The sequence below is a fragment of the Liolophura sinensis genome, chromosome 2 (assembly GCF_032854445.1).
Source record: "Liolophura sinensis isolate JHLJ2023 chromosome 2, CUHK_Ljap_v2, whole genome shotgun sequence".
In the NCBI taxonomy this organism is placed as follows: Eukaryota; Metazoa; Mollusca; class Polyplacophora; order Chitonida; family Chitonidae; genus Liolophura; species Liolophura sinensis.
In genome coordinates this window covers 3,978,879-4,050,967 of record NC_088296.1, presented here as the reverse complement: position 1 = coordinate 4,050,967, position 72,089 = coordinate 3,978,879, and the positions used below count along the sequence as shown (strand labels likewise).

The following is a 72,089-nucleotide window of genomic DNA, read 5'->3' as shown; positions in this document are numbered from 1 at the left end:
GGGATCATCAGTGAACTGGGTTTCTTTTTTTGTGTAGCTATATAAAGCCCCAATGCAAATCGCCCACACCATTGGCCTTTGTGAGGCTTGATTCATATCATTATACCCATGGGTACGTGTATGTAATCATTTTTCTGACAGATGTGAATATTCAAATATTGGATCACGTCACCATTCCGCCAGGAATAAGAATTCTGAAGTGCTTCCTGTACTGAAGACATCTGGACTTATCTCCCATATCCTATAATCTGACTATCTGAATCCAGTCATGTTCGGTGGAAGGGTTACGTGTTCAATACCTGCGTGTCTGGTGGCTATTGCTCCGCATTTACCGGTAACTTGATCGTATCATTGAGCAATTGAGATAAAGCCCATGACGATCTGGTTTTGTATGATCCTGATTTGTACGGCTTTCCTTCTGTGGGAACGTACGGCTTTCCTTCTGTGGGAACGCTCTAAACCGTTGAGAACGAAGCTTAATCTCCGATCAGGATTGATAATTGGGTTATAATCCTAGATATACATGTATGTATATTATACCTATGAATACTCAAAATTATTCCTTAGCAAGCAGTAAATAAAACACAAACAAGTTTCATTGCTTTGTTAGAACCCTTCCGAAAGTGTTTATAATTCCTAATAAACCAGTCCAGGTGTCTTTTGTGTCTCGGAACTTTTCAGGGCTGAATTCTTGTGAATCAGATGGAATGTCTATGTGTAGTACATGTGTTACTGACTTGAGACTTGAACTGATCCCTTAACAAGGAGCTAGCCCGTAAACATTGAAACAGTTTGTGTCTGGGAACCTTTCAAGGCTGAATTCTGGTGAATCAGATGGAATGTCTATGTGTAGTACATGTGTTTCACCGACTTGAGACTTGAACTGATCTCTTAAACATGTGTTATTGACTTTGCGAAGTGATCCCTTAAGAGAAAGTCCAGCTCATGGAGAAATAATTTCATATTTTGAAGATTGGTTTGCTGCACAAGATGTGAACACATAAACATTGGTACCAGTATCATGCACACATATGTCTCTGTGTCAACTTGGATAGCTTATGAACCAGTGCACCAGCCCTTGCACATATTAGAACATTCCTAAAGCCAATGTCCCTATCCAGATGGCATGACTGATTATTGACCGATGAACCATGCAGTGGAAGCCCTTCCAGGGATCTTCCTTAGTTTGTTTGAGAACTGGTTTGTTTACGATTTAGGTGTGGGAACATGAACATTGCTACTGTATGTCTTCCTGTCAATTAACACTCATTGATGGTGATCGATTTCTTTATTTTCTTCAAATATAACTTTATTTTCTGAGGGTGACAAATGATGAACATTTACTCTGTGAGTTACAAAAACTGTTCTTCCCAGAGGCCCTTTGTATAGTGGTTCCTTTACAAGATATGTGAAGACGTAAACATTGATATGTTTTTCCAGCAAAGACTGATAGTTCATGAAAAAGTGGATTCATGTAGTCCTGCAGAGTATAATGTGCGTAACTGACTTTTTCTGAGAACTGGTCCCTTTACAAGGTGTGAGGACATAAAATACATTAGCCTTGTTACATGTGATGAACAAGTAGCACTACTATCCCGTGGATGTCCCGTGTGTTAGCAACACAAGTTTTGCATACAGAGCCCTGATCACACTGTAGCTGCTGCAAGGCCCTGCTGTCTGCTGGACCCCCTTCCCTGATAGAGCAACTGAGCCTCCTACATCATTATTAACACACAGAACTGACGTCCGTCTGATCAAGGGGGGTGGCCTGGCTGACTTCACCTCAGCCCCTGTGGCCGTTAGACCGGCAGATTGGTTTGGCGCGCTAGTACCCAGGCTTGATGAGGCCAGTTATAGGGAACACGCCAGCAGAAGCTTACACTTTTGTATACGTGTAGTGAGGAAGCTGTAGCTCTACAGATGGGGTTGCCTGTTTCCCAAGCGGTTCAATAACAGACACAGATGGAGAGCTGAGTGACTTAGCGGCTTTGTGCTCGCGCGTTCGTTCACCCGGCTGTGTTGGAAATTACACAGGAAAATTGAGAAGTAAACGACTGGGAGGAGAGGGAGGTTGTGTTGTGTAGTGAGATGACGATGCTGCATTAAAAAGAGAGAGAGAGAGAGAGAGAGAGAGAGGACAGCTGCCGGGTTTATTACGGGCACGCTGCGCGTGTCTTAATGTGGTTTTTACAGGCCTATGAAGCCTGAGCAGCCCATGCTTAACTTGCAGCTGGGCAGATTTTATTACGGCGCTTTTGAAGTGGCGCTGCGTTCCTTACACTGCTTGAGACAAATCCGCTGAAGACGATTTCTGCCTTGAGAGCAGATAGCTATACACACCACAAACAAATCTGCGACGCTCACTTAAAAACAGTGAAAAAGTCGGCGCAATGTTGGCACGACGCCACAGCAGCAGTTCTAGCACTAGTTCCGACGGAGAGGCGGACAATCGCACAGCGTCTCTGGAACGCAACAAAGGCGAAGGATCACGTCGTAAAAAGGTGGAGAAGTGGTTACGCCGGCGGAAAATGACATCACGGGAACATTCGTTCCAAGGGGATGTACAGAGGAGCTTTGGGGAGAAGTTCAGTTCAGTCTATGAAGGTATGAGTAGTGAAAATCAAGTGGAAATGTGGATTTGGTGATATCTTACTGTCATTCTTCAACCTTTTCTCATGTTTGCAAAATATTTGTTTAAGCATATTCTGGCGGAATTATTCGGGGTATACCACTGCATGTGTTATGTTTTACTTTTTGTGAAACCCTTAAATTGGCCAACCCAACCGGTGTAGTTTTGTGTCCAAAATCAGATAAATAATATGCATAAATGGGGCTGATAGTTTCTCTTTCATTTGCACAGAGGCTGGGAAAATAGGGTAATATGCCACTATTGGTATATTGGGTCTAACCTAGTTTTTGTGACCTCTTGGTGTATGAATTCGGTCCATGTCATTAGATGTTCACCTGATGTCATTACACAACCAACACATCAAATTCCCTCATTACAACTTGTAAAAAGACGAGAAGATCTACATCTAGCTTGGGAAACAGTTCAGTTATATTCTTGTTGGAAGTTCATATTTTGCACTTTTGTGCGGACTAAATTAGGATTACTGCGATAATATGTTGACGATGAAAAATGAACGGCTAATTAAACGACGAAGAACATGTAAAGACGTCTCAACGTCTTTTTAGTTTGAGTTGGTTTTATATTTTTAAATTGCATCAAAGAGAAAGTGGCTGCCCTTTTGTCCCTTGTAAAGAGTAAGTTACAAGTAGACATAGTGGATAGCAGATGTTGAAGTCTAGGTCTGCCAGCAACCTATGGATGGTAGTGGATTTGCACGGGCTCTGCCCAGTTTCCACCAACCATAATACTGGCCGTCATCGTATAAGTGAAATATTCTTGAGCACAGCATAACACATCAATCAAATAAATAATCTTGAAGCCTACAAGTTAGTGGTGAGTTTCGCTTGACGTTTTTAGCCACTGATAGCCTTTGACTTACATGATATAATATACAAACAGACACTTTATATTCAGCCTTGTGTCTTTCAGTGAATAGTGATATGATCATTATATATAAGCCTAGGAGTGCAAAGAAGAAACAAACATTGAGGGGTTTTTTTGTCCACTCACTGTACATAGGATGTGAGCAACAACAACTTGATAAATAATGTGCAGATACATTTGTGACCGTTTTGTTACCGTTATGTGTTGAATCACCCAATATACCCGACTCAGTATTACGACGAGGGATTTTATAATGAGGGAGGAGAATATTTGATGTCCTCACATGCATATAAATATGTCTGCAAAGTTACTAATAACCTAGGTCTGTAGAATAGTTGAATGATTTGAAAATTTGTCGTACTAGGATTTGAACTCTGATTTCCAATCCCCAGAGTCTAGCACACTTTTCTGTTGGAATAGAGCTTTATGGGGAAATAGCCACAAAGTATTGTGCTCCTATTATAAATATTCTAACCCATGTTTGCAAAGTGTTTATTGTTCTGTGAATACTGACAAAACTATACTTTTTGTGAAGCCGAGAAATTGGCCAACCCAACCACTGTAGTTTTGTCTCCAAAAGCAAATGTAAAATGTGTATAAGTTACACTGAAAGATGCTCTTTCATATGCAGAGAGGTTGAGGAATTAGGGTAGCTAATCTGTTATGCTTCTCCCACATTATCATTGCCCTCTCCCGGCTTTCAGGTCTCCCACACCAGGTTTACTGGAACCTATATGTATTCTGGCCTTGCATATAATAATTTACCTGGATTTGAACCCTGATCTCCTCACCTGAGCCTTTAGCCCAGTGAACACATTCTATCTGAGTGAAACTTGATAACATTCTCAGTTACAGCTGTACTGCTCCATGTAATATGAGCACTATAGTTGTACTGTAATGTAATATGAGCACTATAGTTGTACTGTAATGTAATATGAGCACTATAGTTGTACTGTAATGTAATATGAGCACTATAGTTGTACTGTAATGTAATAAGAGCACTATAGTTGTACTGTAATGTAATATGAGCACTATAGTTGTACTGTAATGTAATATGAGCACTATAGTTGTACTGTAATGTAATATAAGCACTATAGTTGTACTGTAATGTAATATGAGCTCATGATTGCTTTAAGTTGTTACCGTAGGTGCACATTTCAAGATGGCTGTTTGATTGTATTTTTGGGCCACGTTTAACCGTGTCAGTTACTGTTACATAAGCCCTGTTGATATCTGATTCATGTTTTGGTTACGTAACCATGCTGTACACAAACCTTCCGTAGAGGTTTGGTAGGAAAGGTTATACAGGGGGAATTATTGCTGTGGGCAATGCCAGCAAATGATGTTTTTCTGATCTATTAAGTGATAATTAATTGTTCACTAATGAACCTTGGTATTTACATTATAAGTCATATGTTCTGCAGCTGTACTTGACTGCATGTATAGGTATCTAAGTGCTTAGTCAAACATTTGTATATCAAATAATGAAGACCCTTTTCCAAAACAACCTAAGAAACCCAAAACAACAATTCCCAAAGGAATGTGTGTAAGGACCAGTATTTACATGTATATGCATGCATTCTTTAACTTTTTCGCATGTTTGCAAGGTGTTTGTTCAAGCATATTCTGAAGGATTTATTCTGTGGAGACTGATAAAATTATGCTTTTTGTGAAGCCCTGACACAGGTTAATCCAATCCAATGCAGTTTTGTCTCCAAAATCAAATTAAAAAGGTGCCGAAATTGCAATTGAGCTGCTCGGTCACATCCGGAAAGGTTGAGGAATTTAAGGGTGGTGAATAAAGCTAGTAACCAAATTGGGCTGAGGCAGACCATACTGGCAGGTGACTGATGGACACAGGTATAATCTCAAGGTGAATTAGTTGATGTAGGGAAAATTAATTTGTACTTTGCCCCGTTCTCACTGCTTCTGGGGGTGACGTGTGATGGCCTATATGTGTACATCCACTTGTGCTTGAAGTCTAACATTCATTGGAGACCTTAATTGTCGTCCACCAATATGGTGTGCACACGTGTATCTGTACACTGTATGTTACATGTGGGAGTCGTGAGTTCAAGGTCACTTCATGTTGGCTTCGTCTCCAGCCGTACATGGGAATTAAGGCCTTGCAGCAACCTGCGGATGGCCGTGGGTTTCGCCTTGGCTTTGCCCGGTTTCCTTCCACCATAATAAGTTAAATTTTCTTGAATACAGCATAAAATACCAATCATATAAATCAAAATAAATAAATATATCCGAATCTATGATTGGAAACAGGCATCCGTATACCAGCTGTCAACCCAAGTTCCCGGAACTGATTCCTCTAAGACACTTCTTCCTTAGGTCAAAATGTGAAATCTTTGAGCTTGTTTTTAGGTTTTATAAAGTAATATTTTCTCCACCTCATCAGTTTTATCTTAATCCAAATGTACCCAAATTTCAACTTTCAGTACCGAAAACTGAGCGTTTTGGAAAGATTTGAAATTTTGACTTACATGTTAAGTCCGAAATGGCTTTGTAGAATCGACCCCAGGTCAAAAATCGCAAGGCCAATTTCCTAAAAGAAAGTTCAACACATCCCTCTAAATAACTTTGTAAGTATGTAAAGTCTGAAATCATTACGGGATCGTAGAAGCAGTCAACAGTTTTTAATGATGTTGGAAAGATGCAAGGAATGTTCTAGGTGGCTGAATGAATATAAAGAGAATCCAAGTCTCGTAGCAATCCAAGTCTTGTAGCAATCTAAGTCTTGTAGCAATCCAAGTCTTGTAGCAATCCAAGTTGTGTAGCAATCCAAGTCATGTAGCAATCCAAGTCATGTAGCAGTCCAAGTCATGTAGCAGTCCAAGTCATGTAGCAAATCATGTAGCAAGTCATGTAGCAATCCAAGTTGTGTAGCAATCCAAGTCATGTAGCAGTTCAAGTCATAGCAATCCAAGTCGTGTAGAATTCCAAGTCATGTAGCAATCCAAGTCGTAGCAATTCAAGTCATGTAACAAGTCATGCAGCTATCCAAGTCGTAGCAATCCAAGTGATGTGGCATTCCAAGTCATGTAGCAATCCAAATTGTGTAGCAATCCAGGTTTTGTAGCAATCCAAATTGTGTAGCAATCCAAGTCTTGTAGCAATCCAAGTCATGTAGCAGTCCAAGTCATGTAGCAAGTCATGTAGCAATCCAAGTCATGTAGCAATCCAAGTCATGTAGCAATCCAGGTCGTAGCAATCCAAGTCGTGTAGGAATCCAAGTCGTGTAGGAATCCAAGTCATGTAGCAATCCAAGTCATAGCAATCCAAGTCATGTAGCAATCCAAGTCATGTAGCAGTCTAAGTCGTGTAGTACTCCAAGTCGTGTAGCATGATAATCTGTGAAAGGTGCAGTTTACATGTACGTGTAGTAAATCACATGTGTGTATTTCTAAAAAATCTGACTTGTCAGATTTTGTTGATTGCCAGCAAAGGGCAGGTTTTGTTTCGTTGTTATGTTCACGGATGAAACTGTTCACTGTGGTGTTCCTCAAGCTCCTGTTTCTTTGTTGTTGGAGCTGGTATAGCGAGGATAATGGGCTATAGTAAGCAGATGAATGATCTTAATGAATTCATTATGATGCCTTTAAGCAATTAGTGATACGCGTTCATGTCATTTTGTATAATCGCTGCAATATGTTACCTGAAGAGAAAGAAAAATGTAGTAAAGTAAGCACCAGAAGAAAAAACATTTAAAACATCTGTCTGAAAATATATACTTTCATGCTGTTTATTAAATTACATTTTTTTAGAAGGCAGGTTTTCTTGACATTGGGATTATGTGCATGTAACTACCATGATGACCATTACTGTAGGTATCATGTCATCATGGTACCTGTAATTACATGGGCTTTGTGAAACGGGGCCAATATTGATAATGTGTGCGATCTCCAGTGACACGCCACTCCAAGGATTCATTGACCGTAAACTGTAAAACAGGTATTTATGATATCAGATTTGGTTTTCTGTGCACTGACACACATTATACAGAAATAAAGTTCTCAAAAATTAAATGCAGTGAAATGTTTGTATTCAAAGATGATCGAAGTTTACGAATGATACTGGTAGTGTGTGTTGGAAGTGACCTCACAGCATCTTTTATTTGTATTATGTCAGGTATTTATGATGTCAGATTTGCTTTTCTCTGCACAGACACACATTACGGGAGTAAAGTTTATGAAAACTTTATCTATATCTCTCCTATATCAAGGTGTAAAAAATGTATAGCCTGGGATACCATATGTTATAGTATACCATGTTATAACCACATTTCATATTCTTGAGTACGGCGTAAAACACCATTCAGATAAATAAATAAATAAATAAATAAATATACACATTTCATCTTGGATGAGAGTTTTTAAATTGGTACCATTCATAATCACAATACATTGAAGCTTTACTTCACATAGACTTACGTCTGTATTAATCAAACTTATTTCAACATACAGTAAAATCACCCAAAATGTCACTCCAAAAAGTATGTAAAATAAATGTAATGAAATATTAATTTTGTGGCTTAAAGTTACCAAGTTCCAGCATGATATGACCTTGCCTTCCAAGCAAACCCATACGTGGGAAGATCTGCCAGCAACCTGCAGATGGTCGTGGGTTTCCCCCGTGCTCTGCCCGGTTTCCTCCCACCATAATTCTGGTTGCCGTCGTATAAGTGACATATTCTTGAGTACAGCGTAAAACACCAATCGAATCGAAGCGAATTTCAAAACATGTTCTTCTAGGATCAGTGAATCTCGGACTCACTGAGGTAGACTGGACAATTTAGTCATTGCCCGCAAAGTTTTATTTATTGAAAAATGTATTTGATTTAAATGTTTATGCCGTACACAAGATACTTGACAGCGCCAGAATTATGATGGTGGGAGTAAAATGGGCGCTATGTTTTTAGGTCATTTACCTAAAATGTAATTATTATTCTCGAAATGATTTAAAATTTCATCCCCAAGTGTGCACTTTCAGAGGCAAATAAATGTCACAAACTGTTATTTTCGCTGCTGAAATTTACAATTTTCGAGTAGAATATTATCCCATGTTCCATGCGAACTCCGAAGCACCTTTCTAAAATCTAGATCTCTTGAGAAAATGAAAAATGGGCACGTTAGTTATGGGCGACATTTATGGTCATTTAGGATACGTGTATGTTATATTGACTGGTGTTATTGCCATCATCAGTGTGGAGACAAGAACAGCCCGTATAACTGTTCTGCCTAGCATGGCTAGAGCTCATATTCTATATGTCATTATGGCATGGTTTTGATTGCTAAGATAATAAAATCACCCAACCCAACAATCATTACATGACGGCATTAGCCTGTGAGACTTTCACATTCAAAAGGGATTTTGATTCCCGGGATTTAGATGGATAATTGAACTTTTTGTGGCATCGATCGGAAATTTGTTCAGAACCAACGACGCCGCTGAAGACTGCCTGTAGTCAGCAGGCGAGATATTATATTGAAATCTGGAGAAAAAATGGAGAGTATTATTTTCATGTTTATACGATGAGGATTTTAATTTGGACATATCAATATTTATTGTTTCCATGGAGGTTTTTGTGTTTCTTGGGGGTTTGTTTGTGCATACCACACATGGCATGAAGATAGTTGACTTCCCCATCCACTCTTTCCTGTGTCAATAATTTATTTGTAAAAGGTATAGTTAAACACAGTGATGTTGAGCTTGCTGTGAAATCTGCATTACATATGCTTTTTAGCTCGCCTGTAAGAAGTAAGAAGTAAGGTGAGGTTTTGTGAGAAGGTGGAAGGCAGAGTCGGCATCTCTGTTGGTGTCCGGTTTGTTTTTTTAGCTCCTATATGATGTACTCTCATACATGGATTGAATGTTAAGCTTTTTTAACTCCTGTATAATGGACCCGCATACATGGATTGAAGGTTAAGCTTTTTTTATCTCCTCTATGATGTACTCTCATACACAGATTGAAGGTTAAGCTTTTTTGGGGGACTCTCGTGTATAATGTATGGTGCGTAGATGTACATATATGGACAGACAATTAACCATTTTTTTTCCCGCAAACCCGCGGTGGGGGGGGGGGGGGGGGCAGTAAAGCTATAAATTTGTACAGTGAAGATTTCTCTGAAGTTCACAGCACGGAGACAAGTGCAATATTACCGGTATAATGTGCAAGTTTCCACCATCTGCTGCTTTCTCATGGCTCATACTTTTTTGTGGAAGCCGTATAGATTTTACATCATATTTCACATAGCTCTTGACAAGAATTGATTTCAGCTCCTGGGAGAAGCCAAATCTGTTCGAGTCATTGAAGATACAAGGACCTGCTTCATGACACATTAACTACACTGGCAGAGGTACTATAACAGGTGCTGGTTTAGTTTGGTTAATTTTTGCCTTTCATCTCCGACTGGCTTTGTGTAATCATGGAAGAGAATCATTCTTTGTATGACAGGCAATATACCTCCAGTGGTTAGATGGTATGTGTGATGCATTTTGTATAAAGGGCAATACACCTCCAGTGGTTAGATGGTACATGTATGTGTGATGGATTTTGTATAAAGGGCAATACACCTCCAATGGTTAGATGATACATGTGAAGGATTTTGTATAAAAAGCAATATACGTCCAGTGGTTAGATGTGAAGGATTTTTTTGTATGCCAGAAGTAATGTGAATGTATTTTCTTTTGTTTGTCAGCATTGAAAACATTGATACAGCTTGGGGATAATTAAATTAAGATAAACATCGATCTTTCTCAGAGTATATAGCTATACCGATATGTAAAGTATGAGAATGTAAAAAGATTTAGTGCATGTTAGGGATTTAGGGATCAAGTAAACCCAGAACAGTGAAGACAGTGCTCTGCTAGCAAATGGACAGACGTAATCAGTGAAATAAAGGCTCTTATCAATTCACCTCATTTATGGTTTTATTTTATCTGCTCATGTAAATGTCTGAATAATTGCAAATTTCACAACCCTTAGCTAGCACCACTGACTAAGGAATAAAAGCTCCAGTCACACAATGAGGGCTGTTATACGTTACAGTACATCTGACCAGACTGCAATTTGGGGGAAAAAAGTGATTTTACAGCTAGTGATCAAAATCAGGTACATTAGTTGCTGGCAGTATGTGGGAAGGTCTGGGAGCAACCTGCGGATGGTCATGGGGTTCCCCTGGGCTCAGTGCCTGGATTCCTTCCACGATAATGCTGGCCTCGTATAAGGTGGTATAAGCATGATAAATGAAATATTCTTGGGTGTGGCGTAAAACACAAATCAAGTGTAATAAATAACTAAATGTTGACAATTCATAGGCCTGTCAGGCAAGTGCTCACATGCATGGTACATAACTCAGGATAGTGAGTTAATTTTATGTCCCATTTTTAAGTCCTGTTTTAGTTAACTGAAAATGATTAAAATTCAAAATAGGATATTCCTGTTTCCACATGACAATTATATAAGTGCCGTGTTTTAAGAGGATGCGGCTGCAAACCTGATGGAAGTTTGAACACATGCAGAAAAACCGTTAATGTTATAATCATAGATACTAAAACTCATTATAATTTTTCGCAAGGTTTTTTTCTTGATTTTTTTTCCTAGTGAAATAACCTAAAATATCGGCCAGAAAAGTCCATTTTAGAGGCAGGTAAATGTGCTGAAATATTATTTTTGGTGCTGAAACTTACAATTTTCCTGTAGAATATCATCTAATGTTCCAAGCCATCCTCACAACAGCTTTCTCAAATTGGCAATATTAGCAAGTTAGTCATGGACAAAATTCATGGTCATTTAAGATAGTTCAAGTATTGCTGTCCTTTTTTGTTCTGTCCTAGAACAATGAATGCTTATATTGTATTTTTACCTTCACAATCCAGCTTCTCTTAAGATTACACTGGCAGGCTGTAGTTCTCTTACGATTGGCAGGCCATAGGGACTACTTGAGCCATGCATACATCTGTTGATACTGGGCGATACAGTTTGCGTGCCAGTGGATCAATGATCGCTGGTCTAATTGAACTGGCAGTAATCAACTAACGATGGAGGTGTTATAACAGATCACAGAGGGGCGAGTGAAATGAGAACGGTGTATACACATTATCACAGCGGGTCAGAAAATGTCATTGAACTTGAAGCGATGTGGTAGGACGATGTTTTGCTGATCGTGACTTGGACATGTAACCATGTACAGTTCTGCCTAGCGTGCGTGGACCTCTGCTTCAGATCTGAACTACGCACTCGGGACACTGATTACTGACAGAGCTGCCTCCTTGTAAATGGGGAAGAGAGTTCAATACTGAAATGGGCGTGGGGTTGGGCGGAGATGTCAGAAACTTTGATATATGCATGCAATTATGTGATCATAGAAGGGAAAGTTTCTGAAAGTAATAAGCTGGCCTTGGGAGTGACTGCAAGAGTTTAGGAACTTTAAAATGGTCAGCAGGCTATTTTGGTGATTTTTTAACAATTAAGATGGAGGAATTGCAAAATTTTATCTGGTCATATTATATAATATTCTCGTGTTAAACAGATCAGCATTATACTATCAGATATTTTGACTTGAAAATGTAAGTATCATTAGGTATTCAACACGTTGTCACAGTTACATTGTGTGCTCAAAGGCAATATTAAACCTAAGTTTTTCTGTGGGAACTTTTGTCTCTTTGAGGTATTTGTGTCACCCATGTCAATTGTCATCTGGTGAGATATGATATAGATGAAATATTGCATGTGCTGAGTTCGTATAGGGTGAGAAGTGCTTGGTTAGTGTTGGGGATACCCCTGGGCATCTACCACCCCCAGGGGTACTCCACCCAGTGCGCTCGCACCCAGAGGAGCTTAATCAATCTCATGTCCGTAGTTGACGTGAGCGACAATAATGCAATTATCGTGTGAGGTAGAGACACTAAGCATGTATGACACTACTCACCTGAGATTTTGTATACACCTGCACCTTGTTAACAGATTTCCCTAATGTTTTAAGCCGTAGGCCTAATGGTGTGTTTGATCAGTGAATAAATAAAAGTGAAAGGGACTGAGTTGTGTATGTACGTTTGTGAACACCTTTCGATGTCGAGAATCAGTTACATTATTTATTTGTCACGCTGTAACTTCGTTAGGTTATTAACGAGGTAATACTGCTAATAACTATAGGTATACAAAGATATGCATTTTCTGTTTAAATGTTCCTGTACCTGACACTTAAGGGCAATGCTCTTTTATGCTGGAAACTACGGCTTCGCCCAACCTGATAAATAAACCTAAAAGCTGTCACTGCTAAATTCCTGAGGAAGGTTTTAAACAGAAATCAGATAAATAAATAAATGTAGCATAACTGTAAAGTAATACAAAATGACTGGGTTTAGTTTCAAAGCCTAGTTTCGTCTACCTTAAAGCATGTTCATTTTTGTATTGCATATATGTAAATTGAGGTCGAATATTTTTGATTGTGACAAATAGAACAGCAATTCAGTTGATCACTAGGAAATAAGAACAGCAGATATTGACAAACATATGAACAAAAACAAAACCGCAATAGGTACTTGTATTACGTCCCAGCCAGAAGACGTCATGCAAAGTCATCTTGCACTGACCCCTTGCACTCTGACCCCTTGCACTCTGACCCCTTGTACTCTGAACCCTTGCACTCTGACCCCTTGTACTCTGACCCCTTGCACTCTCACCCCTTGTTATAATTAGGTAATGGCCCATGGTAAACAGACCAATCAACAGATTGTCTACTCACAGAGCGATTGTACACCTGCTAAATGTCATGGCTAAAAAGCACCATGTATGTATGTAGTGTCAACATGTGAAAAGATTGAGTGCATCAAATTACAGGTACGTGTATAATATCCTTGATTTTTCTGTGTAGGAATTTTGGAAAATTGAAAAGTTTTTGGAAAAAAAGAGTGAAGAATGAGTAAAGTAATCCTTCCACCTTTTCAGCCGCCTCTGTAACTAATATTTATAAACATTCTGAGAGAGATAAACATTCTGGGATGTAGAGAACTAATTTGCACTGTTGTATTAAGGTTGTATCTTTAGAAACACAAACCAATCATTTTAGCATCATTTTGATCATAACTGTATGTTTAAATTCCACTGAAAAAAGTGCTTTGGTGGTTCAAACGGGTAAAGATTTACAGTATACATGTATTTCAAAGATTTTTTGGATGTATATGTATACACCAAGCATCTCCCTTAGGAAAATATATTGTTAAAGAATAGGGGCTAGCTAATAATAAAAGAGGACTTACTGGAGCTGTCAGTATTTAACGGGAGACCAGAGGTCGAGCTACACAGGTGGTTCAAGTGACAGTGGAATGCATCGTTTTCTTCTGTGACATTCCAGTGCATGTGTACGTCGTGTGAGTGCACATACACCGATAATTGTGATATAATAAAGGAAAGAATTAACGAGTTCACAGCTTTGGACAGTCTTGATATAGATGGGAAGGAGTTGAATCAATGAAAATCTGCCACGTTGATTTTACATGTGTATATGTGTCATCTTTTCGATGTCATGTTGGTGTGATATGCTTACTGCAGGGTGATCAGCCAGCTATAGTCTACCATAGGTTATCTCCCCTTATTGCGCATGGGCTAATGGCTTCAAATCTTATCTGGCTCTCATGGGTTACCTCTATATATTAATTATTAAGGTAACCATGATGTAACATTTGTCAGAAAAAAGTGCCTATGTCTGCATTTGATATTTATCCTTGTCTCTGTTCTGCACAGCACCTCAGCTAACCGAGCCAAAAAACCCTGAGTTGTAATTGAGCTTCAACATTTTCGCATGTTTGCAAGGTGTTTATTCAAGCATATTCTGAAGGCATTATGTTTGTGTAGACTGATAAATTTATACGTTTTGTGAATACCTGAAATTGGCCAACCTAACCAATGTAAATTTGTCTCCAAAATCAAATTAAAAATGTGCATAAATTGCACTGAAACTTTGTCTTTCTTGTGCAAAAAGTTTGAGAAATACAGACCATATAGGGACTATATGTTAATTAAATCCTTTCTAATTCTGTAATATTATCTTGTAAGACAGTGACATGGACTAGAACATGGAGAAGCCTTTAAAGTTTCAACATATTGGACTGTCACCTAAAACATGCCTTATTTATTGAATTAAGAGTTATTGTTTGTTATCTATGGGTATTTGGGTTGTTAATCACCTGTTTGGTAATGAATAGTATTAGTCTGCTGGGCTTTTCGATACTACAAAATAGTCAGGAATTTACCTGTCTTTTGGAGGAGCTTCAGTGAATTCAGAAATTAAGTAAATGCTGTGTTTCGGCATTGTTTGGAAGAAGATAGTCTTGGAACATTTTGGTGCTATAACTCAGAGAATTTTACACCAATAAAAGGTCAGTTGACAACTTGTTCATGAGGCTTAACTTAAACTTTTGTTAACGTTGAACAGAAGGACTTATGTTAGTAGCTATTGTGAAAAAAGTAGTCCATGAAAAAAGAAGAAAATGGCAAGTTGGGAAGTTCAAGGCCCAATTTCACAAAGAGGCGTACAGCATATATTTTATTGTACATTTGTCATATGATATTTTGTACATCATTATTACCATACCATTGTCCTATTTGTGTGATTATAGTACGTGTGTGACATCTTTGTGAATCTGGGCCATGATTCTGTCCAGGTGGATATGTCGGTTCTGGTTGTGTGGTCTTTATTATGCCTTCATAAGGAGGTGCTGTGAATTTAGAATTACTTAAGGATCATAGGGAAACCTGTTTTCATTGCATACAGCTTTGACTCTTTGAGGACAGTGTAGGTAATGGTTAGTGAATATAGCGGGGCCAATATCAGTTGGAACATGGCTAGCTGATCTCAGAGCCACTGGTATCTCATCCTGCCTGACAAGGACCTGACCACTAAAGCCCTGAGTAGATCTGGTGATGAGAGACTAGAGCATGCAATCACATGATCATAACATTTGCTTTGGGGATTAGAAGGAGCTGACTTGGTCTTGATCTCTGAGGCAGATGTAACGCATCAAGTGCAAACATAAGAAAAGATCCCACCACTCATCACAGCACATGGAACGACCAGTGGAATGGTCCAACATCCTAATGAATATTTAAGAGGTGCAAAATAAAAACGAATCCATAAACATGACCCAGATATCATTGATGGATGGGAAAAGGAAATGGCTGTCCCCTGGGAGATAGAATGCTTCTGCATGGCTTCATAATATTTCATTCGTCTTGATCAGAGCTCAGAGCGGTTATTGCTCCTTCGATCGGCGTAATTACGGAAATCCATGACCTGTTCATCTGGCTATTGTGGTGTGATTTTTGGGATAGCTGGGATGATTTTGCAATGATGACTGAGTCGGACACAACACTATACCAGCAATGATGACTGAGTCAGACCCAACACTATGCCAGCAATGATGACTGGGTCGGACACAACACTATACTAGCAATGATGACTGGGTCGGACACAACACTATACTAGCAATGATGACTGAGTCGGAGCCAACACTATACCAGCAATGATGACTGGGTCGGACACAACACTATGCCAACAATGATGACTGAGTCGGACACAACACTATACCAGCAATGATGACTGAGTCAGACCCAACACTATGCCAGCAATGATGACTGGGTCGGGCACAACACTATGCCAACAATGATGACTGAGTCAGACACAACACTATACCAGCAATGATGACTGAGTCAGACACAACACTCTACCAGCAATGATGACTGAGTCAGACACAACACTATACCAGCAATGATGACTGAGTCGGACCCAACACTACACTAGCAATGATGACCAAGTCAGAAACAACACTCTACCAGCAGTGATGACTGAGTCGGACCCACATTATACCAGCAATGATGACTGAGTCGGACACAACACTATACTGACAATGATGACTGAGTCAGACACAACACTATACCAGCAATGATGACTGAGTCGGACCCAACACTATACCAACAATGATGACTGAGTCAGACCAAACACTGTACCAACAATGATAACTGAGTCAGACACAACACTATACCAGCAATGATGACTGAGTCGGACCCAACACTACACTAGCAATGATGACCAAGTCAGAAACAACACTCTACCAGCAATGATGACTGAGTCGGACCCAACACTATACCAGCAATGATGACTGAGTCAGACCCAACAATATACTGACAATGATGACTGAGTCAGACACAACACTATACCAGCAATGATGACTGAGTCGGACCCAACACTATACCAACAATGATGACTGAGTCAGACCAAACACTGTACCAACAATGATAACTGAGTCAGACACAACACTCTACCAGCAATGATGACTGAGTCGGACACAACACTATACCAGCAATGATGACTGAGTCGGACCCAACATTACACTAGCAATGATGACGAAGTCAGAAACAACACTCTACCTATATGTCTTTCACAAAGTCATAACGGGGGGCTCAAAGACAACATGTGGCTCCATTCTGGAAAATCTGATGTCTGCCGTAAAGCTGGTTATGTGCTGTACAGAGGCCCATTGTGTAAGCCCAGTGTTGGCGAGACAATTCCTTTTGTGTTATGTCCTTTGATTGGTTCATCAGCCAGAGTTTGACAAATGAGCGCATCTGTAGGTATAACAATGAACACCTTTGTTCAACAAGTGAATGAAAGGTTTGTTGGCTATAAGAAAGATTGGTTTTTATCATAATGAAGCCAGACGCAGAATATCTGCAGCTTGCATTCATATATTGTGTCATCTTTATGGTCGTTGTAAGGACTTGGGAGCAGCCAACAACAATATCAGTGTTCTGTGGGCCCCTACCACGTGGCGATTCAGTCACATGGAAATCGCAAGGGTCATTTAAGCAATTACACGCACTGCGGTAGCTCTTTGAAGTTCCATCTTATATACTGAGTTACATATGAAGCAGTAGGTGATTTCATAGTTTCGTAACTTAAAGAGCTATTATCTAAACCATTCAGTGTTACTGTACACGGGTGGGCTATCATAGTTTTACGTCTTGATTGAGGTGTCGCTCGAGCCTCCATGAGTTCACTCCCTTCCATGATTTTTCGCGCATCCGTTAACAACATGATTATGGGCACCTTATTTTAAGGGAGCAGAGTATGTATTCCCCTCGGGCAGAGGCTCTTAGCTTACCGTCTGCTACACATACCTTTTCATAGACGGTAGATCGTTCGACATGGCCATACATACCATGTTTTCAACCACATGCCATTCACAATGCATACACCATTACATATTGAACTCACACTGCTATTGGCAATTTATATACATGACATGAGAAAGTTTATCAGTTATTAGCCAAAGGCTGGTGGTTTATACTCCTTGCTATGTGCTATCTGTCACCCATAGAACCAACCACAGTTGTTGTTATAAATGAAACATAGAGCATAGCATTATATCCACAATCAGATAGATAAATAAATAAATTACAGATCTGAACTTGTTACATGGCTGATTTGTTTTATTGATGACAAGATCCCTTCCTCAGAAGCCCTCTTCCCTCACCACATCCATTTCCATCCCTCCCAACGGGGCTCCCCAAAGGGTGATCAGAACCAGGAAGAATGGATCACCATGAAGCCGATGGGTATTTGTAATAATGTTGCTCCACCATCTGGCATCTCCAATAAATCCAGACCACCAGCTGGTGCTGAGAATGTAATTTTGGAAGTTGTTCATGTTGAATGTTCAAGGAACTGTGGTGAAACTCCGCGGCCCATCTATTATTTAAATCATGTGACTCAGCATGAGATTATAGGACATTGGTAACATATTACCCTTATTCTTCTAAAATTTGAGACAGATATTAGTAGTGTTGAAAGTAGCATGTTACATTATTCCAGCAGTCTTTAAGAAAAGATATGAGTATGTTGTTCATTTGATGGCCTAAGCAAGTGAGAAAAAAGAAACTCCTGCTATAATTACATATATATTGGCTAAATTGAGCAGCCCTGAGGTGTCCCAAAATTTAGAAGAAATACGGTAGTGGCCCTCACCAGCTTAATGTGCATTATGCTCACACTGCGAGGAGTGTGGAAGTATGGTCACATGAAAATTGCAGTGATTGAAACCTAGACAAAAAGGAAAAAAAGAGAGAAAAGTGGATACAAAGTGGACAGTTGTAGCATCCACTGACAGTGTAGCTCTGTATTATACAGACAGCAGTAGCGTCCACTGACAGTGTAGCTCTGTAGTATAGGGACAGCAGTAGCGTCCACTGACAGTGTAGCTCTGTAGTATAGGGACAGCAGTAGCGTCCACTGACAGTGTAGCTCTGTATTATAGGGACAGCAGTAGCATCCACTGACAGTGTAGCTGTCTGTTTTCCAGGGACAGCAGTAGGATCGACTGACAGTGTAGCTGTCTGTATTACAGGGACAGCTGTAGGATCCACTGACAGTGTAGCTCTCTGTATTACAGGGACAGCAGTAACATCCACTGACAGTGTAGCTATCTGTATTCCAGGGACAGCTGTAGGATCCACTGACAGTGTAGCTGTCTGTATTACAGGGACAGCAGTAGCATCCACTGACAGTGTAGCTCTCTGTATTACAGGGACAGCAGTAGCATCCACTGACAGTGTAGCTCTCTGTATTACAGGGACAGCAGTAGCATCCACTGACAGTGTAGCTATCTGTATTACAGGGACAGCAGTAGCGTCCACTGACAGTGTAGCTATCTGTATTACAGGGACAGCAGTAGCGTCCACTGACAGTGTAGCTCTCTGTATTACAGGGACAGCAGTAGCATCCACTGACAGTGTAGCTGTCTGTATTACAGGGACAGCAGTAGCATCCACTGACAGTGTAGCTGTCTGTATTACAGGGACAGCAGTAGCATCCACTGACAGTGTAGCTATCTGTATTACAGGGACAGCAGTAGCATCCACTGACAGTGTAGCTATCTGTATTACAGGGACAGCAGTAACATCCACTGACAGTGTAGCTCTCTGTATTATGAGAGGCACAAGTTATTGATATGACGTGTGTGCATTTGAATACTGCTGAACATTTAATATATTTCATGTAACTCTTATGAATGGAAAAACAAATAGCTAACAAATTAAGACTAGCCAGCTTAAGAACATTGTTGACATTCTTGCTGATATTCATGTAGTTGAATTGTATTCATTTGTTGATTTATTAATTTATTTATCCAGTAATACAGCACACATGTACAGTAGTACAGCAGCACTTAGACAGTATCACAGCAATGAACACTTTTAGTAATACAGCACACCCATTCGGTAATACAGCACACACTTACAGTTATTCAATACCCATTCAGCAGTACAGCACATTCAGTAATACATAACATACACCCATTCAGTAATACAGCACACACTTGTAGTAATACAGCACACACTTTCATTAATACAGCACACACTAACAGTAATATAGCACACATTAACAGTAATATTTATTTATTTTTCATTTCATTGGTGTTTTCCACCTTACTCAGGTATATTTCACTTATATGATGGCAACCAGCATTATGGTGGGAGGAAACCGGTCCAGGGGAAACCCACGATCACTAACAGTAATACGACATACTTTCAGTAATACAGCACACACTTACAGTAATACAGCACACACTTTCAGTAATACAGTGCACACTTTCAGTAATCTCACACACTTTCAGTAATACAGCACAAATTATCAGTAATACAGCGCGCACTTTGAGTAATACAGCACAAACTTTCAGTATTACAGCACAAAATATCAGTAATACAGCATACATTTACAGTAATACAGCAAGAGCTGATATAATACATGTCAATTAACCCTGCGTCAGAACAAGAATAAATTTCCAGTGTTATTGATCTTGGGAAGGCTACTATAATTGCACCGTGGCTAAGAGTGCCAAAGCAGAGAAATTATTAATGTGCGTGACCCCTGACCCCTGACCCCATAGTCCCCCTAGTCCCCCTGCCCCCCGTCCTGTAGCATGTCGAGGCATTGTACGTCTCCTGGTAAACCCCCAGGCCCTGCACCCTGCCATTTTTCTACCATGCATAATTCATGAGGTATAATAAACAGTGGATGTGGTCAGATTTGCTGAACTTGCTGGCAACCTTTTGTGTGTGTGTGTGTGTGTGAGACTCCAAGTTTGAAGGTCAGGACGTACTAGGCAGTGATATTCAAGTCATTTATATAGTATCATGTCTGTTTGGTTAATTTACCATGTGATAAGGGATGTACAGAGAAAAGTATGAATATGACCTTTGCTATATTAACCATACTGATATGAATATACTTCATTAATTTATACAGAATAAATTTGATTTGGTAGATCTCATATATGTATATGTCATACATGTATTTATATTTACATAATGTCTCAGAAAACTACCTTAACTGTGGGCCTGGTAGTCTCTCGAAACGAAACCGTCCTAACCTACCGGTTTTCGAGTAGACGTACGGCTATGGTTCTCTGCATTAGGAGAGTATGGGCCTGGCTGCTGTACCTTAAGTTTGTTCAGTATTTAAGGTATTTATCTATTTAGTGTTTTTGCGAATAATGTGTCACTTAAGAAATTTTCTCTTCTTCACATTTTTGGTAAGATATTGAGGAATGTATAGCAAAAAATGTACTATCTGTAACTTTGGTGACCATCACTCAGCTATGTTATCAAGTTTTACTTGGTTTATGTCAGTCACACGTGGGGAGTTATACATCAGTTTGTAGCCATTTGTCAGACATGCTGTTTTTGTTTGCAGTCATACTAATTCTTGTGACCTTTGATTGCTGTTAAAATGCCACCTCTGTTTTTTGCCTAAGCTATCTGTGGGACAGATAATGTTATCTCCTGTTACATCGTTGTCAAGAGGCTTCATTGAGCAGGTGCCATGGCTCAGATCTCCAAGGATTGTTTGTTCGCGTGACAGCACATTTTTTTGGTGTCGGCAGCAGGATTTCATTCATTGCTTCTGTTTTCACAGCTAATGGTAGATGTTGTCTTGGATAATTGTTGGTTTGCTGAATACAGTGCTGTAGGTCTAGTTTGTGTTAACCCGCAGGGAAAATTACAGCCCGGAGGTACAGCAGTAGGTTTTTATTAATACCCTACGTGGGCCAGAGTGAATCGGTTTGGTGTCAGAAGTGAGATGGTGAATCGTGTGTATGCCATCGCATTTAATGCCCAGCCGACTGGGTAATTGCTACTTCATTACCTATACATGGGATGTTTCCCTGGCATCTCTTAAGGCACGTCCATTTCTGTTGGCATTTTGCCAAACTATAATGTTGGCATTTCTGGATGATCAGGACTTTAGGGTCAGCTTGTAATTGACCACTTTAGTCCAAGCAAACCTGCCATTAGATGAGGTTTACCGATGAGGACACCCAAGTTTACAGACATGGGTGCTGGATTCTCACACAGAGAAACCCTCCTCTTGTAGATGGCACTCAGCTGTGAAGTTTGCACTCAGCTGTTCTGAGCTGTGAAGTTTGCCTACAAGCCAAGTTTTTATGCTTCACCTCTGACCTCTGCAAAAGTTACAGGAGGGCGAAAGTTCGAACTTGTCAGTGAATTAAGTTTTTGACAAACTTTAGTACCTTACAATAATCCAACTGATTGGTTATAAATAATTTTGCCTGGAAAGGAGACCAAAAGATCATGTCTTGTGTGCTGACTGGAATGTACAGTCTGATTTTCTGAGTTTTATTTGGAAATGCCTGTTGGGTGGCACAGATTTGCATAGAAACTGTGTCTACAGAGATGATTCTGCTTAACATATATCAACATATGCTTAACATTGAAGAAATCAGATCATCCAGTAAATTAACAGAATGTAGTGCCAAGATTTCTTGATGGCAATCATCTCTTGTGTTTTTTTCTAATGCGGGAGTTTTGTGAAGTCCAACTGTACAGGAGGCATGCTGATTTCAAGTGATACAAGAACCTTAAGCATTTTGTATTTTTGTGGACACTGATTGAACTGATTTGTGAAATGCAATTCAAAGTGTCCAGGAATACTTGGACTTGTGGCCTGCATTTGTCGTTCAGTTTGACCATCAGGTTTGAGTTATCAGAAATCTCATCACTGTTTTTGAACGTTCAAGTAATGAGTCATACAAGACCATCTCTGTGGAGAATGCTCAATTGTGAAAACTATTAATCTGATCAGATACAACAGGATCAAAGCTGCAATGGAAATTTCCTTGTGAGACTTCAGATGAGATTTTCCCTCTTCATGTAAATCATCTTCTGAATTTTTCGGTCTGGATGTGCTTCACCTGAACTTTTTACCCACGGTCATGTGACCTGAGATCATCAGCTGTGTATTATTTCCTCAAAATACTGACGGGCGTCCTTGATTGATTTTTCACTCCTGAGACAGGGATGTGTTATTAAGCATCCCGCTGACATCGGTACGAGCGTGGCAGTAATCGCTAGGAGCTGCTACAATTTGCGAGGCTCACATTGGGCTTGGTTTTGATTGAGGATTGGGATTACGTTTTTTTTTTTCTTTACATACAAAATCCAATGCTCTTCAGCGCAGCAAGAGTCTCATTTCTGACGCTGACAGAAAAAATGAACATTTAATCTGATTTATCAAAGAGCTTTGTGCACCTTAATATCTTGTCCAATCAAATCATGCAAGATTATTGTGTTGCCCAATCAAATGAGGCCAGATAACAAAATAGAAGTCTCTTGTCAGATTTGAAAGGCTTATCTGTTTAGCAGCCGGTTGTCTTATTATAAGGCGTTGTCCAGGAAGTTTGTGAGTCAGGGGCAGACAATAACCTGTCAGGTGTGATAGATAGTATCTGCTCAAGTCTTACTGATCTGTCAAGATGTTCTATAATGGATCGATGCAGTGATACCTGTTTTCTAATGTGATCATTAATGCCTATTCAGAAATTATCTTATACAAAATCGAAGTGCATCCAAAACTGTCAATCCTGCTTGAAGCAAAAATCTATAAGTTTTCATTTTTTTTTTTTTTTTTTGGTACAGTGTAAAGTTGTCTCTTGATTTATGGCGTCAGAGGTTCATTAAGCAGAGCCATGCTCTGCATCTTTCCAGGAAATATGAATCATTGGGGACAAGTGATTTGTTTCAGACTTGATCCAATTACCATGTGGTGAATGGCAAAGTGACCCCAATTCAAGTCGAATGTTACAGTACTATGAGATACATTGTGTATAAAGAATGATCTTAATCCTTATAATTGGCTAAGAAGGAATTCCAGATAGATTCAGGGATTTTTTCCGCAAAGATTAAAATTGCTTCAGACTTGTAGGAGGATTGCTCTATAGTACATTGACTTATATTGGTGGCAAAGCACAGTTTTGGAATTCATTGATTTTTATCCTCTTTGCTGTGAAGACTTAGGATTGGTTTTACTACATACAATATAGCTGGTGTACAAAGCTTTATAGTGGTTGACCCAACCAGTAGTGCAGCGCACTGTGTACTGAAGTGGAAACAGTTTTCACGTGCTACTTACGCATGTTCCTGCTGGACGTGTTCCAACAGTTCCAAATGAAAAATCCAGGACTCGAGTCTCTGATAGATATCACCTGGCTATAAAGAAAATTGAGGACATATTTCCTGTACAGAGGATTGGAATTTGTGGGTCATTTTGTCAGTGTGTTCAAGACTATAGAGATTCGTCAAAGTTTATGCTTTTGTCGATGAAATTCTGATTATGTGTGATTACATTGACCAGGACTTAGCAGAATTTACCAGGATGCCATGTGATACTGATTTTGGACAGACATGACAGAATTCTCTTCCCAATACAAATACTTCTGTTTTCAATGATACTACGATATGGTATGAGATCTCAGATCAGTGGCTACAGAATCTTTGGTGTCAGAAGTGGATTAGAAGAATCTGTTAGCCAGTTCTCTGGATTCTGCAAATTAATTTCGAAAACATGACCAAGTGACATTTGAGATGTGCATTTTGTGTGTTGCCATATGGAAAAGATGGAAAACGTTTTGTTATCTATGTGTATACTGCAGTTTGCTCGTTTTCACTTTTAACCCTGTAATGTTTGCACAATGCTGTTGAGGACAGTTACTCAATCTCCTGTTATTTTCTTTGGGGCTTGATAATTAGAAGCAAAAGTAGCTGAGCAGGCATTTTATTTGATCATTTCATTGTTGAATCTACACAGTATTCAAGTATACATATGTATGTATGTATGTATGTATTGGAATTTTGGTAGGCTCTTTTTGGAGACTCAGAGGAAATGGAGTGATATTTGACGTTGCAGTTGTCAGATTTGTAGCCTGATCTTTGTCACACGTTTCAACGGACATCACATTTGCCTTCATCTTTGGAATCTTCTCAGAGATTTCTCCATGGACAAAATGGTGGCATGACTTTTTGCGGAGCATGTACACTTGGCAGTGACCCCAGATTGGTGTGATGTACAGAGTGTGTGGGGTGCACAAACAATATTGCAGTTTTGTCTTTCTATTCTGATGTCTGGCCAAGATAGCAACTGTTGTGTAATATTGTTTCACTCCTTATCAGCGTGGCTTTTTGGCACAAAGACAACACACATGTAATGGAACCATGGAAGATATACATGTACGTGACACATCACATTAATATTGGCGTAAAACCTTGGTTTCAAGTTTAGTCTCCCTTTGCGTACTCTTCAAAAGTGGAGGTACAAAAGGCATAAAAACAAAATGTTGGGAATTCCAGTTTACCCATCATGTGACTAAGCGAGTTTTCACCAGATTTACCTCCAAGCACACAAGAGCACCACATTATCAGGAGAAGCTTAGTGCTGTAGTGTTTTTGGTTTCGTGATAGGTTGAAGCAGCCTATTTTACAGATACTGTAACAAATTAAGTTTTGTTCAGGACACCTCTCATATCATGAATGGTACATGTGCATGTAGTGTTCTTGATTATTGTGTTTAAGTATTGGTTCAAAGCAGAGTGTACCATATTCGTTTCTTTTTTTTTTGTAAAGTTTCTACATACGTCGTGCTTCTGAAGTTTATATGTATTACATGAGGCTATAATTTGGGGTACTTGGATGGCATACAGTAGCTGCATATATGTGAAATGATCGCATGACTAACTGTTAAACAACACCGCATCCGCGATCAAGACACACAACACTGCATTCCTCAGGTGCAAAGCTCAACTGTGTTGATTAAACAATCAACGTCTGCCCAATTTCAACTCTTAATGTCCTGTCACTATGGTGACTAGGAGGATGGGGAATCGCCGTGGACATCATGTCAGCTGAAACTCCCCATGGTAATGAATATTCATGAAGCATTTAGTGTGTTGGCCAACCCTTGATGAGACCTTGTGTCACATGCCTGCCAGTCAACAGTGGACTTTATAGGACTTTATTCTGCTCAAGCCCATGTGGCCCTGCCCAGGACTGGTGTAGCTAAGTCTAGCTGCGCAAGTGTAAGCCACATGTTCAAACTCTGCTTCAAATTTGTGGGTAGTTTCAATAGGAGCTTAACACAGTCCAGGAAGTCCTCTGATTGGTCACAAAATATGTGGTCGAGACGCCCCAGCAACATCAGTATTGTTATTTCTCAAGGTAAGGACCCAAAAATGTGATGTCTTATTACTGGATGGAGAAACCATGCAGTCAAGTGCATTTAAGAGATGCTGTGTGTTTGTGATCTAACTGTCACACTTGATAATAATTTCTTACGAGCAAGATAATAAGGTTAAAGTATTGAAGTTTGAATGCACGGTTATGTAAGGCTATTATAATATGTAAAGGGAAGAGATTAAGTAAATGTGTATCATAATGTCATGATGTCAAATCTGCTTTGTAAAATGTGTGTCAAAATGTCAAATCTGCTTTGTAAAAGGTGTGTCATAATGTCAAATCTGCTTTGTAAAATGTGTGTCATAATGTCAAATCTGCTTTGTAAAATGTGTGTCATAATGTCAAATCTGCTTTGGAAACTACATGTATGTGGGATTTACCAGGCTGTTTTTTTGTGGTCTTTTTCGAGATATATAGCGCTTCCTTTTGTAATCTCGCTCAAGTCAGATATCAAGGCGGTTCCCTACAGACTTCCTGCTAATTACTATAGATCTGAAAATGACACCAGATCTCAGTCCATCCAATGAAATTGGCCTAGCTATCTTCAGGTTTAGCCATATTTGCCTTCTTGTTTTATGATTTGAAATGGTATTCATGTTACCAGATCTGTTAAGCCAATTCTGCTAATTTTTCACAGCCTTTGTATGCCCATACGAAAGTAGGAGATTACGGGTTCAAACCCAGGTTGAGTCATACCAAAGACCTTAATTCTATTATACTCATTACTGCTTCACTTGGAGCTCAGTACTGAGTGGTTAGAGCAAGGAACAGGACAGGTTGACGCAGTGTCAGCATAATATGACTGGGTGGGGTGTGTTGGCAGAACTGTCATGGACTGGCCATGCCACAAGAAGACGCAGTATATGTACACACACCTAATGACTCCTCGTCATCATAGGACTGTACAGTATATACAGGCATTTCGTACAGACCTGCTAACCATGACCATAAGCAGGAAGTTATAGCTATTTGAAAGCTAATGTAAGATAGGACTGTACAGTATGTGTAGGCATTTCATACAGTCCTGCTAACCATGGCCATAAGCAGGAAGTTATAGCTGTGTGAAAGGTAATGTGAGATAGGACTGTACAGTATATGTAGACAATTCATACAGTCCTGCTAACCATGACCATAAGCAGGAAGTTATAGCTATGTGAAAGCTAATGTAAGATAGGACTGTACAGTATATGTAGACAATTCATACTGTCCTGCTAACCATGACCATAAGCAGGAAGCTATGGCTATTTGAAAGCTAATGTAAGATAGGACTGTACAGTATATATAAGCATTTCATACAGTCCTGCTAACCATGACCATAAGCAGGAAGCTATAGCTATTTGAAAGCTAATGTAAGATAGGACTGTACAGTATGTGTAGGCATTTCATACAGTCCTGCTAACCATGACCATAAGCAGGAAGTTATAGCTGTGTGAAAGCTAATGTGAGGTAGGACTGTACAGTATATATAAGCATTTCATACAGTCCTGCTCACCATGGCCATAAGCAGAAAGTTATGGCTATGTGAAAGCTAATGTAAGATAGGACTGTACAGTATGTGTAGGCATTTCATACAGTCCTGCTGACCATGACCATAAGCAGGAAGTTATAGCTATTTGAAAGCTAATGTAAGATAGGACTGTACAGTATATATAAGCATTTCATACAGTCCTGCTAACCATGGTCATAAGCAGGAAGTTATAGCTATGTGAAAGCTAATGTAGGATAGGACTGTACAGTATATATAGGCATTTCATACAGTTCTGCTGACCATGACCATAAGCAGAAAGTTATAGCTATGTGAAAGCTAATGTGAGATAGGACTGTACAGTATGTGTAGGCATTTCATACAGTCCTGCTAACCATGACCATAAGCAGAAAGTTATAATTAATGAGAACAATAAGTGACAATTTGTTAACTTTCGGCATACTTTATACATGTTATTGATGGATACATTGATGATTTCTTAGCCAGCTTTACATATAAGTCACAACCACATTAATGCAAAGATGTCTTGCCTCTTTCATCTCTTACATTTTCATTGAAAATAACACAAAGTAACAGTGCTTCAGCATCCACAGAAAACCCTAACAAAATGGGTCTGTCAGATTTCGCTTTTCTACATATTTTGGAAAAATATCTCTGAGTCAGAGATTGTTCTAGAAAACTGTACATACATGTACGCTTCGGTACATATGGGGGATATTTGTATAGCAGATTTCAACATCAGCATGCCAGGGACCAAGGACAACCATTGTTGTCGGGTATTGCATGTTGGCAGCCACATGTTGGTCTAGTAAGTGCTGTTACTCAACTCTGTATAAACATCCCCTGCCCCACAGGTTACTTTTCCTGCACCCCAAGGTTTTACTGGCATAGGGTTCCTTGTCTAGAACCACTTGCCTAAGCTCAACACATGTTTGCAATTCACCAAAGATTTAGCTACAGCATGCATTGGAGAGTGCTGGTGCGTGGACTGGATAGTATTGCCAACCAAAAGCCTATTTGTGAGTGTTCAATACTTTATAAATGTCAGGCGAGTTGAAATAAGAAGCACCTGACAAGCGTTAAATAAGGTGCACCTAACAAGTGTTAAATAAGGTGCACCTAACAAGTGTTAAATAAGGTACACATGACAAGTGTTAAATAAGGTACACATGACAAGTGTTAAGGAAAGTTTGTTACAGTTTCAACTTTTAATGTTTTGCACCATCATAACTAGAAGCATTATACAGAAGTAAATCATTATTTTGACACTTTTATTCCGTATTCAGGTAATACAGTTTTTGATAAACAAACTAAAGCTTCACGGGCCTAGTTGATTCACTGTCATCCTTCTGGAAATTATCAAGTCAGTATGCTAGTTTCACTTCAGTTCTGGTGGCAATAGTTGAAACAAATGCTGGGTTGAATTCTTTATATGTTTAGCAAATAGTACAAGGTAATATGGCTTGGTACAATGCAAAAGTTTGTACCAAATATTTCTTAAGTTGAATAAAAAAAAGTTTACTACATAAATAGCAAGAGAAAGCAGTTTGCGAATGTAACCTTACCTCTTTGCATGCTTTCTGGGTTCGTGTACTTAATTAACAGCACTGGCTCTTAGTTTTGTTGACAGGATTGAGAAAGATCTACATTGTTAGATTAGTAATAAGTCCTGTACAATTACCTCTTGCAATCTATTCGTTCATACTCACACTGTATGTACATTGGTATCTTCATGCATGTGATATTATTCCATGTAATACTGACCATTATTCCATGTGATATTACTCATTATTCCATGTAATACTGACCATTATTCCATGTGATATTACCCATTATTCCATGTAATACTGACCATTATTCCATGTGATATTACTCATTATTCCACGTAATACTGACCATTATTCCATGTAATACTGATCATTATTCCATGTAATATTACTCATTATTCCATGTAATACTGACCATTATCCCATGTAATATTACTCATTAATCCGTGTAATACTGACCATTATGCCACATAATAGTACACAGTATCCCGTGTAATACTAACCATTATTTCGTTTACCATTCATCATTATACCATGTAATACTGACCATTTTTCCATGCACATGAAATTTTACACATTATTCCTTGTTGTTCTGACTGCACATGCGTTTACACACACACAAGTATATTGAACATTTCAAGTGAAAAACCCCTTGATCACCTCCTCCGTTCATTAGCCTTCATGTGAACCCAACATCTACTTCTGTACCAGAAGTTCTTCAGATTTTTGTTCCCATCATGGCCCTACACATAACCAAACATCATTTATTTCAGAAATATCCAGTAAAGTCTGAAAAAATGTCTGCACCATTTTAGTTTTGCTGGGCTTTGAATGCTACTCAACATCTTTCAGTTAGCAAACTCTTATACTCAGATACAGACAGTGGTAGAAGTTCTGTATAGTTTGGGGGAAAAGTAGAGGACTCAGTCAGCCATTGAGATGTTATAGTTTTTTTCCTCTTAAACGAGAAAGTACAGAAACTGTCCTGAACACAGTTACATACTCTAGTTTGAAATGTCTCCAGTTGTCATGGTGATCTGTCCAAAGTTACTGTTGCCATGGTAATACAGTTGTTATGGTAACTTACTCCTCGTCTAGGTAGTCCTCATCTTCCGGGTCTGGGGTCCGCTCGATCTCTGTAGCATTCGGGTGAACACACTGTTGCACGTCGTTACTGGCGGTTGGATAACGGTGACACTGAAGCTTTCCTGGCCAGTTAATCCCATAAGTCCTCTGTAGGTCATCCTCGCAGTCTGCACGCACTTGCTCGCAGACTTCGCGACAGGGCACAGCAAACTCTGTCGCAACATCCTGGCAGAAAGGGAGGTAAATCCCACAGAGGAAGAAGGACAGGTTTGGGTTGCACCCTGTGTCTACGAGCTCTTGGTACTGGCCGAGTTCCCGTGAGATCAGGTCTAAGGAAGACTGCCAGAACATGTTCGGGATGAACGCCTCGAAATGTGGGAAGCCAGAGCACAGTGGGACTGTGTTGGCGACACAGGTAGTCTCGTCAAGTGGCTGCGTTGGTGCGCGTTTCGATGGTGGCACGCACACGCCTGGACGGTTTTTGGCCAAGCGTGGGAAGCGAGCGCAGTTGAACTGGGACGGCCATCGCTTCTTGTACTGGCTGAATGCATTGCGACACTGCCGTTTCGCTTTCATGCATGACTGTCGACACGGTGGCAGCACAAGGCGACGCCGTTCGATGCATTTGGGGAGATATGTGGCGCAGGCAGTCAGTCGGAAGTTGGGTGAACAGTCCATGTCCATGAATGGCCAGAAAGGCTCCAGCGTTTCCATGACTTCACCCTGTGTGCGGTGTCCAAATTGGTTCGGCAGGCGTGTGTACTCGTAACCTATTTGACCTTTACACATTGGTACCATGATTTTCTGACAAAACGGTCCGCCAGATCCACTTGTCCCTGTTGCGTTTGCTCGTCCAGCACCCTGTCTCCCAGCGTCTGTGCCTGGCTGCCCTATGCCAGGTCTGGCTGGTCTGCCGCCTCCAGGCGATCTGTTAGCACCTGCCGCCTGTCCACCTGCTTGTCCATTCCCCTGGACCCGAGGTCTTCCTCCAGCAACATTTGGTCGCCGCTGCCTTGCGCGTGGACCTCCTGGTCGCCTGGCCCCAGGTCGCCGCTGTCTCCTTGGATTACCGTCTTGCCCTGTGGTCAGCTCTGCCCAAAGTGCACAGATTGCAACAACAACAAACAACACCTTGACATTGAACAACATATTGGCAGGGCTACTCCAATAGTAATGCAAAACTATAGGAAGAACTCTCTAGTCCATGAAATTTGTTGCAAAATTGAAACTCTCCTTTCAGTTTGGCGTTTTTGAAATGGTTAATAAAAGATCAGCCTCCTCGCTCTCCCTTTAGACGGCTCTGTGTTATACATGTGGCTCTGAACTGTCCCAGTATCAAGTCTACCGCTGTCTCTCCCTAAAAGCTGTTGTCTTGTGTACTGCCTCTCCTAGACACTGGGCCTTAAGTCTCTTCACACCCTAACTGGTTCAGGGGGTGAATTACTTACAGATTTGTCCTGGCCTTGGGCCTCATTGGCTGACAGTCCCTACACCATGGACAGATGGCTACCATCTGTGGGGTGGGGTTTGTCCTCTTCTCTTCCCCTCTTGTTCCTCATGGTGTGTCCCCCTAGGGTATTCTAAAAACCCTGATGAAATGCCCACATGTTTGTTTTGACTCTGCCTATTGCATAATGTCTGGGTTACAGAAGTTTCCAGAGTGCATGTAACAGAAGTAGTACAAATACAAAGCTCTTTTATCACGGCCAAATTGGTGTATGGTAAATGTTAAGCATTTTGGAGATCTGAAACAATCCATCAGTGGAATTTATGCATACAACTATTAGAGTACCTGTGTCTTGAGCATTATTGTTTTAGAGCAATCTGTTAGAAATATAATCATGGTAGTTGGGATGTCATGAATGATTCTTTGAATGATTTACTATTTTCTTCTTAAATGGTTCTGCCCTAAATGATTCTGCTTTAAATGGTTCTGCTTTAAGTGGGTCTGTGTTAAATGAGTCTGCCTTAAAATGGGTCTGCCTTATAAGTGGTTCTGCCTTAGATGGGTCTGCCCCAAATTGCTCTGCCTTAAAATGGGTCTGCCTTATAAGTGGTTCTGCCTTAGATGGGTCTGCCCCAAATTGCTCTGCCTTAAATTGCTCTGCCTTAGATGGGCCTGCCCCAAATGGTTCTGCCTTAGATGGGTCTGCCCCAAATGGTTCTGCCTTAGATGGGTCTGCCCCAAATGGTTCTGCCTTAGATGGGTCTGCCCCAAATGGTTCTGCCTTAGATGGGTCTGCCCCAAATGGTTCTGCCTTAAATGGTTCTGCCCCAAATGGTTCTGCCTTAAATGGTTCTGCCCCAAATGGTTCTGCCTTAAATGGTTGTGGGCTAAATGGTTCTAACATAAGCAGTCATGAAGATCTGAATTAAGGAATGCACTGATCCTCGACAATTAGTGAGATGTCACTAGCACTGGGTGCATCATCCCGAGAATTAGTGTACATAATCTGTCAGTCTACTACTGTGTATGTTAGATTTTTTGTCTCAAATGGTTCTAAAATAACTCCTGTACATATGAACTCCTTAAGTAATATATGCACTGCATCATCATCATGATTTGTTAGAATGATATATGACATCAATAGTAATACGGTAATACATACATCAGAACTCAGGGAAATTCGGTAGACACTCTGTAAGGGTTGAGTTGACATGCATTCTCCAGTGTCCTGTCACTATGAAATCAATTTACACTTGGAGAAAAGTGGGATATCTTACTCCAGGTATCCAGTGATTTAAAGTCGCAGCCGAACCGTACAACTTTAAAGACTAAATGCAAGTTCTCGTGGTATAATACAACAAACTTTTAAGTACAAAGCATGTAGTTTTTTGACTTTCCATTGGGGTCAAATACTGTGACAGATATCATTGGAGAAATTTGTCTGAAAATGAAGTGATTTTTGGAACAGTTAAATACGTATGCATCTTGAAATACATGTATTGCCTGTAAATAGTTTGGTGTATTTCCATTGCACTGTTATTTTATGTCTTATAATGTATTTTAAAAAAAGTTGCCGAAAAACAAATATATTGGGCATATTAAGCTCGTCCAGAATTAACATTTGTTTGCCACATGCTTTGTCTCCATAACATCCTATATAGCAACAACTTCAGAATCTCTGCATTCCTCAATCTGGTTGCTGGGAACAGGGAATTTTGAATCATGTGCATTTCACTATGTGCACTGAAGCAAATATTTTAACAGCCATTCTTGGGGATTTTATTACGCAGTTTGAACATATGGCGGCGTAATACGACTAGGCCAGGAATAAAACAGATATGGCAAGTTTGTGGGGTAATGGGAGGAAGGTAGTGATTAATTCAGTCTGTGATTTCTGTGGGTGAATTCACTGTTAATTGAATGGAATGGGAAATTTATTCATTAGATTTTAAATCTGTGGCATTGATGTTTTTTTATCACTTTCATGCGTTAATTGCAAGGATGAATTATAGAAGGATTACTTGCAAGGATGAATTATAGAAATAAAAATTTATTTATTTATTTTGATTGGTTTTTTTATGCCATACTCAAGAATATTTCACTAACATGGGAGGGTGGGAGGAAGCCAGGCAGAGCCCAGGTCAAACCCACAACCATCTGCAGGTTGCTGACAACCCATCTTCAGGAAGTCATCATTCTGTTGAACCAGAATTAACAGTAACTGCATTGGAAAGAGGCCTCTGGGTTATTGCACCAGATAGAGACAAATGCTCCATGTGTGATATACATGTACAGCTTTTGGAAGAATGAATACATGTAGTTTTAGTTGGTGGCCAAGTGATCAGTGAGCTGGCGCCGCACAAGGATATTGGAGCATCTCACCATGGTGTGGCTGTGAGCTCCGGTCCAGCTTCCACATGGTCTGTCTTATGTGTTGAAAGCCTGCCAAGAGCAACAGACTTTGATTGGTTTCTGAGATCCCACCATAATGTTGGCTTGTCGTAGTATGAGTGAAATATTCAGGGGGACACCATAAAAAACATTCAATGAACGAAGAAATAAATGTTGTTTTAGTGAGGATTGTGCATTCAACTGCTACCATTTAGGCAGCTTTTTACTTGGTGGAATTATACCTACTTGCTTGTAATTGTTCATTCATTCTACATTAGGTTTTTGGGTTCACTGCAGCAGCACGTGTGTGTGAATTTACAAAGGGCTGAGTTTTGGGATGGGAAACTGTTTTGCACATACACTCCCTTGAGCCTCTCACCAATGCAGTCCATGTGAGCTTAAGTACACCTCATGTTGGCTTGCTCTCCGGCTGTATGTGGGAAGAAGGTCTGCCAGCAACCTGCAGACGGTCATGGGTTTCCCCTGGGTTCTACCTGTTTCCGCCCCACCATAATGCTGGTCGCCGTTGTATAAGTGAAATAATCTTGAGGACAGCATAAGCACCAATGAAATAAAATACAAATAAACTTTAATACTGATCACCATCATAGCAGGAACATTACCTGTAGTCGTCATATGACTGAAAAATTGTTAAGTACGATGTTAAACCCCAAGCACTCACTCACTCGCTCACACATTATCTGTAGTCGTCATATGACTGAAAAATTGTTAAGTACGATGTTAAAACCCCAAGCACTCACTCCACTCGCTCACACATTATCTGTAGAGTGCACCACTCAAGCAAAGAAACAAATTTGATGCAGTGCAGTTCAGGTCTATATATATATATATGCCAGAGTCTGTTAACACTTTTACATGCATTTTGTGGGAACATTTAATAAAATCATGCAATATTACATATAAAATTGTGCGTTTGTATTTTAAATTCTTGTTGAGTTTGATGAAAAAGCCCGTGAATAAGATAATTGAATGTGCATTTAACCTTCAAGGTTTGCCAGTTTGATGAATTAATCTAGTTTTGGTGTTTTAAGTTCAAAAGGTCATTTCCTTTGAAAATGCTTTAAACGAAGACTTAACCAGAATGCCATGTTAAGAATTAGCTGTGGCTTGGTGTTAAAAAGAAGTGGAAATTAATTCTTATTGATATACATGTAGCTCTGGTATGTCCTACAAAATTGTTGACCTTGTAAGGTTTTGTGTTGTACATGGAGTGTCCTCTCATTAAGTTGAATCACTCATGTTAAAGAGCAGCATGTAAAACCACAATGGGCATACAGACAAAGCGACTTTTAGAGCTGCATGTATATTACCGCTAATTTTTTTGTTGTTGTTGAAAATCAGAGTGTTTGGTGTAGATTTCTAGTCAGCTGATCTTGGACTTGATGAGTCAACTTGGGATATATCTCACCAAATGGTGAGGACGTGAATTTTCAGTGTCTCTGTATTGGGTGCCAAATTTAAACTATCTCTGTATTACTTTTGATCCATGCAAATTAGTATGTATAACTGTTATAAACTTTTAATTTTAATATGTACAGGTTTGGTGTCATGTCTGGTGTCTTCAGCACGATACTTTTTGTGGCGGCAGAGCTTTGGCAGCATAGACTCGCCCTGGTACAAGAAGTCGCATTATATGTTCACACACCTAATAACTTTGTCCCCCTCTGTTCTGTTCTACAGATGGGCCTATGAGCCTGCAGGAATCTCCTCTGAGTGCCATCACCACTATGGAGAACGCAGATTCGGGTATGGGTTCCCGCGGAGGCCACTGGGGCAGCACTGGGGGGTCACATGGAGGGTCACATGGGGGCCCTCATGGGGGTACACATGGGTCATCGTCCTCCCACAGAGCGGGCGACTCTTCCACTCTTCCCAGGTCTGGTCATTCTTCTTCCAAAGGCGCCACTGACACTTCCACGCTGCCCCGCTCCGGCCACTTATCCCACAAGACTCAGGAGTCGTCTACGCTTCCCAGGGCACATCTTCACTCGGGGCCCCGCCCAAAAACTCACCCGCAAATGCCCTTACCTCTGTGCTACCTCCAAAACAGAACTCGTTGTCAAATGGGAAGCTGACCAATGGCAAGAGTTTGGACAATGACTCACCCAAAGAAGCACCTCTGGAAGAAATTTTAGAACAGGTGGGTTATTTCTGTACAGTTAAATATTAAAGTCAAAGAACTAATATAGAGGATATACCAGAGATTGTGTGAAAAAAATTAAATTTGGTTTGATTGCAATAGCAAAATCTGGTCTGTAGTTTGATGTGTAGCATATTAGGGAATGTTCGGGTCAGCAAGTTTAAACTGTCCTCAGAGAAACAGTGTTGCAGGTTACAGCTTAGAGGAAACAGTGACCAAAAAACTTCTCAGCTTTCTTGTTGGAGGATAAACATGGCTTTATACTACAGTTTTCCATTAGGCTCCAGGGGTCAGTCCAGAAATTAGGAAGCCTGCTGTACATGGTGATATCAGTAGTGTTTGTTTGGGGTAGAGCTTGAATTGAGAGCGCTGAGCTGGTCCTGCTTTCCTTGTATGATGTCACTGATGATGTCACTGATGATGTCATTGCTGATGTCATGGATGATGTCATTGATGATGTTGATGATGACATTGATGATGTCATTGCCAAGTACTTTCATCCATTGACGAAAAATGTGCATAACATAAAGGGTTCATTAACACATGTAAAATACGGCTCAAAAAAAGAGGGGAAAAAAATGTTTTCTAATTTTTTTTTGCTTGCATGTATCTTAAAACCATACACTTCATTCTATAGTATATGTACCTTTTCATGTATACTTAAGTGTCAACAGTTCAGGAAGATTTTTCATCAACTAAAACTTTAGAGCAATTTAAGGACCCTTGTAGCTAGCTCCACAGAGGGGAGAGTGCATTTTTTGTTTTTTATCCTATCTTTTTTGAATAGGTGGATTAATTACCAGTCTGAAATCATCATCCTGATCTGTATGTGTATAACAATTGAAATTTGTAATATTTAAAGTTCATAAACTACATATTGCAGGTTGCTCCATGACCTTTCAAACGTTAGAATCATTCTGATATTTTCAGAAAGGCTATAATTTGAGCTTTATAAATCACAGTATTGATTAGCAAATATGGATCTTTTTTTTTGGCCAGTCATATCTCGTATAGCCTCTTTGAAGTTTTTGATTGGTGCATTAAATGTGTGACTCCTTAACACAAAAAGGGAGTTCTCGGTACAAATTAAGTAGACTTATATTTAAAGATGTTTGAAGTGATTGTTTGTATGCACATGCAGGTGTAGTATATATAAGTTTTTGAAGAGGCGTATGGAAGTTGATGTCTAGCCACGTAATAGGTGTAGATGTAATATTGTTTTTTTTTTTTCTTTGAATTTCTCTGCACTTCATATATTTGATGTAAAATTTTTGATTGTATCTTCACGTGCTTGATAGTGATGTTAGAATGTGCATCGAAACTTTGCAAGAAATAAATCTGAAGTTGTTATCCATTTTGAAACTTTGCGATGTGTAGTATATTTTCATCTGATTTGTTTGTAGCTTATCTACAGTTTCTGTTTTAGGTTCTCTCTTCTGTTTCGTTATCTTTGGGTGTGATTATTATATTCAGATATAGTATGAGATTCCTTGTAACAATTTGGTCTGTTTGTTACAGGTGAAGGGATTGGTTCATCAGCTGAGAGACTTGGAGGAGTATCACCGTGGTGAAGGGATGCAGATTCAGAAAGCTCTCGGCGACTTTTACTGGAAACAGCTGAAATTCCGGGAACAGATCGGAGACTTGATGTGTAAGGAGGGATATGGAGGTACATATAATAATTATTTATTTCTATTTCTATTTTGTAGCAGTTTTGAAGGTGCCGGTTCAATCCTGACCTTGGACAAGGAATTTGTGGATTCCTATGCTCTCACTGTTATAGTAATACATGTATATAATAATATCTTTATTGATCGAAAGTAGCTCAGTCAGTTTACATTGAAACTGTTTTTCCCTGAGGCTTTCACAGAGAAAACAATATAAAGCAAAGTACTTCAGAGTCCATTCAAAAAATACATCAATATTTGAAACAAGGCAAAGCATCATGTAGTTTGAAAAGTGAAACTGCATACATTCACACATATACATACTAAAGTAACAACAAACTCAATGTGCTGTCCAAACCAGCAGGAGAAGTTAAGGGTGTTGGGAGATGGACCATTACTGACCCCTTCCTGCTGGAACCTCGTACACACATGTACAGAGAACAAACCAAGAGAGTGTGAGATGGCCCCTTTGTGACAGGAAGTGGTCGGCAAAGCTTGTGTGGCCATTTCCGCGAACATGCATTCGTTAAAAGGCCACTTTCTCTTCAGCCAATATGATGTGGGTATCTGGTTTACTCCTTTCACTCTAGCTTTTTCCACCCCTAAAACAGATGGCCATTGTGTAAGCACCAGCCAAATTAATGACAACATAGAGATTTACTTTTCTTTTCTTGTTTTGATAAGGTTTTATTGCCCTAGTGAAAAATAGTTCTCTTAGTCAGTGATGGGCGAGCTTTTTGGTAGACACAGCCTGGTGAAAACTACCTCAGTTTGTAGAGTACGTGTACAAACAGGCATTAGTGTACAAAACCCCCGTCCTTGGACAGACAATTTGTGGATTTCCAACTGGGAACTTACGCCCTATTTCCCATCAAAAAATGTTAATTATAACTCTGATCTGGTAGATTTCAGCATTGATGAACAAATAATCAGTCTTCAGACATTTATATGTATGACTTCAGTTTTTTGTTCCAGCTAACAGGTAGAGTTAATCTATGCTTGTTTGCCTAAAGCGTTCTTGATTTGTACAATTGTGCCATGTTTGCTCTGGAAATCAGTTTCCTGCCACATGAAACAATGTCATCTTTGCTCATGGCATTTCCAGCCAGAATCTCTGGTTCATGCAGCAAATGGATTAGAAGTAACAAATGAACATGTACTACAAAGTTGAAGTTTTTTTTTTTTGACTTCAACTTATTTAAGACGAAACATTTCATTAGCCCATGCAGGATCATCTTACTTCTCTTTATGCACCAGCGTACTGTTTTCAAAACATAATTAAAGACTGTATATATATCATGTACAATACACTTTTGTCTTGTTGTTATTGTTGTACATGTCCATGTTTAGCAAACCAACTTCTTGTCTGAACTGAGATACTTGTCCTGTCCTATATGCTGTTGGTTCACAGAGGTTCCGCTGTAGTAAGGAATGTTGTTCAGAGTTATTCCCCTTGCCTGGTGGTCATCACTATTCTTAGATGAAATGTTTAAAAAAAATTTTTATTTTCTTTTTTTCTCGCAGAAACATCAGTGAAAATGTTAAAAACATTAAACACAATGGGTATTTTCAAAAATGATGATATTTGGTTCCCTACGTATTATGCTTACAACACGATGTGGAATTTCTCCGATGCCAGTGCCGAATTAGCAAAGGTAAGCTCTCTCATTGTCTTAGCCAGGTAAGTTGACTTATTTTCTTAGCCAGGTAAGTTGCCTCATTGTCATAGCCAGGTAAGTTGCCTCATTGTCATAGTCAGGTAAGTTGCCTCATTGTCATACCCAGGTAAGCTACCTCATTATAGTAGCCAGGAAAGCTGCCTTATTATATTAGCCAGGTAGTGAACCTCATTGCTTAGGTCAGGTAAGCTGCGTCATTGTCTGAATCAGGTAAGCTGCCTCATTACATCAGCCAGGTAGTTAAGCTGCGTCATTGTCTTAACTAGGTAAGTTCCCTCATTTACCTTAACCAGGTAAGCTGCCTCATTTTGTTAACCAGGTAAGTTCCCTCATTTACCTGAGCCAGGTAATTTACCTCATTACCTCAGCCAGGTAAATTTGTCTCATTGCCTTAGCCAGGTGAACTGATTCATTGCTTTAGCCAAATAATCTGCCCCATTACCTTAACCAGGTAAGTGGCCTCATTACCTTAGCCAGGTAAGTTGCTTCATTACCTTAACCAGGTAAGTTGCCTCATTACCTTTACCAGGTAAGTTGCTTCAGTACCTTAACCAGGTAAGTTGCCTCATTACCGTTGCAAACATAAACCATTTTATTTTTTCCAGGCAAGCCACAATGTTAATGGTTAATTACTGCATTTAACTGCCTTTTAGGGAATATGTTATAATTATTTCACTCATCTAGGCTGAGAGAAGTGAGGGGATATTAATTAAGGTCTTTCTGTGTGTCTCATTTTGCTCTCTGATCATTGACTCCTTCAAATGTTGGTTAGTTTTTATAAAATTATTAATTTTTTTTGTGTAAACACAGATTAAATTTTTAAAGTCAGCTGGATGTGATGCATAAGTTATGCATATTTAATGATTTCTTTGATTCTAGTTGACCATTGGCTTCAATGCATTAACTGCGTCAAATGTTGTGCAGTTTTGATATAATTTGTTCACACCCCCCCCCCCCCCTAACACACACAAAAACAGAAAAAAAAACAAAACCAGCTTGATCCTGCATAAGTTTTGCATATTTGGCTCGGGCTATACATTCAAGTTATCTTGAATTTGCTTGTTGGTTTTGTTTTTCAGACATTAGCAGAAGCTGACGTGGTGCGGTTACTATCACTAAACTGTGGTCACAAACCCTATATCAATGCAATCCATAGCAAAGTAAGTATGTGTAGGCCATTTCATCTTTCATTTATTTGATTTATATCATTGGTGTTTTACGCCGTACTCAAGAATATTTCACGTACGTGACAGAAACCAACTTGTGGTGGGAGGAAACCGAGCAGAGTCAGGGGGAAACCCATGACCATTCGCAGGTTGCTAGCAGACCTTCCCACCTTTGGCCTAAGAGGAAGCTAGCATGAGCTGGAGTTGAACTCACAGCGACTGCATTTGTGAAAGGTTCATAAGTCATTGCACTGGCTTTTTAACCACCTCACCCATGGAGACCCAGATTTCATTTTTGTGTTGTACACTCCCTCACCCTGTTGTAGTGTACGCTCTCGCGGAATTGGAACAATGCAGCCCTTCACCCAATAAAGGGACACAACTCTGTTGACCGGGCTTTATTTTGACATTTTAACCCATATGTATTCTGTAAGATATGATATGGTGAATTACCATGTAGATACTTCTAGCTTTTCCATGCGTGATTACTCTGTTGCTCAGGCATATATGGCTACACTGTTTTCTCTAGAGTTACACTGTTTTCTGAAGCATGTAGAGTTACACTGTTTTCTCAAGCATGTAGAGTTACACTGTTTTCTGAAGCATGTAGAGTTACACTGTTTTCTCAAATATATATAGTTACACTGTTTTTCAAACATATGTAATTACACTTGTTTTCTTAAACAAATATAGTTACACTGTTTTCTCAAGCATATATAGTTACACTGTTTTCTCAAGCATATATAGTTACACTGTTTTCTCAAGCATATATAGTTACACTGTTTCTCTAGCATGCATGTATAACTACATTGTTTGCTGAGTTATATATATATATAGTTACTTTTTTTCCCAGTATTGTACAATTATATTGTGCTTTCAGAAATGACTGTTTAAATTGACACACATCAGAATACTTTTCTCAGTTCATCAATTTATAGTTTCATCATCTGGCTTGATTTTACAAAATGGTGTAGAGGGCTGAGACATCCCTGTGAAGTGTGATTCTGTGGCAGGTGATGGGCCCACCGCTGATTTGGTGCTTGAAAGAAAAGAACACATTTATACAACCTATACCTTAATTGAAAGAACTATACAAACTATGGTTAATTCTGTTAAATTTTCGTTTTAAGTTTTTGTAAGAGGGAAAAATGGTTTTAAACATCATCATTTTGTACAAAAAGTCTTTGCCATGTTTCAGGCTTGTCCAGTGAAAAGCCTCCTTCGCTCCTCTTGAATTCATTGTGATATCACTGTGCTTATAAGGTTTTGTTGACGTTTAGTTATCGTGCATTTCCAGTCTCAGCTGAATGAGGACATACTGTATATCGTGATAATCGTGAAATTTAAGGTCTGTGAAAGCCAATGACTCTGAAAAGGAAAAATTTTGTACAGGCACTAGAAAGCTACATCATTCCTACATGAGTGGCTGTAAGGTGACAAAATGTACCAGCACTAGAGAGCCACATCATGCTGACATTCCTGGCTGTAAGGTGACAAAATGTACCGGCACTAGAGAGCCACATCATGCTGACATTCCTGGCTGTAAGCTGACAAAATGTACCAGCACTAGAGAGCCACATCATGCCTACATGTACATACCTGGCTGTAAGCTGACAAAATGTACCGGCAATAGAGAGCCACATCATGCTGACATTCCTGGATGTAAGCTGACAAAATGTACCGGCACTAGAGAGCCACATCATGCTGACATTCCTGGCTGTAAGCTGACAAAGTTTTGGATGTATTGGCACTAGAGAGCCACATCATGCCTACATGCCTGGCTGTAAGCTGACAAAATGTACCAGCACTAGAGAGCCCCATCATGCCTACATGCCTGGCTGTAAGCTGACAAAATATACCAGCACCAGAGAGCCACATCATGCCTACATGCATGGCTGTAAGGTGACAAAGTGTACCGGCAATAGAGAGCCACATCATGCCTACATGCATGGCTGTAAGGTGACAAAGTGTACCGGCAATAGAGAGCCACATCATGCCTACATGCATGGCTGTAAGGTGACAAAGTGTACCGGCAATAGAGAGCCACATCATGCCTACATGCATGGCTGTAAGGTGACAAAGTGTACCGGCAATAGAGAGCCACATCATGCCTACATGCCTAGCCGTGACAAAATGTACCGGCACTAGAGAGCCCCATCATGCCTACATGTACATACCTGGCTGTAAGGTGACAAAATGTACCGGCACTAGAGAGCCCCATCATGCCTACGTGTACATACCTGGCTGTAAGGTGACAAAATGTACCAGCACTAGAGAGCCACATCATGCCTACATGTCTGGCTGTAAGCTGACAAAATATACCAGCACCAGAGAGCCACATCATGCCTACATGTACATACCTGGCTGTAAGGTGACAAAATGTAATGGCACTAGAGAGCCACATCATGCCTACATGCCTGACTGTAAGCTGACAAAATGTACTAGCAATAGAGAGCCACATCATGCCTACATGTACATACCTGGCTGTAAGGTGACAAAATGTACCGACACTAGAGAGCCCCATAATGCCTACATGCGTGGCTGTAAGCTGACAAAATGTACCGGCAATAGAGGGCCACATCATGCCTACATGCGTGGCTGTAAGCTGACAAAATGTACCGGCACTAGAGAGCCACATCATGCCTACATGTACATACCTGGCTGTAAGGTGACAAAATGTACCAGCACTAGAGAGCCACATCATGCCTACATGTACATGCCTGACTGTAAGCTGACAAAATGTACCGGCACTAGAGAGCCACATCATGCCTACATACCTGGCTGTAAGCTGACAAAATGTACCGGCAATATAGAGCCACATCATGCCTACATGTATGGCTGTAAGGTGACAAAGTGTACCGGCACTAGAGAGCCACATCATGCCTAGGTGCTTGGCTGTTAGGTAACAAAATGTGTTGGCTATGAATACCATGCCATGGAGAGCAAAGGTAACCTCGATGATGTATGTATTCTGTTAAAATGACGGCTGAAAGGAGACTTCAAAGTCACATCACCTTTTTTCCTGATGTTCACAGAAAAAAAAAGAAAGTTTTGAGAGCATCATTTCAGTAATCGCTTACTTATGGGTAGCAAGAGTTATTTCAACATTCATTGTCATGATGAGAGTTGGAAAAACTTCATAGCACTTCAGAGTTCCTAAACTCTGATCGTATGGTCCATCAAACCCACCTAAGAATTCAAATGTTTGAACACCTTTAACTCTTTTCAAAAAAAATCTAAAAATTAAATGAAGGTATATGTATGCATAATTTTAAGTGGCCTATTTTGTGATGCCTACTTCAATCTTTAGATGTCTTTTCAGTTAACAAAACTGATTGTTACCAGTTTGAAAGCGTATGATCAAAAAATACATGTAAAGGTTTGAATTTTAACCAAGTGAAAACTGGCTGCGTTGAATCGGCACCTGATTCAATTTAAAAAAAAATATATATATATTTTTTTCATTTCTGATCAAATATATAAATAAAGAAGTATGTTCATTTATTATGATTAGTAAGGCAAGGAGTTATCAGATAGAGGTGTGCAAAACTGCGTTCATGCGTGGGAGTATGGCAATTTGATATGCGGATCACCGTTAGTGACTAGTGACATCACCGTTTGATGCTCAGGGTACATGTTCCCCGTCAGTATACTGTCAGGTCCAAATTAATCCATTTATAATTAACTGACTAACACAAGAGATAAGGTTTGGATGGCTGATTTGTTATTTGATGACTGAATAATTTAATCAGAAACTTGCTTCCATGTACAGGTTCAATGCAGATTCATTTTGTTTCCCTTTTCCTTGTCCTTGTGCTTTTTAACCTTTCCATAAATGTTGTTTGCACATGCAGTTTTCTAGCCACAGGCATGGCAAGTTTTTAAGCAATAATTTAAAAATTACTAATACCAGAAGCAAAAAAAAAAAAAAAATGCAGATATTTTTCTCTTTATTTTGTTGAATTGCATATTGGCAGTCAATGTATCCACCCTTCGGAAGCCTCCACAGAGTTGATGAGTTTGGGTCAGGCATGGGATATCAAAGAGCCCCACCAAGCAACAATCAATGCAATTAAATAGTGCTCTGTGAGGGAATTCCCCTAAAAATCCCCAGTAAGAAAATGTCACCACACTCAACTGAGTTTTTCTTCTTTTTATGTATAGCCTTCACCAGGAAGGTTTGCTGTATTTAATTTTTAGGTCTTCTCAAAATTAATTTCTCTGAGAAACTTTTCATTTGCTTCTGAGCAATTTCTTCTCTTTTTCACTTCTTGTTTTGCCCATCTGTTTTGTACTACAATGGGTTTTGGAGAAATCAGGTTGAAAACACTCAATTTCAAATGTCCCGTATATTACTGTATTCGACTTAAAATTTCATCCATGACTTTGTGAAAGTTTCTCAGTTTGCCTGATCTGAGAATTCTACTTAAAAGGTGTTTTGATGTTTGTTTGAATGGTAAGATGATACCCAGCTTTTTCAGTACTGAAAATAGTTTTTAATGATCCTTTTTTTGGCTCGTGAAAATGCACTGTTTGACAGAACAATTTAAGAAGAGAGATTAAGGCTATCACAGGCCCTCCATATGATGTAAGAAACTGAAGTATCACTGGGTGACTGTCATAGGTCTGTACATATTCTCAGGTCAGGGCATATATTTTTAGCATATCTACACTAGCTAGGTTCCCAGTATGTCCAGAAGACATGGACTTCAGTGAGCTCCAGTTTGTAGAGGAGGCATGAGAACATGTGAAGATCAAGGTAATGTTGATCGGGCATGGTTTTGGCATTTCCCATACTCTCCCGAAGTCAGTGCACGTTTTGGTTGGTTGGTTTGGCGTTTAGAACTTCCTGCTGTTGGTGAACGTTTTCTATGAAAATGTGTCCCTGTACATGAGATTGCTTCTGCGTTTGGTAGGGAGGCCTTAACTCTGTTACCTAGGGGGACTCCAACACTGGTTCTGTAGTTAGATGGAGACTGAAATTATGTAAGTTTGACTGATTCTGTGCTTACATGGAGACTGAAATTATGTGAGTTTGACTGATTCTGTGCTTACATTGAGACTGAAATTATGTAAGTTTGACTGATTCTGTAGTTATATCTAGACTAAAATTATGTAAGTTTGACTGATTCTGTGCCTACATGGAGACTGAAATTATGTGAGTTTGACTAATTCTCTGCTTACATGGAGACTGAAATTATGTAAGTTTGACTGATTCTGTAGTTACATGGAGACTGAAATTATGTAAGTTTGACTGATTCTGTAGTTACATGGAGACTGAAATTATGTGAGTTTGACTGATTCTGTAGTTAGATGGAGACTGAAATTATGTAAGTTTGACTGATTCTGTGCTTACATGGAGACTGAAAGTATGTAAGTTTGACTGATTCTGTGCTTACATGGAGACTGAAAGTATGTAAGTTTGACTGATTCTGTAGTTGCATGGAGACTAAAATTATGTAAGTTTGACTGATTCTGTAGTTACATGGAGACTGAAAGTATGTAAGTTTGACTGATTCTGTGCTTATATGGAGACTGAAAGTATGTAAGTTTGACTGATTCTGTGCTTACATGGAGACCGAAAGTATGTAAGTTTGACTGATTCTGTGCTTACATGGAGACTGAAAGTATGTAAGTTTGACTGATTCTGTAGTTAGATGGAGACTGAAATTATGTGAGTTTGACTGATTCTGTGCTTACATGGAGACTGAAATTATGTAAGTTTGACTGATTCTGTAGTTAGATGGAGACTGAAATTATGTAAGTTTGACTGATTCTGTAGTTAGGTGGAGACTGAAATTATGTAAGTTTGACTTATTTTGTAGTTACATGGAGACTGAAATTATGTAAGTTTGACTGATTCTGTAGTTAGGTGGAGACTGAAATTATGTAAGTTTGACTGATTCTGTAGTTACATCGAGACTGAAATTATGTGAGTTTGACTGATTCTGTGCTTACATGGAGACTGAATGTATGTAAGTTTGACTGATTCTGTAGTTACATGGAGACTGAAATTATGTAAGTTTGACTGATTCTGTAGTTACATGGAGACTGAAATTATGTGAGTTTGACTGATTCTGTGCCTACATGGAGACTGAAATTATGTAAGCTTGACTGATTCTGTAGTTAGATGGAGACTGAAAGTATGTAAGTTTGACTGATTCTGTGCCTACATGGAGACTGAAATTATGTAAGTTTGACTGATTCTGTGCTTACTTGGAGACTGAAATTATGTGAGTTTGACTGATTCTGTGCTTACATGGAGACTGAAATTATGTAAGTTTGACTGATTCTGTAGTTAGATGGAGACTGAAATTATATAAGTTTGACTGATTCTGTAGTTAGATGGAGACTGAAATTATGTAAGTTTGACTGATTCTGTGCCTACATGGAGACTGAAATTATGTGAGATTGACTGATTCTGTGCCTACATGGAGACTGAATATATGTGAGTTTGACTGATTCTGTGCTTACATGGAGACTGAAATTATGTGAGTTTGACTGATTCTGTAGTTAGGTGGAGACTGAAATTATGTAAGTTTGACTGATTCTGTAGTTAGATGGAGACTGAAATTATGTAAGTTTGACTGATTCTGTGCCTACATGGAGACTGAAATTATGTGAGTTTGACTGATTCTGTAGTTACATTGAGACTGAAATTATGTAAGTTTGACTGATTCTGTAGTTACATCGAGACTGAAATTATGTAAGTTTGACTGATTCTGTGCTTACATGGAGACTGAAATTATGTGAGTTTGACTGATTCTGTAGTTAGGTGGAGACTGAAATTATGTAAGTTTGACTGATTCTGTAGTTAGATGGAGACTGAAATTATGTAAGTTTGACTGATTCTGTGCTTACATGGAGACTGAAATTATGTAAGTTTTTCTGATTCTGTAGTTAGATGGAGACTGAAATTATGTAAGTTTGACTGATTCTGTAGTTACATTGAGACTGAAATTATGTAAGTTTGACTGATTCTGTAGTTAGATGGAGACTGAAATTATGTAAGTTTGACTGATTCTGTGCCTACATGGAGACTGAAATTATGTGAGTTTGACTGATTCTGTAGTTACATTGAGACTGAAATTATGTAAGTTTGACTGATTCTGTAGTTACATGGAGACTGAAATTATGTAAGTTTGACTGATTCTGTGCTTACATGGAGACTGAAATTATGTGAGTTTGACTGATTCTGTAGTTAGGTGGAGACTGAAATTATGTAAGTTTGACTGATTCTGTAGTTACATGGAGACTGAAATTATGTGAGTTTGACTGATTCTGTAGTTAGATGAAGACTGAAAGTATGTAAGTTTGACTGATTCTGTAGTTAGATGGAGACTGAAATTATGTAAGTTTGACTGATTCTGTGCTTACATGGAGACTAAAATTATGTAAGTTTTTCTGATTCTGTAGTTAGATGGAGACTGAAATTATGTAAGTTTGACTGATTCTGTAGTTGCATTGAGACTGAAATTATGTAAGTTTGACTGATTCTGTAGTTAGATGGAGACTGAAATTATGTAAGTTTGACTGATTCTGTGCCTACATGGAGACTGAAATTATGTAAGTTTGACTGATTCTGTAGTTACATTGAGACTGAAATTATGTAAGTTTGACTGATTCTGTAGTTACATGGAGACTGAAATTATGTAAGTTTGACTGATTCTGTAGTTACATCGAGACTGAAATTATGTGAGTTTGACTGATTCTGTAGTTAGATGGAGACTGAAATGATGTGAGTTTGACTGATTCTGTAGTTACATTGAGACTGAAATTATGTAAGTTTTGCTCGTGTCTTGGAATATGTGAGTTGTAATTTTGTTCCAATATTGATGATAAGTTTCTAGATAATTTCACACTTGTTGTAGATAACCTTTGCCTTGAGATCCCATGCAGGTATTATTACAGGTGAATTGCCTATGTTTACGTAACAGTGTAAATGTAGGCGGTTTACTTCTACTTCTACTTCTGTGTGTGTTTTATGCAGCATCCTGGTGACTAATGACTTAAGTAATAAGTTCATGCTCAAGGTGATAACGTGGCATACATCTTTACACCAAGGTACTGAGTAGAATGAACCGTGCAAAATGTAAACATTAATGCATATTGCACAACTGATGTATGGTATAGTTACTTCAAACTGTACTGCATTACCAACTCTGTGACTGAAACTGTACCGCATTACCGGTTGTGTGACTCAATTTGTACCACATTACCGACTCTGTGACTCAAGATGTACTGCATTACCGACTCTGTGACTCAAGGTGTACTACATTACCGACTCTGTGACTCAAGCTGTACTGCATTACCGACTCTGTGACTCAAACTGTATGGTATTACCCACTCAGTGACTCAAGCTGTACCACATTATCGACTCTGTGACTTAAGTTGTGCCACATTACCGACTCTGTGACTCAAGCTCTACCGCATTACCGACTCTGTGATTCAAGCTCTACCACATTACCAACTCTGTGACTCAAGTCAAGCTTTGAAAACATGCCTGATCCATGCATGTAAGTCATTTTTGTATTTAGCCATTTAGCCTTGGATATTTAGCTAGCTCTTTGTTTTGGCCTGTCTGTGCATCCGTCCATGTAGCCTTGTAAACAGTCTGTCTCTTGGAAGCTTTTCTGCCTTGTTATCAGGTTTACTAGATACACTTAGGAATTGGAAAGAGTCCTCTTCATTTTAGGTAACCTCGACATATTTCTTTTGTTTTCAAGGTTGTTGATGGTCAGGTATTACATTTATTTGTGACTGGCTTGTAAACCTGATATCTGTTTGAGCAATTTTTATCAAACTTGGCTAGCCACCATTATGATGGTCATATTGAAGAACTTTTTTTTTTCGTTGACCTTGACTTTTTCTTTCAGGGTCATTGAGTTCACCATGACCCAGAATTTGCATATGGGTTCGGTGCATTGCACCATTTTTTTTCTTTTTTCACATGTCAAGTAGAGATTAGTGATGACCTACCTTAGTTGAAGAATTAATGAAAATACTTTTCTCTTTGCAGAATGTGTACTATGTAATTAAAGCCTCTCTCAGTATCCTCCATAACATCGCTCGCAATCCTGACGTCAAACATTACTTCAAGGAACATAAAACCTCAGAGGTGAGTGTAAATATTGTAAACATACTTTCCTGTAATCCTCCAAAACCTTTGCTGACCTATATTGAATGCTGATGTCAAACACAAGTTCATCTAGCACAAAACATCATGTAGATGTAGTTGGGGGTAAATACATATTTGAGAGAATAATTAATAGTGAATTGCACTCAAATAAAATGAATAAAGTAAATAAATAAAACAATGATAAAAGCAATTACGAAATTATGTATGTGTTTGTGGCTGGTCAAACTAATGCTTAATATAATTTGTCTGTCTGTCTGTCTCTCTCTGCTTTGGTTGGTGTGTTGTCTGTTTGTCTGTCTAACTGTGTGTCTGTCCTTGTGGTTGTTGTGTGGCCTGCCTGTCCTTATGGTTGGTGTATTGTCTGTCTATCCTTGTCATTGGTGTGTTGTCTGTCGATCTTTTGTGGCTGGTGTGTTGTGTGTCTATCCTTGTGTTTGGTGTGTTGTCTGTCTTTATGGTTGATGTGTTGTCTGTTTGTCTGCCCTTGTGGTTAGTGTGTTGTTTGTTTGTCTGTCTTTCTGTCCTTATGGTTGGTGCTTTGTCTGCCTGTGTGTCTGTCGTTGTGGTTAGCATGTTGTTTGTCTGTCCTTGTGGTTGGCATGTTGTCTGTGTGTCTGTATGTCTGTATGTCTTTCTTTGTGGTTGATATGTTTTCTGTGTGTCTGTGTTGTTGGTGTGTTGTCTGTCTGTCTCTCCTTGTGGTTGGTGTATATTCTGTCTATCCTCATGGCTGGTGTGTTGTCTGCCTTCCTGTCTACCTGCCTGTCTATCTATCTATCTGTGTGTCTGTCTGCCTACCTATATGTCTGTGTATCTGCCCATGTACCTGTCTGCCTATCTATCTGCCTGTCTGACTGTCTGACTGTCTGCCTATCTATCTATCTGCCTGTCTGCCTATCTATCTATCTGCCTATCTGTCTGTCTGACTATTTATCTATCTGCCTATCTGTCTGTCTGTCTGTCTATCTATCTATCTATCTATCTATCTGCCTATCTGTCTGTCTGACTGTCTGTCTGCCTATCTCTCTGTCTGTCTGCCTATCTGCCTATCTGTCTGCCTATATACACTGTATATGTCTGCCTATATATCTGCCTATCCGTCTGTCTGCCTATCTATCTGTCTGTCTGCCTATCTGCCTGCCTATATATATGTCTGCCTATATATCTGCCTATCTGTCTGTCTGACTATCTGTCTGTCTGCCTGTCTATATGTCTGTATGTTCAGAATATGTTAACAATGTTTTGATAGTCTACAGTCCATGTGTAATGATCTAGAGATCACTGAATACCTGTTTTCTTTAAGTTATTATGCATTTTTCATAATATTTGCTTCCTTATTAAAATTAGGGAATGTGTCCTTAATAGATTGTAACCACATCAGCAGACACTGGCAGTATAATCCAATCAGTCATGCCAGTAGGTTATATATAACAAGGTATCGTTTTGCAAGGTCAGTCATCCGTAATGATACGGAATAAGATTTTGAAATGGGATGTTTGTGAAATTTTTACTTCATTTTTCAGTATCAAATATCATCATATGTTATGGTCTAAATGAAAAGATATCGAAGCTATCAAAAATAAATGCAAGATCCTGTTATTAATCTTCACATGAAGATATGTACGTATAAACTGAACTTTGTACAAAATGTAGAAAAATGTAATTTATTTAGTACTTAAGAGGCCATATGTGGGATGGTCTGCCAGCAACCTGCGGACGGGCATGGGTTTCCCCCCGGGTTCTGCCCGGTTTCCTCCTACCATAATGCTGGCCACCGTCATATGAGTGGAATATTCTAGAGTACGGCATAAAACACCAATCAAATAAATAAATAGATAGTACTTCAGATGGGTGGAGGGCATGTGCCTTGATCTTGTAGCACTAGTGCTGAAGAACCGTCTTGGACAGGAATTTGTGGATCCCCGTGCTGTCACTGCTTGGTTAAATCTTGGCGACAACAAACGGTTTACAACACATGTATGATCGTTTGCCCGGTTTAACATTCATTGAATACCAATTGACTTCCAGCAATATGGTGTCCATACCTATACGTCACACGTGGGAAAGTTTGTAAGTAACTTACCAAAGGTTGATGGTTTATTGCGGTTTCTTCCACCCACGAAACTACGAGCGAGGCATCATGCATTTACCCACAGATGTAAAGCTGTGGAGTGTTGGTATATTTCAGAATGGCCGTCCCGTAAAGTACGGAAAATATAGTTTCCACATTTACGAGGTCTGTTGGTGCAGGTACCTACTTCTAGCGCTTCCAGTCACAGATTGGCCAATCGCCTTCCAACACTGGAACTCGAATCATTCTCTGACAGAAAACACACCCATGTACATATACACTTATTAAAGTGAGCGTCAAAGGAGCGATCTGCAAAGCTTACACACAGCCCGGTGTTAGATTAGGAAAGAAACTAAAGTCGGACGGCGATGGATACAGCTTCTGAGGCTGATCCCACGAAGGCGTGTCTGACAAAATTTAAACTCTCTTCACAGCGGTTAGTTTTTGGCACTAAAAGTTAAGATTTTGAGATATTTGCCCTAAAGTTACATTAATGAGGCGGCTCAAATTTTAATTTCTTCAGCCCAGATATAATGAATTTCTAAAATAGTACTTCAGATTTTGACGTAAATCCAAAATGGTTTAGTGGAATCTGAGCTAGATTTTTAAGTAACACTGTTTCAGAGGCAGAGTTTTAAACATCTTGTTACATCGGTATCTTTACTAATCCAAGTTAATAATTCTGACTAATGGCTTCAGAGATGATATTAATTTTCCTGAACTTACATTTGACTTTCAAAGGTAACTTTCAACTTGTCATGAAAGACTTGAAAATCTCTTTTAAGTAGTAAAAAGGTAAGTTACAATTTTAGTGAAGTTTTGAATTTAAGACTATAAAAGACAGCTGCCTGTCATCCACCTCTTCTGAACCATTTGTAAAAAACACGCACACAGATCAAAAGGCAAGAAGAAAGCCAAAATTTGTGAGTTTTTTCTACTGGATTATGAATTAAGCTCCTTTTAAAAGTGCCAACTGTCGACAATATGGATTTATGTAATGAGAGAGGGTAAAGTGTAATACTGGCTTAATTATTTGACAATTAACTGACTTATGTTGCTGTATAAAACAGTTGTAAGCAGGACGTATGTTATGGCATATTGTACCACAGCTGCAGTAGAGCAGTTATGTCAACGTTTACACAGACAGTATAATGAATTTATCCCACAGATTAATAATATCTGTTTGACAAAGAGATAACCTCAGGTGCAAAATTAAAAGATATTTTTGGGACAAATTTTTCTGTGCGCTGGTAAACTGCCTGTTTAGGGATAAAAAAGCAGTCGGTCATGTATAAAGATGGCAAGTCTTAGAACACGTTTCCTTAGATTTATTAATGTATTTATTTGATTGGTGGTTTATGCTGTATTAAGGAATATTTCACTTATACGTCAGCTGCCAGAATTATGGTCGGAGAAACTGGGGCAGAGCCCGGGGGGAATCCCACGACCATTCGCAGGTTTACTGACAGACCTTCCATTTCCTTAGTGACGGCTAGTTTTATAATTCTCTGACAGCCAGGTGTAAGCTTTGTAGATATCTTACCTGAGGCATCACGTAAAACTCAAACACATTGTATTAAACCTATTTCTTCTCTCTCTACACATTTGTGGAGCACACTCGTGAAAATTATCTTCTAATGCGCCTCATGGAATCCCTTCCCTCCACCCTCTAAAAAAAAAAAAAAAACAACAATGGAAGAAATGAATATTGATGTAAATACAGTTCAGTGGAAAACTCTGTACTTTAACAAATTTATCATCATTGGTTCTTCTCTCTACACACTGTCCACTTTCCTTCACTTCTCTATTTTCTCTTTCTCTCTTACTTTTGCTGTTCCTTTTGCTCTATGGTGGTACATTTCTATTGTCACTGTTCTCAATTTTATTTGGCGTAAAAAATACTTTTCATTGACCCTCTGTTAAATAGAATTTCCTTTGCTTCCTCCACTTCGAAAATTTTCATTGCCTTTTTAATTCTTTTCTTTTTTTTTTTTTTTTCAAGTGGTTTTTTTTTTCTAGAACACGATCGCCCCAAACATATTTTTGTTACCGTCTGTTTTTACGCCGAGTGGTGCCTGTTTTCTATCAGATAATGCTTCTTTCCAGTGTTGTACACGCGACGAACACACGTACACACACACAGCTTTTCAGAGTACTTTGTACACTTCTACATTGTTAAAATAACACTCCAGTTACACTTCTGTTGTACAATGTACTCTGTGTGAAACACCTGTTTGTCCACATTTTCATGTCGACTACACTTCATCATTCACACAATACACTTTAATTCTACTAGTTTGAAACACGTTTTTTTTTTTGTTATTAATGAAAATGTAATTGTTGTATTCATCTCTTGTATATCTTGAACCTACGTCATTCATGTTTGCATCTTTAAAAATAAACTGAAAAATTTATGCCTGTATATTTCTCATACTTTTCTTTTAACTTGAAAATTTTGTTTTATCCTTTTTTGTAGGGGTCGACACCAATTTTATTTTGCGTTTTATGGGCAAACGGACTCTATAAAGTTCCAAAACTGAAATGAAAATAAATGTGAAAATCCATTTTTTTTATTTTAACTGACCTCAAAATATTCTGATGAAGTAAACCTGTATTCAAGAGAGACATTCGTCTGTCAGTCCATGTTTCTTATAAATAAGAGGATTTGTGTATTTCAGTTTTTATTTTTTTATATCTCCAACGACATTGAAAAAAAAAAGAGTCACTGCCTGTAAAACAGGAATATGAATTGATGTGGCCTAAAGTGCATGTTCAGTGAGTAGTAGTATTTGTATAAGATGTAGTGCATAAATTTATGGGTAAAAGTGAGTGGGGCTGATAATTGTGTGGGCAGTTAAGTGTATGGGCAGTTAAATGTAGAGGCAGTTAAATGTGTGAGCAGTTAAGTTTATGGGCAGTTGTGTGTGGGCTGTTAAGTGTGTGGACAGTTAAATGTATGGGCAGTTAAGTGTGTGGGTAGTTAAATGTATGGGCAGGTAAATGTCTGGGCAGTTAAATGTATGGGCAGTTAAGTGTGTGGGTAGTTAAATGTAGGGGCAGGTAAATGTTTGGGCAGTTAAGTGTATGGGCAGTTAAGTGTATGGGCAGTTAAGTGTGTGGGAGATAAAGTGACAGCCAAAAGAAACTTTACGACTCGGTGAGTTAAATTTAACTGGCTTTTTCAGCAAATTAATACCAAATTATTGTAGGAAAACATTGTACAAAGGATTTTCCCATGTGCGACAAGTGTCATATACGCCCACACAAATTTGTTTTGAGACAACGAAGAAAGTTGAAAAATCATGTGACCTATGGGTGGCCGCAACTGCACATGTAATAAGCGTATAAAAACGTTACACACAGTGTGTTGGACTTGCACACTGACTAAAAACAACCAAAGTAATGCCTCGATTGACTCCAGAACAACGCGAGAGGGCCCTGGGTGTGGTATCCATGGGAGCCACCAATGCTCACATTGCTAGGAAATTCGGCTACTCTCGTGTAACTGTGTCAAACTTGATGCAACGTTACAGACAGGCTGGGCAGGCATCAGACAGGCCAAGAACAGGCAGACCTATGGTAACGATGCCCAGAGAAGACGAGTACCTGCGCACCTTACACCTGAGGAACCGCTTCCTGACAGTGACGTCATCGTCAATCAATGGCTTTGGTCACGGGGTCAATCGGCAGTCCGTGTCCAGGAGACTCATGGCTCACGAAATTGGGAACTAGCGACCATGCAGAGGGCAGTTGTGCCCTCTCGCCAGAGGTTGCCATGAGCTCGAATTGTATGTCGTTGGCAGTGACGTGATTGGCGTGTTGTTTTCATGGATGAAAACTGCTTCTGTCTGTTCCGAACCGATGGCAGACAGCGAGTTTACCTTTGAAGAGGCCAACGAACGGCTGCATCATGCATCCAGGAGGTGGTACTGTTTGGTGGCGCCAGCTTGATGGTGTGGGTTGGTATTTGTGGAGAGGAGCCGACACCACTGGTCATCATCTACGGGAACCTTACAGCTCAACGTTACGTGGATGAAATTCTACGTCCTGTTGTCTTGCCATTCCTTCAACCATGTGGTGCCCTGTACCAGCAGACCCCATACAGCTTGAGCAGAACTTCCTGGACTCCAACGAAGTCAAAGTCTTGCCCTGGCCTGCATGTTCCCCAGATATGCCCCCCAGATATGCCCCCCATAGATCACCTTTGGGATATCATGGGTCGTCTAGTAAGACAACGGCCACATCTTGCAGCAAACGGACAAGAACAGGTGTTCGCTCTCCAAGATGGATGGCAAGGAATCGCACGTCATCTCATCAGACAACTGGCTTTCTCTATGTTGTTTTACTCTATGAGTTTTTGCATGGGTTGGCCACGTGCAGAATTGATTGGTTTTGATATCGACTGATTTTAAAAATAATCAACTTTTTGTATACTCTTCCCATTGTTAACTAAGATGGAATGGCTATTTTTCTACCCGTGCTCTGTTCGTTCACTTGTAAAATGATTTGAGGGCTGCTTTGTCCCTTCTTACTCAAGACTTTCAATATCTAAAGTCATTGGTCTTCTCAATATATTAAACTTCGGTCATCCTGTGTTTTGCTTTGGCAAAATAAATTGATTTGAACTCTTTGTAAAGTTTCTTTTGGCCGTCAGTTTAGGATTGGAGGCAAGTACGGACTGTGAGGAGAATAAATTTATCGGTATAATGAGGTCAGCAGCTGAAAAGGAGGTCATGCCGAAAGGGTAGGGTGAAGGCAATATAAGTATGGGCATATGGGCATATGGAGTTTGGGTAGTAAATTTATTTGGTTGGAGTTTTACACCCTATTGCACTTGAACAACAGTGGCCAGTCTTTTGGTGGGAGGAAACCAGGCAGAGCCCTTGGAAAACCCATGACCATCTGCAGGTAGCTGACAGATTTTCCCATGTATGATGAAAAATTGTTGCTTTTATTGAAAGAATTGAACTAGAGAATAGTAATTACTGTTTTAATGTATTATGATAAATGTGTTAGGGTTTATTTTATACTACACTTTGTTTCCATGTAATGTCACTCGATAATTAACTTTGCATTTTGATCACGCGCATGCGTTTGCATCTTGTGGCGATTTACATGTGAATGCACTTGTTTCTTAGTGTAGAGTTAAGTTCTTCTACATACTTGTCAGTATAATGTACAGTTCACATGTAATATTAATTATATGCTTGTAATGTCTTTTAGTTTATGTGTAAACTAAGAACACAAACCTTGACAGTTTGCCAGAGCTTTTGTAGAAATTCTCAAAGTTTTAATTACCTGTTAGGTTTACCTAATTAGCCAGGTGAGAAGATATTGTAGATCTACATGCATATACATGCACGTTTACATATATTAAAAAACATACATGTATCTCACTAGCATGGCATTATATACATGTAGGTCTATCTGTTCTTGTTTATAAATTACAGCTGTTTTGGGACTGTCTTTGTGTTCTTGATATTTACTCTATCATAGTTCTGCATTTCCTCCCTCATCCTTTCTTGCAATCACCCATGTAACTTAAGTTTCTGGTTTACGGGGCTGTTTCTCAAAAGGGACTTAGAACAGTCGTAGACTTAAACCCGTGGTAAAAGTCATAAAATTTACGATGTCAATGTTTCTGAAAACAAATTTACGCAATCGACAGGTCGTAATTTTTCTGCCCACGATGAGGTGTCATGGGTCAATCGTAACAAGGAAAAACCTGCAAATGTGGCCCATGCACAGACACACAGCCTAGATACATTGTACAAACTTCAATCAAAGTTATATATTAACAGATCAGTGTCGATCTATACCGATACATCTGTCGTATACAGTATCTAACTACTTGTACACGTGTACGCTTACATATATGCGGACTGTTCTCGGGCAATCAGCTGCGAACTCTTTATGAAAACCACACAACAAATTTCTACCCGCAGGTACCATTGTGTGTTAGTATCAGATGTGTACAGGTTATAATGAATGGTCTTTGATCTAAAACATGTACACATGTACATGTAGGCCTAATGTACCTGTTCTGTCAATAAATGGCCCCTTAATTTGTAAAACTTTTCACCCACGTCTGCAACCAATGTAATAAAATATATAACCTGTTATATCAGCCCCAGATGTAATAAGTTCTGAGAAAACTATGGGGTTTGGGGAAATAATCACAGTTTTATGAAGCATGCATATTTAATGACCCTAACAAATAATTTTTAACATCATTTTCATAATAATTGTACCTGTATGCATACTGAATTTCCACTGAAAAAAAGGGCTTTTACTGGTTGAAAAGGTTGTAAATTTACCCCCAGGATTTTAATTAATAACAGTTTCCAGCAGATATATCTGGCTGCAGTCAGCCTAAGACTAGTATATAATACCATATATTGATGTTATTTCTTGTTTCACGGATCAATGCTGTTGATTCACAAATTTCATTCTTGTTGTGGTTGTTGTTAACTTGCAGGTTATAAGACCGTTCATTGAAAACTCTGACGAAATGCTGAAAGCTCTGGCCATGTTGACTCTGGCTTACGTCGTAGATGAAGATGAAAACAGCACACTTATTGACGAAACCGGTGAGATTGAAATGTTTGCGTACATGTACCTGTATACTTATATTGGGCCACTGTTTATGTTCACTGCAAATTATATAGTCACAGGTAAGGCACTCGGTGGCTCAGATGGTTAGCGCACTAGCGCAGCAGTCGCTGTGAGTTCAAGTCCAGCTCATGCTGCCTTTCTCTCTAGCCCTAAGTGGGAAGGTTTGCCAGCAACCTGTGGATGGTCGTGGGTTTCCCCTGGACTGTGCCCGGTTTCCACCCACCATAGTGCTGACCGCCGTCGTATAAGTGAAATATTGAGTACGGTGTAAAACACCAATCAAATAAATAAATAAATAAATAAATATAGTCACAGAAAATATGGTACATTGAAATTTGATTGTCTACAAATTTTGCCAGGTGTTGATTTGTCAGTGTTGGAATTTATGCCTATTTGATTTTCAAAAATGTACGTGGAGCACATCTTGTATTTAGAAGTCAATTATCTGATAAATAAATCAGTTGTTTAATTCGTATTCCAGGTGTAATAAAATGTGTGTGTGAGTGGCTGAGTAAAGCCCTGTCCAATCCAAAGCGCAGGTACCGAGGGTTTACCCCCCAGGAACTCACCCAGGGGCTGGACAAGCTGGCTGTGAATGACAGCAATAAAATCAAGGTGAGCACAGTTATGGTTGTAGGGTAATCAAAATGAGCTCAGGTGTGATTGAAGGATAATGAATATGAGCTCAGGTGTGGTTGTTGGATAATCAAGGTGAGCACAGGTGTGGTTGTAGGATAATCAATGTGAACTCAGGTGTGGTTGTGAGATAATCAGTGTGAGCACAGGTGTGGTTGTAGGATAATCAAGGTGAACACAGGTGTGGTTGTTGGATAATCAAGGTGAGGACAGGCATGGTTGTAGGAAAATTAACATGAGCACAGGTGTGATAGTGGGCGAATCAAGGTGAGCACAGGTGTGATTGTGGGCGAATCAGTGTGAGCCCAGGTGTGATTGTGGGCGAATCAATGTGAGCACAGGAGTGGTTGTAGGAAAATTAACTCGAGTCAGTGTGAGCACAGGTGTGATTGTGGGCGAATCAATTTGAGCACAGATGTGATTGTAGGCGAATCAGTGTGAGCACAGGTGTGATTGTGGGCAAATCAATGTGAGCACAGGAGTGGTTGTAGGAAAATTAACTCGAGTCAGTGTAAGCACAGGTGTGATTGTGGGCGAATCAATTTGAGCACACATGTGATTGTAGGCGAATCAGTATGAGCACAGGTGTGATTGTGGGCAAATCCATGTGAGTCCAGGTGTAATTGTGGGCGAATCAATATGAGCTCAGGTGTGGTTGTGAGCGAATCAATGTGAGCTCAGGTATGATTGTGCGCGAATTAGTTTGAGCACAGGTGTGATTGTGGGTGAAGCAATGTGAGCACAGGTGTGGTTGTAGAAAAATTAACATGAACACAGGTGTGATTGTGGCCGAATCAATGTGAGCACAGGTGTGATTGTAGGAAAATTAATATGAGCACAGGTGTCTCGTTACCTGTGAAATTAGGGAGCATGATGTGGCTCAGTGTGGTTACCGCTACTGTGACACAAACCTCAACTGTGACACATGCATCTACTGTGACACACGCATATACTGTGACGCACCTCTACTGTGACACATACCTCAGTTGTGACACATACCTCCACTGTGACACATACCTCTACTGTGACACATACCTCAGCTGTGACACATACCTCCACTGTGACACATATCTCCACTGTGACACATACCTCAGCTGTGACACATACCTCAGCTGTGACGCATACCTCCACTGAGACACATACCTCAGCTGTGACACACACCTCAGCTGTGGCACATACCTCTACTGTGACACACTTTTCACTACTTTGTCTTCACAGATTGTGGAAGAAGGGGCCCTTCAGTCTTTCCTGATCATGTTGCAACACGACGACATTAGGGAGGAGTCAATGGCCGCTCGCGCTATCTGGACACTTTCTTTCGACAAAAATGTGCGACAGAAAATCCTGGAGATGACGGAGCTCATTGACATGTTAGAGAAGATGACGCAAAGCCCCGACGAAAACCTGTCCAAAAGTTGTATTGGTGCTTTATGGGTCATCCGAGAAGAGGCAGATAACCCAAACAGTACGTATCGAACATTAGCGTGAAATGCAGACTTGATAAAGTGAGAAGAAAAAAATATATTTAAGTAATTATTTAACTATCCCACTTCCCCAGTCACCTGACAAATCTCGTGCAGTTAAAATGAAAACCCTGTAACAAACCAGAAGAAACTGGATTTTGAGATCATGAGCAAGGAAAGTCAAGGTCAAGTTTAGTGCAAAGAACCATTAGGTTGCCTGTCCTGTGGTCAAGGGCACAATTTTTTCGCTGCTCAAAATAAGCCCCGAGGACCAGACTGGTCAAGCTGTTACTGACAAGCACTCTGGTAAGACTAGGGTATAAACATGCAATTTATATATAGCTGTGGCAAGCTGGGTTTCCCCTGGGCTCTGCCCAGTTTCCTCTTACCATATGACCGGCCACCATGGCATAAGCGAAATATTCTGCGTAAAACACCAATGGAATAAATAAATAGAGCTGGTGCTCAAATCCATAAACCTTCATGGTTCTCCCCAAAAATTTGCACTTGTGTAAGGAAAGTATTTCAGAAATCATTGTAGTACAAGGTCAGATGATAGGTAAGTGATATATTAAATTACATGTACATGCCTTTCCCAAAAATTTATTTGTTTTATTTATTTTATTAGTGTTTTACGGCATATTCATGAATATTTCACTTATATGACGGCGGCCAGCATTATTGTGGGAGGAAACCGGGCAGAGCCCAGGGGAAACCCACGACCATCCGCAGGTTGCTGGAAGACCTTCCTGCTTACAGCCTGAGAGGAAGCCAGCATGAGCTGGACTTGAACTCACAGCGGCTTTCCCCAAAAAACAACCTTGACTGTCCTTGTGTGAGGGATGTAATGATCAATTTAAAGAAAAGTAAATGAATCCATCAATGCATCAGTCGGTTAATCAGGTGATGGTGTTGTTTCTGACAGGACCACGCTCAGCTGGGCCATCCAAGAGTCATGTGTTCATCAGCTACAGCTGGAGTGATCGTGTCCACGTGATGGAGATCGCCGATAGGTTAAAGGTCAGTTAAACACAAATCAGGCTTACCGAGAGAATGTAGGGGAAGAAGGATGCATGTGAACACTTCAGTAAAGTGTGAAATTTTAAATTGTCCTTATAAGACCTGTAGACAAATATCGTTATCCAAAATAACTTTGGATAACTAAATAAAAATTGATAGTTCAACCTTTTCGCATGTTTGCAAAGTGTTTGTGAAACCGTGAATTTGGCCAGTGTAATCAAAGGAGCTTTGCCGCCAAAATCAAATAAATTCAAATTAAGTTGCACTAAAAGTTGCTCTGTCATCTGCAAAAAGGTAGAGGAATTAGGGGATAAAATGAAGGTGAAAGTTGGCTTGATTTCCAAGGTTCTTAAATCGCGGTTAGGAGGCGTTCATTTGCCTTCATTTCCTCAATAGTGTATTTTTGTTACCTTACTGGTACACCTTTATCTTATGGAGATACATAAAAAAATCATTGTAGAATTCTTGTACCCAGGTAAGTTGAGCTGAAAAAATTTGCTCAAAAGTGCACAACTGTGTGTGCAAATGCAGCATTTCACAACCAGATAGGATCTCTGGCAAATGTCAAAGACCAGTAACCAATTCCACAAAGACATTTCTGACTCTAGTCAAAAGTTTAAAATATTGTCACAGTTTTGGATACTTGGTGTTGCCAGTTTAACACGTTTGTCTTAATATAACATTGCTAAGGTGGTCAAAAGTTTATTGTACAGAACCTCAGAATATGCTCCTAAATTGTATTTTCAAATTTTGGCTTAAGTCAGAAATGGCTTTGTGAATTCGGTCCTGGTGGATACTTTACAACAGGTGCAAATTAGGTCTTCTTTAGTGCATCTTCAGTCCATCTTCACTCCATCTCTAGTCCATCTTTTACTGAAAGGTAAACCAGTTCATGTGAGCATTCTTTTTTCATTGTTCTTTATTCTTTGTTCTTTATTCATTGTTTTTTGTTTTTATTGACAGAAAGAAGGTTATAATATCTGGATAGACGTGGAGCAGATGGGAGGCTCCACACTACAGGCGATGGCAGAAGCCACGGAGAACGCCACCGTCGTACTTATCTGTATGTCGGAGAAGTACAAACAGAGCCCCAACTGTCGCACAGGTGGGTGGAACTTGCCACCATGGTTACCAGGCTTGGTGACATTTGCTGTTTTGACAATGATTGGTATCTGACCATAAAGACCGTGCTTGCCTTGGTCTTGTCACAGCCACCTGACCAGTCAGGTCGTAGACTCAGTTGAGGCACGTTCTTTTACTTTATTACCCAAAGACAAGGGTGTTAATAACTTACATTAACAAGCTGTACTGGCAGATAAGCATCCTTGATTCTCATTTTATGCCAGTATAGTTAGTCTTGTATGTGCAGTGGTTTCCTGTTGATGCAGTTGGTTTTCCCCTTGAAATGCTGGCTTCCTCTTGGAGTGGGTGGTTTTCCCGTTGAAATGCTGGTTTCCTCTTGAAGTGGGTGGTTTTCCCCTTGAAATGCTGGTTTCCTCTTGGAGTGGGTGGTTTTCCCCTTGAAATGCTGGTTTCCTTGTATTATGAATGTGTTTCCACCTCCACAGAATCTGGCTGTGTGTTTTATGTGAGTGAAATACTCTGTTGTATAAGTGAAATACTCTGTTGTATAAGTGAAATACTCTGTTGTATAAGTGAAATACTCACAGTTGTACATTGTTCAGCACCAATCAGATAAAAGAAAATCACGTGTGACCCTAGATGGGAATGCTGTGTGCTCCTGCGGAGGCTCTGTACTGTTTTCATCTCTGTTCTCCTTTATTCTCTGGATTATGCCCCTTTTGGGCCCTTGTGGCTAACACAGTGCAATGACTAGGAGCCTCTCACCAGTGCTGTCGCTGTGAGTGACGTCCAGCTCATGCTGGCTTCCTCTCCAGTTGTAAATTGGAAGATTGGAAGGTGTGTCAGCAGCCTGCAGATGGTTGTGGTTTCCCCCAGGCTTTGCCCGGTTTCCTCCCATCGTATTGCTGGCTGCCGTCGTATAAGCGAAATATTCTTGCATACAGCATAAACACCAATCAGATAAATAAATAAAGCCTTTTTTAACGGGCACAGAGGCCTGTTATGATGTAATTTTGAATGGAATGTGATCATGTTTGTCCTCCCCACAGAGGCGGAGTACACATTCCAGCTTAGGAAGGATTACATTCCTATCATGATGCAGAAGCGGTACCGCCCCGACGGCTGGCTAGGGCTCATCCTGGGTGCCAAGCTTTACATCGACTTCAGCGGCAAGTACCCGTTTGAGAAGAGCGTCAATGGCCTTTTGAAGGAGCTGAGAGGTCGAGGCAAAGGCGTGCCCAATGGTCCGCGCAGAGGAGGTACATGTACTATAAACTCTAGGGCTTTGAAATAAAGTCTTAACATCAAAATGAAATTCTGTATTTTGCCAAATGTTTGGCTTGAAAAAATGCATTTTGAGAATCACATAATCGCCTTAAAATGATATTTTTGATGCCCATGCATGTACTGTAGTTTTTTTTCTGCCAAAAAATGGATCAAACTTCATGAAAAGCTCAATAGGTGATCCCATAAAATGGTTGAATCTGCCAGAGTGAAGCAGTATGTGTCATGTAAAACAGCCTAAACTTTATAGGTGAAATACAGTACGCATCAAAGGAAATTAAAAGAATTGAAAATTACCTCAGGAAAAAGTTTTTATATTTAATTGTGTCTCTGTGCGTTTTCAGTAAAATATCAGACCAATAAATAAATGCAAGTTGGGATTTGTCTGTTTCAGAAACTGTAGACTTGCCCAACTCCCACGAACCCACCCTCCACCATCATTTTGCTACCCACAATGCATCACATCCTCATCAGAACTCGGCCGGGCACATCAAGACCAGGGAGGAAGTTGGCAAGTGGTTGCACCATGTTGGTCTGGGACAGTAAGTTTTAAAGGGGCCTAGACGGCACTCATTTGCTAGTATCCTCAACAGATGTGTTTTTTAACCTTTTTATGAAGGCGAATTTCAGATGCAGTATTGACACAGACATTTTCATGCATTTTATGTGTCAATTAAGTTTAGCAATTTGCAGAAGTTTGAAATAGAGCGTCTTGTTGTTTTGAAAAATATGAAATTTCAGGTTTAGCATTTATAAAGAAAATATATGTGTTCAACAAAATACAAAGCAAAACCAAATTAAATTAAGATGATTAATGCCAACCATTATAAAATTAAAAATATAAATCTGGAAAAGGGAATAAGTTTTTTAAGTGGTGAGAAAAAACTTGGCTTTTTATAGGCTTTACGAATATATACTTTTCAATGTTTTGGAAATGAATGAGGACTACAGCTATTATGAACACATGGAAAGAATGAACAAATGGAATCTGATTGATGAAAAAAAAAACAAAAAAGAAGAAAGAAAAAAACTCTGAGGAGGTTTGTCAGGTAATAGGTGGTTTGTCACATTGTCAGGTATCTGGTGGTGTGGATGCCATACATCTGTGTGAAATGTACTTGATCATATGAGGTAAGATCTTAGTGAAACCATAACCCGATCGCTTTGTTTGTTTTGTGCAGCCTGAGTGCCTCGTTCACGCCCATTGATGGCCGGATGTTGGGACAGATCAGGGAGATGAGGAGGGAGGTGAGTTGACAACTTCTGTCGGGTGTGGGGTGTGTGTGTGGGGGAGGTGGGGCGGCGGCTTTGGCGGCGGAGGCATGAGTGCAGGCAGGCGCGTGGGGCTAGTTCATAGACACGTTTACAGGGCTGTTTCATCGCTACTTTAAATCCTTTAAAGTACTTACACTTTTTGGAAACATTTTCAAGACCTTGAAAAACCATGCAGAAAAAAAAATTATTACTTTGGCGTAAATCCTTGAAAGTGGTCCCTACTTGATTTTTTTTTACACATTTTTCTATTTATATAGAACGTAACTTAATGATCCTTAGTATTTGAGCCTGGTCTGTTGTGTTTTCAGTTTGTGCATTAGTCTTTTTTTATTTTTCAGGCTCCAGAATTTTTCTACCAATCCCTGGAGAGACGGCTGGGCATGTCGTTTGCTGACATTCTGCTCTTCACTGACGCCCTGGACGGCCTCACAACGTAATATCAGCCTTTCTAAGGGGATTCCCCTATCTCTATTCTGTGCCTGACCTCCTTCAGCCTAAGCAACAAAGATGCTGATTGGTTGAAATGCCTCTCATTTCTGTACATGACGAATGTAAGGCCCCATCTGATTGACCTGGAGAGATCAATGCATTAAAACATCACTGAGAAATGAATTTATGAGATGTCAGTTGGATGAAAAACACTTCTGTGTCCTTTAGTGGAGTGAAAATGCATCTGATTGACCCAGTTGAATGAATGTTTAAATAGAAACACTTACTAAAATGCAGGGATTCCATAAGAAATACAGTTACTTTGGTGACTGCTTCCACATAAGACATGCAAGAAGTCAGCTGATTGGCTGCATCTACATGTACCAGCGGAGTGATTAACCTGGGACTCTTACCCGATCTATGATTGGATGCAAATTTCATGTTTCCAAGACAACTGTTTCAGGGAATGCCTTGTAGTTGCCAGCAGAATGGCTGGTGTTAATGGTAAATATGGTAAACTGTTCTTTGATATAAAGCAAGTGTCCGTGATGTGAATTCCAGACAGAAAATATCTAAAGGTGAATGTGGATGACTGATGTAACTTGCTACCTGACCGGAAACTACATGTGTGTTTGTAGTGAGCTGATTTCTGAGTTAGAGACTTCCTAACATGTAAGAATAAATCTGATTGGATGACTCTTGGCTCAACATGTAATACTCATTCTGATTGGACGACTTCCAAACATGTATTCAGTTGACAGTCACATGCAGTTGCGGGTGCTGGCTGATGGATCTATTGCAAGAACTTTGTGTTCTGTCAGATCAGAGAAAAGTAGAACCAAACCACTGCAATGCCACAGAATCTGTGAAGGTTTAGTTGTGGGATGAAGTCAGGCTACAAGGACATCCAGAATCACATGAGTAAGTACCAGTGCATCGGACAAAGACTTGCATACTGTGTCACACATGAAAGGAAAGGGTGAGAAAAGTGTACAACACATGAACACGGAGACTGAAAAAAGCGTACCACACATGAACAAGGAGACTGAAAAAGTGTACCGCACATGAACACGGAGACTGAAAAAAGTGTACCACACATGAACACGGAGACTGAAAAAAGTGTACCACACATGAGCTCAGAAAAATATACCACACATGAATATAGTCTCAGAAAAGTCGACCACACATGACCAGACAGTCTCCAAAAGATAAATGGAGAGTCTTGGACAGATGCATATGACTGAGAAAAACATTCTAACATCCCAATAGACAAACATGTATATGGACCACCACAAATGTTATAAACCGAAATGGAGGTAAAGGCGAGAAGATGCAGATACTTCATGCAAGAAGACATAAACTTTTCATGGCTGTAGGGGAAAAGTGCATCTTACTTAGTTCAGAGACAGACCCATTGTCCAGTTTGGGCTACACCCATGTGCCTCTTCCAGAAGAAATTGAGCTCCCAAAACAAAACATTCAGAAGCTGAGAAAGAAGGAACTTTCCAGCAGTAGATAACACAAGAAAATGATGTAGCCACTATTCTGATGACGTAGCCACTATTCTGATGATGAAGCCACTATTCTGATGATGAAGCCACTATGCTGATGATGTAGCCACTATTCTGATGATGAAGCCACTATTCTGATGATGTAGCCACTATTCTGATGATGTAGCCACTATTCTGATGATGAAGCCACTATGCTGATGATGTAGCCACTATTCTGATGATGTAGCCACTATTCTGATGATGTAGTCACTATTCTGATGATGTAGCCACTATTCTGATGATGAAGCCACTATTCCGATGATGTAGCCACTATTCCGATGATGAAGCCATTATTCCGATGATGTAGCCACTATTCCGATGATGAAGCCACTATTCCGATGATGAAGCCACTATTCTGATGATGAACCCACTATTCCGATGATGTAGCCACTATTCTGATGATGAAGCCACTATTCCGATGATGTAGCCACTATTCTGATGGTGAAGCCACTATTCTGATGATGAAGCCACTATTCCGATGATGTAGCCACTATTCCGATGATGAAGCCACTATTCTGATGATGTAGCCACTATTCCGATGATGTAGCCACTATTCCGATGATGAAGCCACTATTCTGATGATGTAGCCACTATTCTGATGATGAAGCCACTATTCCGATGATGTAGCCACTATTCCGATGATGTAGCCACTATTCTGATGATGAAGCCTCCAGAGAAGTGAAGAGGATTGATTCTCTGGCTGAAATAGAATGGATGATATTGAGAGGGTGGAGTGGATGTTGGATATATGAGCTGGGAAAAAAACAGAAATTCATTCAGTCCTTTGATTCTGATATTTAGGTTTATGCATCATATCCATTGTGCCGTTGATACTTGCCCAGGACAGTTGAATGTGACTTGTAACAGACTGTCTTATTGAACGAGATCCACAAATGAATGGACCAGCGATTTTGTCTAGAACAGTTGAGTTTGGAATGTTACAAGCTGTTTCACTGAACAAGACCTACTAATGAATGGACCAGCGATTTTGTCTAGAACAGTTGAGTTTGGAATGTTACAAGCTGTTTCATTGAACAAGACCTACTAATGAATGGACCAACGATTTTGTCTAAAACAGTTGAGTTTGGAATGTTACAAGCTGTTTCATTGAACAAGACCTACTAATGAATGGACCAGCGATTTTGTCTAGAACAGTTGAGTTTGGAATGTTACAAGCTGTTTCATTGAACAAGACCTACTAATGAATGGACCAGTGATTTTGTCTAAAACAGTTGAGTTTGGAATGTTACAAGCTGTTTCACTGAACAAGACCTACTAATGAATGGACCAGCGATTTTGTCTAGAACAGTTGAGTTTGGAATGTTACAAGCTGTTTCATTGAACAAGACCTACTAATGAATGGACCAGTGATTTTTCTTAGGACAGTTGTATTTGGAGTCTAACAGACTTTTTCATTGGGCAAGGAAGCCTGACTAACAGACCAGAGGTTTTAGCATTTTTACATCCTCATAAGTCAATTGGGTTTCACTTCTATACAAACCTGATTCTTAATATTGAAGGAGAAACTGTTGTGTATGTATTTCCCATGCAAAGTAATGGATCATCCTAGAATTGATCGCTGTGGAGCTTCTGTGAAGCTTCTTTGATTGATTGATGAAATGGCTAATCCAAGACTCTATTCATGCTCCATGTGCTGTGTATTGAACAGGGGAAAAAGGCTGACGCAGCTGAATTAATTTGTTCCTCAGTAAGACGAAAGATCCGCTGGAGATTTTCTTGACTGAGAAAACAAGCAAAGGTGACTTGAACTCATGCAAAGGCATTTTGGAGAAACTGTCCTCTGTATTCGTTGTTGTTGGTGTTTGGTGAAAGTGGATTTGCAGAGAGCAAACTTACACGATTTCTTTTTGAAATTATGCTGATCAGTAGATGTAGTAAAAAAAAACAAAAAACCATGCATATTATGTTAAAAACTTCCATATAACACAGCTGTAAAAAGAGAATGAGGAATATTTTCATACCGAATTCCTTCCAAGTTTTCAAGCCTTCTTACATGTAGCCAGAATTTATGGGTAATAAGATTATAACTAGTTACCAGTTTATACATCAACAAACTTTGTATCAACATGCAGATCTCATCGTCAACCAATCGTATTGCATATTACAATGCAGGATTTGCTTTCCTTAAAAAAATATGAACCGTACAGCCCCATTGGCTGAAATGCCTTGACCAATTTAAGTTTTTACAGTTTGAAGTTTGGATGCGCTGGTAAATTGGTGTTCAGCTTTTGAGTATGCCTAAAATTGTGTCTGTTATGTGGATGCGTTTAATTATAAATATTGTAATGTTATGCTGACAGTCAACTGTACATTTCCAAATTCATTTTTAGCCGTAGAACTAATCAGAGTTCAAAAGTGGAGGCTTGTGATACGTATGTTTACAATGGCCGAAGGATATGCTTCACATCGGTGTTTGAACTGAGACCTCTTTTTTCAAAAGTCTAGGAGAAATTCCCACAAGCTACAGCTATATAGGTTATCGTTATAACTGCATTGTCAAAGTATGCTTATATGTATATGGACAATTTAAAACACCAATCAAATAAATCAAAAAATACATGGATAATTGCAAGCCTGCAAATAAGCAGCTTGACAAGGCCAAATTGTCAGGCATCAAAGCCCATATTGTCAGGCAACAAAGCCCATGTTGACAGGCATCAAAGCCCAAATTGTGAGGCAACAAAGTCCATATTGTCAGGCAACAAAACCCATATTGACAGGCAACAAAGCCCATATTGACAGGCAACAAGCCGATATTGTCAGGCAACAAAGCCCATATTGTCATGTATCAAAGCCCATATTGTCAGGCAACAAAGCCCAAATTGTCAGGCATCAAAGCCCATATTGTCAGGCAACAAAGCCCATATTGTCAGGCATCAAAGCCCATATTGTCAGGCATTAAAGCCCATACTGACAGGCAACAAAGCCCATATTGTCAGGCAACAAAGCCCATATTGTCAGACAACAAAGCCCATATTATCAGGCATCAAAGCCCATATTGTCAGACAACAAAGCCCAAATTGTCAGGCATCAAAGCCCACATTGTCTGGTATAAACCGGTGTCTGACAAATTTGACCTCTAAATAACATGAGGACTCAAAACACTACTAGGGTTGGCTGGATTTTGATATTTGAGGGCCATGCCTCAGAGAGTTATTTACAGGCCTGCAGTTGGACATTGGAATGTATGAATGAAGAGTAAGATTGTTCCACAAGGAAATGTCCATTTTTTGAAGTACGATTAAGCAAGAAAAACGTGTTAAGTACTGGGTATATGAAGTGAAAATAGTTACCTGCAGATTAAATTGGAAGTAGATGTCTCTGCTGTGAGACTCCCGTCAAAAGGAATTTTCCAGTAGTAAACGGCTTAAAACTGATTTGTCAGTGTTTGTCTTAATTATGCTACAGGAACCAGTTCCACAAAGCGATTTTTGACACTAGTCGAAAGCAGTATCATGTGTAGTTTATGGTTCATACTTTATTTTAAACTCATAAGGCGTGAAACGAAGCATTTAAATCACATTCAAATTTAGACTGAAGTCAAAACTGGAATCAACACCATAGCTTAATTTGAGGCAACAATTAAAAGCCGGGAAGATACCGGATAATTCACCGTTGACAGGTTTTGTATGTAATATCAAGGCTACTAAACAGTGTAATACGAGGTAGCCTGTTTCTTCTAAAATTTGGGACACCCGGTCTGTTAATTTTGGCGACTGTATGTGTAATTCAAGCAGGAACATTGAGCTTCTTTTTCTCACATGGTTAAACCATCTAATGAACAACATACTTATGTCTTTACTTTTTTCTTTTTCTACTTGTTAATATTTGTCCCAAGTTTTAGAAGAATTGAGTTGGTTTGTAACGAGGTTTATAGTGACACGGTGACAGATATGTTTCAGCTCTGTTCATTCCAAAGATGTATTTTGCCAAACTGCATTAGGTGTATAGCTTTGTATTGCTTATGATACAACATTTTCTTTCTGTCTTTCCCAGAACAAGGAACATCCTGCGTGTAATATTTTTTTTGTTTTGTGTACGTGATTTATATGTCACGTGATTTTAGGATGGCTCAAAAATGAGCTTATTTTCCCACAAAAAAAGCAAAGTTAACAATTTCTGATGTACAGTTATATTAATCATGGTATGAAGTTATATTTATTTCGATAAAAAGTCAGTTTGCGGGATGTTAACAGGATGTGAAGTTTTAAGACTTAGTTTCTGGAAATATGATGGAAACTGCATTTAGATTTTTTGTAGCACACCTGTTTTTTTATTCTTTTCTTATTTTTCTATTTATTCCTGGACTAATTATTGGGCATTTATTCGCGTTAACGACCATGCTTTTGCAATGCCCCGTACACTGCCACGTGGCCTTTTCTTTAAACTAAACATGATTACCTCCCTTGAGTAGTCAAACAAGGAACGACATTGGTCCTTAATTACTGGAATCTCACATGTTAAACATAATTACCTCCTTTGGACTGTTTTATGTTATGTCCATATCTGTTACAGATGTTTTTCATTTTAACATAATTAAGAAATTTTAATTATAATCTTAAGAATTGTTTTACATTCCAGTAATTATCTTGGTGATTTGAGCATGACAAACTACGTTTTATTTCTGTTCTAACATACCATTACGGAGAAAAAGTAACACGGAAAACAAGCCCTCTGTCCTTTTTGTTAATGTGTAACGGTCTAGATTGTTTTGTTATGATTTTGAGGAAGTCCTTGCCAATGAAACAGTTATTGCCCAATGAATGCA

General features: G+C 39.5%; 3 protein-coding genes across 3 annotated transcripts; 1 reads left to right on the top strand and 2 right to left on the bottom strand.

Annotated features, from left to right (window-relative positions):
• Nucleotides 1–28,770: 28,770 nt before the first annotated feature.
• On the bottom strand, nt 28,771–31,617 carry LOC135463085 (uncharacterized). Its single transcript, XM_064740405.1, has one exon. The coding sequence runs from the start codon at nt 31,371–31,373 to the stop codon at nt 30,222–30,224; it is 1,152 nt and encodes a 383-aa protein (XP_064596475.1). The 5' UTR covers nt 31,374–31,617; the 3' UTR covers nt 28,771–30,221.
• Nucleotides 31,618–32,080: 463 nt separating this feature from the next.
• LOC135463014 (proline-rich protein 27-like) lies at nt 32,081–32,575 on the bottom strand. The gene has a single exon (XM_064740334.1). The coding sequence runs from the start codon at nt 32,573–32,575 to the stop codon at nt 32,081–32,083; it is 495 nt and encodes a 164-aa protein (XP_064596404.1).
• Nucleotides 32,576–32,882: 307 nt separating this feature from the next.
• On the top strand, nt 32,883–66,351 carry LOC135463013 (uncharacterized). The gene is made up of 16 exons (XM_064740333.1): nt 32,883–32,953; nt 35,764–35,959; nt 36,059–36,223; nt 37,742–37,892; nt 39,415–39,545; nt 40,649–40,729; nt 49,755–49,853; nt 58,424–58,535; nt 59,042–59,175; nt 60,415–60,661; nt 61,585–61,679; nt 62,643–62,784; nt 63,812–64,021; nt 64,441–64,588; nt 65,228–65,294; nt 65,660–66,351. The coding sequence occupies exons 1-16, from the start codon at nt 32,883–32,885 to the stop codon at nt 65,756–65,758; spliced, it is 2,148 nt and encodes a 715-aa protein (XP_064596403.1). The 3' UTR covers nt 65,759–66,351.
• Nucleotides 66,352–72,089: the final 5,738 nt, after the last annotated feature.

Excerpts from the sequence above, each read along its gene's own strand:
- LOC135463085 (XM_064740405.1), bottom strand. The coding sequence starts at position 31,373 with ATGTTGTTCAATGTCAAGGTGTTGTTTGTTGTTGTTGCAATCTGTGCA.
- LOC135463014 (XM_064740334.1), bottom strand. The coding sequence starts at position 32,575 with ATGTTAGAACCATTTAGCCCACAACCATTTAAGGCAGAACCATTTGGG.
- LOC135463013 (XM_064740333.1), top strand. The coding sequence starts at position 32,883 with ATGCATTCTCCAGTGTCCTGTCACTATGAAATCAATTTACACTTGGAG. Across the intron at positions 37,893-39,414 it reads GTGTAAGGAGGGATATGGAG|AAACATCAGTGAAAATGTTA; the intron begins GTACATATAATA and ends TTTTTCTCGCAG. Across the intron at positions 59,176-60,414 it reads ATGACAGCAATAAAATCAAG|ATTGTGGAAGAAGGGGCCCT; the intron begins GTGAGCACAGTT and ends TTGTCTTCACAG.